The 72,089-nt window shown below is 32.4% G+C and overlaps 1 protein-coding gene across 1 annotated transcript; it reads right to left on the bottom strand.

Moving 5' to 3' along the window:
* Window positions 1-44,310: 44,310 nt before the first annotated feature.
* On the bottom strand, window positions 44,311-71,719 carry LOC132748817 (U3 small nucleolar RNA-associated protein 25 homolog). Its single transcript, XM_060738456.1, has 22 exons — window positions 71,575-71,719; window positions 67,185-67,230; window positions 64,920-65,010; window positions 64,190-64,281; window positions 63,265-63,481; window positions 62,325-62,416; window positions 59,470-59,565; window positions 58,467-58,530; window positions 57,920-57,972; window positions 56,548-56,633; window positions 55,303-55,371; window positions 54,484-54,598; window positions 51,927-52,008; window positions 51,499-51,655; window positions 50,945-51,041; window positions 50,396-50,481; window positions 48,631-48,713; window positions 47,538-47,614; window positions 45,878-45,949; window positions 45,486-45,610; window positions 45,121-45,219; window positions 44,311-44,578 (listed from the first exon to the last, which is right to left on the bottom strand). Exons 1-22 carry the CDS (start codon window positions 71,682-71,684, stop codon window positions 44,329-44,331), a joined length of 2,259 nt encoding a protein of 752 aa, XP_060594439.1. The 5' UTR covers window positions 71,685-71,719; the 3' UTR covers window positions 44,311-44,328.
* Window positions 71,720-72,089: the final 370 nt, after the last annotated feature.

Below are 72,089 nucleotides of genomic sequence, written 5' to 3'. Positions count from 1 at the left end.
ACTGTGTTTAGGTCGGAACTGACAAACATTCAAACTCATTTAAAATCAATATTCAACACATTTTAATTTTATGTTTCTGTCTATATAAATAATATCAAAACCGTTGAAAAAATCTAAAACAAGTCATTTATTCCTTGGATATTTAATCAGAAGAATAAATAAAGCATTGTGAGCTAAGCTATAATTAATGTCTAAGGTATAATACAAACTATAATATCAGGAAGACATTACAAAAATGGAAAAGAATGGGGAATATAATCGGTCAACAATAAAAAGAAAATTGAATTAGAAATATTGCCATGAAAAATGAGTTAGAAATATTGTCATGAAAATAAATTACAACTATTGTCAGAAAGAAGGAAATATTATAGTCTATATTTACAAAATATTGTGTATAGCGATTTTTGTATTTATTGTTTACAAAACATACTAAAATAATAGTTTTTATTATAAATAAATATGTAAGATTACTATAATTATGATTGTTTTCTTATATACTTTACATTTAATGTTGCATGCCCCCAGATGAGTCAAAATATTTCAAGAAAATCAAGCTTAAGAATTAGATACTAAGATTTTTTTGAAAAGCAAATATATTAAAGATTTGTAATAATTTACATTCCGTGTCGAATGCAGTAAGGACTATTATTACATATTTTGGTAATTAACCTGGATTGTTAGTGCCGTTTGCAATGTGTTCACTTCATAATATTTTACTTTTTTAATACATTCGCAAAATTTCCATGACAATTAGCATGTGTCAGTTGAATTTTGAAAATATTTTATCACATATCCAAAATAAAAAATGTTTACAGTAAAAATATTTTTCATTGACGCGCATATAATGTTACGCCCACATTTAGTACGTCTTTACGCTTTTTGTATAACGCGAATTACGTCACGTCAAAATGTATGCACTGACGTGCAATGCCGTTTTTACGGAGACGCACAAGCGGCACGGTTCTGTAATAAAATAATACATGTAACAACGAGAGTAAAAAGTGATATTATGATCCTATAAACTGAAATGATAAAAAGCTGGATCTCAGAAAAGTTTATAAAGTAATAAAATGAATTTATTGTATTGAGGGAAAACTGAACTAAATATATTTACATGTATATCCTTAAATTGTTATGATTTAATTAACGTGGATGCTTGAAAGGGAAAAAAAAAAAAATCTTTGCTTGGTTATGAAATTTGTTTTTTTATGTATTTTTCGATTTTTATTTTTTTTTTTTAATTAACTTAAAAATTAAAATTTGTGAAAAACAATGGTGTTTGGTTTTTCCCTTTAGTATTTATTAACCTTTGAAACCCTTTTCCCGCAAAAACTTTTTAAATATAGAAATGATGATTTTATACAAGACATATATACTATAGAAATTAAAATAAGGGTGCTAAATCAATTTTATCAAATTTTCCGAATAAAAAGGCATGATTAATAACTAACATTTGCCTGTACCGAAGTCCACATATAATTTTCTGATTGCAGACATGGCGTGGGTGAAAAATCGTCGTGAATGAATTATACCATTATACTAAATGCTCAACTTTTCTCCCAATTATGCCTCTGTTATTTCGACATGACACTCCTACATTGTAAATACGTCCTTACAATCAACATAATTATTCTAGTTGTTCGGAGTCTTCTATGATATTTAGTAAAACATGTAATAATCTTTATGAATGTTGTAATAATACTTACCTTAAATTCTTCTTATAGTATTTATTTGTAACAGTCTTTTGCTCATAGCATAGCATCAACTTGAAATGTTCAGTTATCTTATAAATTAGCAAGTCATTTTTAAGTACATATATATAAATGCTTAAAAAAGTGGTAAAATTATTTTTTGTATGTTGAATTGATACCAATCCAATCGGCACAATTATTTAAAGATTTTCTTTTTTTCTTTCATGTCCATGTCATAACTTCATTCTTAATATTTCACAGTTTCACTCAAGCAAAATACTGTAATTTTCACGAAACAATTATCTTTTTTATGTTTTTACTATTTGCATACCTTCGCTAACAATCAGTACTCTATTAACACAATACTCATAATTACCGTAAAATGAAGCAAGCCATATCTATTATACACGCTCATGTTATTTTTTTATAGTAAAACTCTATCAAAAATGTACATACATAACGTACGTGTAAATTAAAAATTGTTAGAATGAAATCATGGTATTAAAAAGGTTCAAAAATAAATAGTCTGAAAAGCAATAAAAGATATTTTATAATCACTTTTGAAAATGAAAGATGTTTTTCCCTGTTGATATTATACTGTCTATCGAATTTAAACATCGATTTCAACCAGTTATTGAAAATTAGAAATTCAGCATAAGAACTTTAAACGCGATTTTCACTGTTAAGTTTTTGAAACGAGACATCCTTTCTTTGATGCACTTTTATGCAAGAGTGAAAGAACAGAAGTTAATGACTTTCTTAGAACAGGGATTGATTACTTCTGTCTTATAAAAAAAAGTTGAAATTTTGCTATTATTTTTCATTTCTATTCGCATGTATATATCGTTATATAATGTAAATAATATGACATCACAAGAGACTTTCTTTCTTAATGGACTTGATTAAAATAGAGGAATTTTTTAAAAGTAACTTTCATATTTTCATTCGCAGATTAAATATATTCTAAGTATAATTTATCATGACTCCTACGTTGTTGTTGTTTTTATTAAATGTGAAACATTTAACTACTATCATATCAAATGGTTATTAATCGTATTTGTTGTTGATAATGTTGTTGAAGAAGATGAAGATCTAAAAGTATTTTTTCAAACACCGTCTACTCGGGGAGAACATAAATAGATATAAATGATTACTTTTAAACAACGCAACCTACTGTCAAATCATTATCTACACATATTATCGCAAATATATTGAGACTTTTAGCTAAAGAACATTTGAGATTTAACAAATGTTTTTACCAACTTAAATGAAAACATTGAACCAAATTGCGTCATGAGAAGGGATAATTGTCACCGAATTATCTAAATGTGGCGGATGTACGAACGTTTTTGAACGCTTAATATGAAAAAATCTTAATTCTGAAAAAAATAAAATCTAATTCACAGAATAGAATTTATGTCCTTCCGTCTTTTCATTAAATTGTCTTATCGAATATGCAACGTTGGAATTTGTGTCATATTGTGCGCCTTTTAAATTCCAAAGCCCATTGTTCCTTTGCCCATTGCTCTAACCTGTCTGGCTTTACTCATAATTTATCGCATGGTTTGAAACTTTTCCTTTGTTCTTACTAACCCTTTATACTCAGTGCACTTCAATGAGCATTTGAAAACTGTATTGATATATAGCAGTACAGTTTTTTTCATTGATTCTTATAGGAAAATGACTGCTATATAGCGGGGTTTTTTTCGCACATTGTATAATCAATGTAGTTTTTTTCACAGAGGCTCCAATGGGGCAGTAGTAACGAACATTCCCAGTAGCAAAAAAAAAATGGAATCAATAAAATAAAATAAATAAATAAATACAATGAAAAATATAAACAAAGATAATTAATGAAATGAAATTTACTCTCATTTAATCAAAAGGCACATCCGATGAATGAATTATTTCCACTGGAAAAAAAACCTTTTATCTTGAATCAAAATTGGTAACATTTTACAATAACATTGGATGTCTTTTGTATATCGTTTTTTGCTGCAGCGAACAACTTGAAAAAAAACTGCCTTATCATAAATAACTGTAATGTTGCTAACGATTTATTTATTTATGTCTATTACAAAAAAGAAAACATTATGACATGACGATTAAACAGTTATAGTAATCTCGGGATGTTTCTGCAAAAAAGTGTCTGGGCCTAACGGCCTCGCCTTTTTTGTAGCAGAAACATCCCTTGATGTCGCCCCAGCCAGTATTATAACCTCGTAACTAACTCGTTTCATGTACCATAACTATTACATATGCTTTAAGAATATTGTTCTTTTGCCCCTTGACAATTAATCTCGGACAATAATTCAGAAATCATTTGGAACACTTGCGGGGATTGTGGAAGTTATCGATCAGTTATCCAGCAAAGCCAGTGAGGTGGGTCAATCGCCAATTATGTATTGAAATCGGCGTTAAAATGAAATCAAACAAACAATCAGAAATATGCGACATAATCGCTGAAATAAACCAATGCATAAAAAATCAACTTTGACCGCCATACAAAAAGACTAACATTCTCATAATTCGATGTTTAATATTCTTTCTTACAAAATCAGATATAAGTGAATAAAAGTTTCCTTCAAATACAAAACTCAATTAAGCCATGATATTTTGTGGTTCATCCTCACAAATGATTGCTCAATTATATATAGAGAGAGACAATATATTTCATTTAGATGAAAACAATTCTCTACCCACGCCAGCGATATACAATATATTTATTCGTAATCGGGCACTAAGACAAGAAAAATGTTACAGAAAGATCCACAATGAAACATAATAAGCATCGTCATGTGATTTTCTCAACAATTTGTTCCTTTTCTGACATGATATAATCATATTTGTCCCATTACAATAGATCTTTTATTTTCTGGTTGTCTTTATTTAGAATAGAGTCGCGTGTTATGACGGAGATATGTATTTTATCAATGAAATGGACCACATAAAAGTATGTGATTTTGGAAGATATATCCGCAACAGTCAATCATCTTCTTTAATTGAGTTTGTTTTACTGTAAAATTGTCCTTGCGTCCAACAAAATAAAAAACGTAGTTTGTGTCGTCCTAACTTAATGAAATAATTATGGTTATGGTTATTAAAACAATTAATGATAATGTAAACATAAATCAGTTCATTTAAACAAGCACTTTTTAAATATGTAGTTTTATTTTTGGTAATTTGTCTTGCATATAATAAGTAGATGTGATGTATATTTGTAGACTGATTCAGTTTTCGAATGTTTGAAAGTATATTATTACAAACACATCTGATTTTATCCGTTCATGTGTGTGTTTAAAGAATCGCCATTACAATCAACTGATTCTGTTTATGTTATCAACATGTGTATAAGCAACGAGTGATATATTCTCCTAAATTTGCATCTGAGAATGCACAGTAGATAACCAATTATATGGACACTTTTTTATTTTATAAAATACATGTACATGTAAATAGTTGCCTGTATATGGCGGTGCCATTTCTGAAGGGTATATTAGTATGACTTGTACTATTAACTGAATGTTAAAAGTATATTATTTGAAGCTTGTACAAAACAATTGTGTATTAGGATATTTTTAGACCAACTGATTACGGAATGAAACGGTATTGTTTTTTAAAAATTGTTTTCCTTGTGAAAATATAAAAACAATTCCCTGATATGCAACTTTTATAAACCTTTCACCATTAAAACTGGAATTATCATGATGTCAGAAACCTGTTTGCAAAAGAAGGAAATCAACATGTTTGACCAATCCTATTTCAGGCATTTCCATGTAAAGATGTTTCGCAATTATAATCATACGCAATAGCTGTCAATTACATTTCATTCATGGTTTTAAAACAACATTTTGTATATTTCGATATCAGTGAGATCATTACTAGAAGAAATTTGACATTGCTAAGCAATCGCTACTGATTCAAATAGATTACAGGATTGAAAAAGAAACATTTAATTTTGCTTATATCATATCCAAGATATTCCTGTATGATAATTGCCTGAAATATGTGCAATAAAATGTTAATATTCCTGTTCATATATAATCTTAATCTGACAAACATCCATATAGACATCTGTTACATTTATATACACGTATAAAATGTTTATTGCAATCATTCAAATCAATGTACCCATTAGAAAACATAACGAATTGTTATCTTCTTTGTTTGTAGCACAACTTCGATTCTAACCGTTTTAAGAAATACTTCATTTAATTTACCTAGACAATTATCATCTTATCTTTGTTAGGTATTTCGCCAATTATAATGAATAAAAAAACTTAGCAAAACTGTCCTAATGTTATTTATTTAGAAGAATCACAATGAAATATTGATACGGAGGAGCACGACGATCACCAAAACGGTCTAACAATTTTTTTTTAAATCTTAAATGCCAATAGAATGTACACAAATCATATAAATTAACTTGAATTTTATTATCGGATGTAGAATATAAATTATATTTTGCAATAAAATCTCATTTTTTAATGAGTAAATGAAATAGTTAACTGAAAGACAGAGATCTTACAATTCCTGATCTCCATTTATTTTTATTCGTTTTTTTATTTGATGCAATGTAAAGCACAGCGATGAGCTTGTCATAGTAGCAACTTGCACAGTTCAGTTTGCATTAATAGGCAATAATTAAGATTCAAAGTATTATTAATTGATTAGAAATATATATTTCATTTAAATTGCAATCCCGTAAATTATATTGCAAAAAAATAAAATTATACCATTCAGAAAAATTGTGGCATTATATAGAAAAAGAGAACAGTTAAACGATTATATATATCTGACCTTTAGAAAACTACGTGATGTTAATATTAATGATGTTAAACTATCGAGAGAGACAGAGAACTTAGCTATAGAACGTTTGACATTTAACTACTGCATAATCAACTAAAATCGAGAATTAGAATAATTACATTACAGAAAGAAATAATTGACACTCGAATGATCAAAACGTTATAGATGTTGTATTAATTTAATTGCATAGTTTCTAGATATGATAATAACGTACTTGTAATGTAAAAGAAAATCTTGAAAAATCAGTTTTATGTAAAAAAGGCGAGTTTAGAATGTTCTTTGACATACCATTATAATCTGACCAATCAAATCGAATTAGAAACATTCCTGTTTTACTGTGCTGGCCGGCTTTTAGTGTTCTTTAGGTCATGATTTACTTTTTTCCTCAAAAAGTTCTTAATGCCAAGTATTTCATTTACTTATTTTTGTTATTGATGGTTTGGTTTTACGGCGCACCAGCACAGTATATGTCATATGGCATGGCGCCGAAACAGGAAATATAATGTTGGCTAACTTCGGACTTAACAAACTTTAAAGCAACACCAGGGCTAAAAACCACCTAATATGCTGGAGCTTGGAGAGACTCAAGTAATTCGAACCAATTTAGTCGTCATGCGATCACGCAGGGATGAACACTGGCTGAAATTCTTATGCCTCAACCATTTAACTACTCAGCCCATTTTGCGTGTCCACTTATTTCGAGACGATAATTTTATGTGTATATGTGAGAACCTACTTATTTTGATATAAAGATAGATAAAAAATACTTTGGAATTTTTACCCTCAAAATTTTAAGAGAAGTCGTTTTACTTGTAAGTTACCGTCCACCTCACTTACTTAACGTTTATATGTATGAGACGATAAATGTATATTATGAGATTTCTATATGTACATTTAACAATCCCCATGTCCTCCTAGCAATCTAAATCAACACTATAACATGAAATAATGTATATTCTCCTCCATGACTTTAGAACAAAAAGTTTCAAGTAAAGTCTGAGAAAAATACCATTTTCATTATTTGGTAACTTTTGTGTTACACATGCATTGCATTAATTGTTTTAGTAATCCGTTTCTTTAAATGCATCAAGAGTTTAATTATCAAGGAAATGCAACAATTCCTTGAGTAAAAAATAAGATAACTGATCAATGTTCTTGTGAGAAATAGAGAAAATTAGAATCTCTAAAGAAAGCCCAACACGGCAAAATTGTAAAATGTTGCAGGCTCGGTTTGATTGAGCATGTTCATGGACGGTAACAATTTTAAAAAAAGAAGAGAAAAACAGAATCCTTAAAAACCGCACAAAAATGAAAATGTTACAGGTTTGGTTTCATTAAGCCTTTTTGTGCACGGTATTGGAAAATGCAAGCTACCGGCCACGCCCATGGCAAAATCTTAAGCATAATTTAATATTTACACATAGAAATTGTGTAGATACGGCGGTTATCATGAAACCTTTAGTGTGACACATTCGTTCCTTCAAGTAGCGTATGGTCCCTAAGTAAAAGAATCGTGTGCTCTACGCCAGAAAATAATAGGCGGAACTAAAATAATGAATATGTGAGGATCGAGATTTATGAAGCCTGCATATCACAGGTCAAAGACAAATTTAAAACGCAGGTAACATATCCTAATGGCGATTCAACAGTATTTAAAAACCACACAATTCTGTTATGTAATTAGATGATCCAAAGGTCGGGGCCAATTTTGACTAAGGGGTATAATTTATGTAAAGATTCGCTAGACAATTCTACTTGTCAAAAATCTAAGCTCTAGGCATTTCAAAAAAGAAGACTTAAATGTATTTCCCTATACAAGTCCAAACAAATAAGTGACCCCGGTGAATTTTGACTCCAGGTGTATGATTTATAATTCATTATAACTTCGCCATTCCTTGTTTATCTTTGTTTCAATATTCTATGTAAATGAAGTTGCCCCTGGGGCGGGACGAACTGGCCATTATTGTAGAGGTCCCTCGGCAATGCTACACGCCAAATATCTAATCTCTGGGCTTGCAGTTTCTTAAAAGAAGATTTAAATATATTCTCTCATATAAGACTATCTAAACTATGTGACTTCGAAGGCAGGGACCTTTTTTAGCCCAAGGGGCATGATTAGTATATCAGTGTAGAGGACCACAAGGTGATGCAAAATATCTAGGCTCTGAGCTTTGAAATGTGTAGTAGAGGACATAAGAACTATTTTTGTAAAGTTTCATTAAAATCCATTAAGAGGTTAAGGAGATGTTGTTTAAAGAAATTGTGGATAACAACGGACGACCGAGGCACTATCAACACAGTGTTTCACCTCAGGTAAGCTAAAATAAGGTACGGAACACCTGTCAAGCAATGTTTTACAATAAGATATTTACAAAAAACTTTCTACCCTACGGCATATAAGACCATCTAAGGCATGTATCGAATTAAGAATATGTGTATTTTCAGACAATGAAAATAATACCTATTTTGATAGATAAGCTATAAAATGAAATATCGGTGGTAAAATGTCTTGGTATAAGGTCATTCATATTCTTAAATTTTGTTTATATCAAATGTCATTTCTACTCTGATTGAACTAGAGTTGAACTGAACATATATTTAAAATGAGAATGCAATATTTCTCTCCTTTAGCGTCAGGACAAAAACGGCATAGCCTGAGCACATTTCCAAGCATTTTAGTTACTGGAAAAATGAAAATCAAAAGAGTCTGCATTTTCATTATCTTAAGAGAAAAAAAGTACATTATTTAAACATACATTTGAAAACCCTACAGCTGTACTTAGAATGAATAAACCTGGTCATGTAATATTTATTATAAGAAGTAGATTTTTTAAAATTCATATATTAGATTATAACAAACTCCATAAAAATCTTGACAGGGCTCCATTGAGTCTGTAATCCTTAAAGTGAAGGAGGGGTGCAATCAATTAGTTATTACAATCGAACGATCTTTAAGTGTTTTCAAAGTAATGAAAGTTATTCGAGAAGGAACATTACAGAAGAGTAGGAGTGGATTTACAGGAGGAGGAGGGAAACATACGGAAATGGCGATACACATGGCAATAAGTACATCTTTGCAAAGGTTAAATATGGTGCTCACACATGACAAGAACAAATATTGACAAAATTAGGCCTATACAGTTTGAAATAATTCCGTTTGTGGTAATTGATTATAGAATAATTAAGTTTATGTTACATAAGTTGTTTCATAGATATTAAAGTGTTTGGAGTAAGCACTCATAAAGAGTCGTAATGAAATAAATCTCATTACTTCTTAAACATCCTTTTGGAATTCAGTAAGATAAATATTTAGCTAACGGCTAATTTACGCCAACTATCCCGATTAGGCCTGTCTTAAATGAAACTCTAATTTCTTCTCAAAATGCAGTTTTTTTTGTGTTTACGTTTAGAAAACAGTAATAAACTCCCCAAGAACAGTTTAATTGTTCAATTTAACGCCAACATCACCATTGAATTTGTTATAAACTTCTAACTTCACACATCAGTATCTTGAAAACATTGCCATGTATGCAATGCAAACCGAGCCTGCAACATTTTCAATTATGTCGTTTTGGGGGTTCTTTAGGGATTCAGTTTTTCTCTAATGGTTCCACCAAACTAATCCTGCAGCATTTTCAATTATGCAGTTTCTGGCGTTCTTTACGCAGTACATCTTTTCTATTTTGTCACTTACACTCCATCTACCAATGTGTAACATTGAATTACGTTTCTATCGGCTATCCAATGCTGATGGATAAGGAAAGATTTAAAAGTCATATACTTCAAAATGAAAGTATAATAGTGTACGGAATACTCTTGTTTATAATAAATAATCGCTGTATACAAACATATCCTTAGTTTTCTTTACTCGTTGAAAAGAAGGTAACAAAGGTCTAAAATATGTTAGGTTTTCATCATAATAATTTTCGATTCAGTTAATCAATTAAAGTTAAAGTAATGTACTTGAAGGAGAGTTCTTTAATGTAACACTATAAATGACTATTGGATTGCTAATTGCTGCCTCGTATGATACAGTTTTTATGTAATTTTGTTGTGATTAAATTTTAGAAGGGGCACCCCTTTTTCAGATTTGTTTTATTTATAGTTTTACAAATTGTTTTACTTCAGCCTAACATTATAACTCAAAGGGAAAAATAAGACAAAATGGCTATAATTAGTGAAATGTAAAATGAAGTAAAATAAAATGTTAAATCATTCATTCTTTGCAGCTATTTGTGAGGTTGTATGATCCAAATTCCACTTAATATGTTTACTTAAAAGTTCAAAACAAACATGTTTAATAAGATATTCAGTAACTGACCCTGCAAGCCGATGGAGAAAACTTTGATACATTTGATTAAGATCCGGATGTTTTTATATTTGTTAACTTATGACTTATATGACATCAAATAAATTGCAAAGTAAAACAGTCATAGATTTCTAAAAACAATAGATATTATTATACAATTATTGACTAGTGAGCCATTGAATATGATGTGATATTCACCGGCAGATGATATTTTGACCGAGGCGGTAGCCGATTAATATCACATCATATCCAATGGCTCACTAGTCAATAATTGTTCAAAAAGTACAACCTAATATACGTGTATAAATTTTGCCTCGTTGAAGCGCGGGAAAAAAGACGCACGTGTTAGGCGTACAACAACTATGCGAATGCTGCGCATACAAATGTAATTCAAGTTTATACTGCGATTTAGCTTTTATGTATTATAGTACAGTAATGATATTTCAATCGAGAAATAGGCCATAAAGAACAAAACGCAACAATTATTTCTTTAATTTACACGCGTAGTTAACAGTCTACGGTGTATAGTCATTGAATATGAGTCTCAATCTATTTTTAGACTTGGAAAATCCAATTCAGCCAGTGAATATTTTATAAAACGTTCTGTTGACTACAGTTTTGACCAATGAGATTGCAGCTATATTTAGATCATTTAATAAATCAAGATATCCCTAAAATGGACTATGATGAACAACTATACAAGTACATGTTTCTTTTCACTGCAGCTCTGCATGTTGTCTTACTTAAGGTCACGTCCATTTAACAACGTAGCGTTTTAGTTTTTAATACCAACCGAAAATGTAACTGTAAGGTTAAATTTTATAAAACAATTTACTAAAGGTTTTAGATATAGAAAACAACTAATTATTTACATTGCAAAAACGAATTAACAAATTATACTATTTTCTTAATCAAGTGAAATTCTGGTCAAAGATTGTGAAATACTGAACTTTATAAACTGCTATATATGTCAGATTAATAAGTTAACGTGCTTTCGGTCATTAAATTTATGATGTCAGATGAACTATAAGCAGAGCTGCATCAGTACTAAGGGTGTAGTACTTAAGTACCAGTACCAGTACTTGGCAAATTATGCAGTACCATTACCAGTACCAGTACTAGATTTTAGCTCGGTACTGCAGTACCAGTACTTTTTTTGGTGAAGTAATTAAGTACCAATACCATTACTTTTATATATTCATCAAAGTTTGAATAAACACAGTGTCAAACAAATAATTGCAAATATTATTCAGCAAAGAAATAAAATCATAATTTACTTTAAAGTTAACATAACATTTTTACAACTTTAAAGTTTTAACATACCTTTTACAAACAATATTTACAACATATATTCATGTCATATCTTATTGTTTAGTAACCTGTCAACTGTAATACAATGCCATCATCTTTCATTTAAAACATAACAGTCTTTTGTTGCCTTTCACACCTTCACACCTCTGTTCAATTTATACCAAAGTAAATAACTTTTTATGGTGCTAACAATATCACTTGAAATAGGATTATTTAGAATAGAAGCAATTCATTAGTGATTATTTTGCTCTTTTACTAGTAAATACAAAGTAATAAATGATTTTAATAAGGATATTTTAGGGTAAAGAGTTATTGAGTCTGTTTATCTCAATTTAATTTTTACTTAAAATCTTTGGTGCTTTTTTATGATGAATACTGTTAACATTTGAAGGAATATTGCAGCAAATTATCTATAGATTTGATAACTTACTTTTTCCCAAAAATAAAATAATGTAATTTACAGCTTTATTTTATGAGAAAAATTGATGCTATTCTTATCAAAACCAAAAGTACTGCATAGTAATGCAGTAGCAGTACCACTTTTTAAGACAGTAATGCAGTACCAGTAGTAACAAAGTTTTGTAATAGTAATTCAGTATCAGTACCAGTACTTGCAAAATCGATACAGTACGTACTGCAGTACCAGTACAAGTACAAGTAATGCAGCTCTGACTATAAGGCAAGCTTAAAAACACTTTAGAATGAATGGGATTGTTTTGAAAGTAAAGAAAATGAAACTTTAACTTAAATTGTAATACGTTTGTAATTATCGAACTTATTTCCAGTAAGAACAGACATGACATTAGCTGTGGTATGTCACTTGTGCACACAGAAGAAAACAACTGCGTTCAATGAATATAATTACATTTGGTTCACGGACTTGATCGATGTTGATTATTGCCCAAAACATAATCAAAAGTATGGTGCTTATCCCGTTTTTATGGTTTATGACCTTTTATAATGACATTTTGGGACGGACTAGAATTTAACTGCATTTCAAAACAATTGACTTTAACTCAAAAACACATTCCATGTTTTCAATGCGTTATTTCTGTGATATCTTTCTTATTGTTGACATTTAGTTTTTTCCTCTTAACTTAAAAGTATTACTCCAAATGACTTGTTACCACTGGATTTGTTTTCTTTCATTAGAAGATTGACATTTACTACACCATATGATCATTAGCAAGTAATGGTGAATTTTATTGCGCGTTGTCTCCATCAATGCACTCATTGAATGTGTCTTGTTTTCCAGACAGATCAACAGCTTGATGCCTACATTTTAAGGACAGTGATATACTATTATATTGAAAAACAACATATCTTGATCTCATTAACAGATTTTCGCTGATGTGACATAATAAGAAAACTGTATTCTGTAATTAATGTTCATATTTTATTCACTTTAACATTCATTAAGGAGATTAAAGGCGAGTTGTCATGGATTTTGTTGTTTTAAAGTTCGTTCATGATAATTAGTGTTAGATTTGCATGATCCAGATGAAAATGATGTATATATGTAAAGAATTTTAGAAAAAAGAAAAACACTTAGTTTTTTCAGCTATTAATGAGGATATGTGCAAATATATTGGAAAAAGAATAAAATGTCTTGGATATTCATACACCTGTCCTTTCTTTTACTTATACAAACATACCTGTTTGATAAATTTCTAAACTTAAACTTTTATACTACTCTTATCATCTGTTTCAATATGCATTATTGGATTCAACACGTCTATAGACTGAATGTGAAAGTGGCTATTTAATCGTCAAATGTTATGAACAAGCTACTAAAGAGAAATCACAGACACTGTAAATACAGTTGTAATAATACTAGTAAATGCCTACAAGAGATTAAAAATCCAATCCAATACTATTTTCAATGCATACAACAAAGGTAGTAATTAAGCAATGCTGATACATTGGCCAGAATGCAGAATATTGAAAAACAAACAGCATATTTGAGACCCTGAGAACAAACACAGCACAACCAAACAAACAAAATAAATAAAACTTCAGATCATCCATAGAACAAATCAGAACTCGACTAAAGCAGTCCTAATATAAAAATATAAGTTCGCTTACATTTTAACAACTAGTTTAGGCCCATCCATCTCCATTTGATACTAAAAAGGTTCAACTCATGTCTCAAGTGATTAACTATTACTCGTGTCTCAAATGCTTAAGCAAAACAGACATACATTGTTCCAGTCCAATAAGTCTTTATGTTACCAATACAAAATACACCAAGAAACGTACACAAGGTATAAATTATGTGAAAAAGCTACCCAACATAAACTGAACACAGAAGATACAGAAACATGGCATGTAGAAAAAAAATCTGGACACAGAGTGATCCCTCCAACAAAATTACATGAAATTGCAGACTCGATTTGATTGAGTCTTTACATAAGGGATAATGAAATAGTGCTATAATACTATTTTAAAACTCATATAAACATGATGACCAGTTTTCATTATGTAAATGATACGATACAGAAACAAATAAAACAATGAAATAGTCTATTAAATCTAAACAAACTATCATGAAAGAGAACCAACATCACATCCCATAGTTCTTTTTCGATAGAAAATACACAATACAGAGCTGAGAAAAAAAAACATATAACAGAAATGACAGAGAAGCAGCCATTGTGATTCATTGAAGAACTGATAACCAGCAAAATGGAGAATAACATTGCGTCAAAATGTGTGTATCTGGCTACATTGAAAGGTTTTAAGAATTAATTACACATTCACTAGAGTCAACTTTAAGCGCCAACGGAAATAGACGGCTGGCCAAGTCTTTGTACTGTAAGCAAGCGTAGGCCGCGAATGGCCACCGACATCAAACTGTAGATGAGTGAGATAGTTCTGATGTTACTGTGAAACGCCAAATAGATTGCTGACTTGTTGGTAAAATACGCAAGCTTGAATCAGTTATTCGCTCTTTGTAGCACCATAATCTTTGAGTGACGGCATGGTGTAGTTAACGCGTCGAACTAGAAAACTTATGGTCGCTAGTTCTGAGGGTTGAAACACTGTCAGAGGCCTTGAGGAGGAAACTTTACATTCATTGCTTAATACAGGCTAGTTCCAAGAACTGATTGGAGAGTGTCTATAAGCTTTCATTTTATTAAGGATTTGCGTGAATTTTCTGTGGATTTTTGGACGGATTAGATTGACCAACATACATTTGTATAACAAACATTCCATTTTATATAAGTTTTATATAAGACGATAATTTTCGAAAGATGTGGAATTCAAATGAAATACAATAACCGATAAGAAAACAATGTGGCGATTCAGAAAAATATGATTTATATTTCAATTTCCCACGGCTGGTCAAATATTTAAATTTGGAAACAAAATGTAATTAAATTTTATGAGCTCTGTCTTTAACATGCAATATTTCCGTAATTACCAATTCAAAAAAATGTATAACCGCACCAACAAAGTAATTTTCAATATATCTTAAAGAAATATAAATATATTCTTAAGACGTTTGTTCAAAACGAAAATGTTGACGCAAAACGTGACGAAGCTTTTATTTTACCCTCTTATGAAAGACATATGGATTCTGCTAAATTATAACTTTGCTAAAACTGGAACTTCAAATATTTTCTTTAAAAATAATACCTAATATATATCTTGAAAATAAATGGGATGGATGAGCGGATGTATTACAAAATGTCATGATAAATATTTTGTTAAATATGATTGAAAGGCAGTCAAACTTATCTTTAAATTTAAAATATTTGAGCTATTTTTGTCATAGAAATGCACGCCTACTGTCAGACATCATTTTAAAAGTATTAAAGAAAGTGATTAACCGGTTAGTTTAAACAATATTTTATTTCAATAATTGATAATACACACAAAGGAAATAAATTTAAATACATAAAAGGATTGAGTAAAAGGCTTGGTTTGATACTATCTCCATGAGATAACATCATTGAAAACGTTCAAATAAAATAAAAATATTATGTGATTGCAATTCACTTGAAGTCAATTTCAAGCAATGAATTTTAGTAAACCGACAGCTGGAGCGATGAAAAATCAACATTAGAACATTCGGTATAAAAAATATTGGCCATTAAGGAGGAGAACAGATATGATAATTAAGGCAAAATCATTTGGTGTTGATATAGATCATGTAGTAAATCACACATTTTTAAGATGTATTGGTTTGTTTGGACCTGGATGACCAATAATGTTATATCATTAGTGTTGATATATTCGCAAACGAATTGATTGATATGTAGATCACAGTATATAAAGATGGGACATTGTTATTTGAACAAATTTGTTAGAAAAATAAGACAGAGGATAAGCTCACGGATTCTATTATAATCATGCTAGAATATGTTGCCTTTCCTACCATTAATACTTTTAATGTATCTGATATTTCTTCTGTGTGATAACTTTATATTGTAACTGTGACTGATTTGTATGAATGATAAAAGTTAATGTTGCTGTATTAATTTTTCCGCTAATCAGAAGGTTTAAAGTGTTTGAGTTTGCTGCTGCTCTGTTTGTCTGAGTATAAGAGTTGGTTAGTTTCTCATATGCCTGAATAGTTGCAAGTTTTTTTTTCTGTACTTTGTCATATGCGCGCTTGCATTTTCTGATTTGTGTTCGGTATTGGTTATGCATCCACGAAGGTAATGATGTGTATTGTTTGTTATATATATCGTATGTAACTACAATGAGATTGATAATGTCGGTATGTTTATGTCTGTGTTATTTTTTGTATCTAATACCATGGGAAAAAAAGAAAGACTTCTCTCCTCAGACCTATGTAATCGGATTATTAAATATCAATGATATATACCTAATACATGTACTTATATTTAAAATGAATGCAATGAGCCTGTTATTTCTGTCTATAGAAGTACACACTTACATCCATACTTTTTTTTAAAAAGTATGAAAGGAAAGAGACTGACCGTTTGGAGGTAGTCATGAAATCATTACCTTAAGCTCTTTTATAATCATCGCAAACTATCATACTAATAATTTACTGTTGAATACTGAGTGATCCGTGTCAATAATACAAGCGTTGAAGACGAAAAATGCAAAGGATATTTTAGAATATTTTTTTAAATGTATGGTAATTATTACATTAAAATGAGAGTAATTCTTTTCCATTCAAGAACAAAATTGTATTAAATGAATATAATTATGAAGTATTTTTAAATGTGGGTTTTTGGGCGCCATTGATGATAGTTTAAAAACAAATATCTTTACATTTAGTGTGGCAAATAAGAGACGTTTTAAGGGAGAGTTACACGGAAATGAATTGAAACCTGTTTAATTCTAGTCTAGAACTTAGAACTCAAAATAGCTAATATAATAATAATAATCTGCAAGTATAGTAATTTCAAATTATCTTGAAAAGGAGGGTACTTTTATGCATAATTTAAAATAAGCTATACGATCATATTTACAGACTTTCATGACCGAGTCTGCAACATTTTTAATTTTGTTGTTTTGAGCGTTCTTTAGGCAACCACAATTAAAAGCCAATTGGCAAGGAACAGGACAGGGCATCGAACAAAAACAAAACTTATTAAATCTTTATGGATTGAATTAGAAAGTATAAATATGAAACATGTAATAGAAAGAGCACCGAAACACGAGGCTATCTGATTTGTACGAGGGGGCGTAGCCCCCGAGTATAAATCAGATTGCCGAGTGTTTTGGTGTTCTTTCTCTTTTGTATCATAGTCAAACATGACAGCACGTTCCCTGTTGTCATAATATGAAACCCCAGAAAAAATTAACCAATGAACAAGCATTTGAATATGATATTTCTGCCCCTTTCCCTTTCTCTGCCGTCACAATATGTAAACCCCAGCAAAAATGAACCAATCAACGGGCATTATCTAGAGTGCGGGTAACTGATACCCGCACTCCAGTTACCGCACTGTGCATGTATATGTATATGATTTAACTCTGACACTTTTTCAACAGAAAGGTCCCCAAACTATGATACAAGACCATGTTTGTGGAAATGTTTATATTTTTATCACTAAACTTAACTGTTTGTTCGAATCAGTGATGCTTTGCGTAAAATGGTGATTTTACTTTAAAAGGAAATGCAAAATTTCTGCAATAGATTAATAAATAATGAGGCAACCCCTTTATAGGATTGTTAAAAATTTAAAATAATTAAAACAAATAAGTAAGTAATTTTCCTGACACATTCAAATGACACTTGATTTTGTTAAAGGAACGTTACTGTAAAGAATTTTGAAACTAATTTAATGTCTTTTAAGATAGCTCTAAAACCTTAAATCAGCTTACAATGACAGCAATTTAGTTTTAAATAGAGATTTTGTCGTGAAAAGTATGTGAGTACGATGATTGAATTCCATGCAAGAAATATTTTCTACTATTAGTATTCTAAAAGGCATTGTTTTGCTTAAATGTGACGTGTGCTAGCGAGCTGGGTTTTTAATCATAGAGAATTCAGATTTTTCTGCTTTCTTTGTTTTGTTTAAGTAGGAATGAAATACTGCAATTTGAGTTCTTATATTATCTTCATACTTTTGCTTACTAGTTGCTAACCTTCTACTTTCATAAAGCATTGTATGTTTATATATACTTTTGTTACAACATTTTCTCTTTTGATGCCCTGTCAGCTTTTCAGCCTTGTGATGACTGACGCACAATTTTACACCCAGGCAGGAGGCGGTTTTAATTTAGACAATGTTAAATGTTATGTCTACCATGTAAAACAATAAAGTTGCATTACTATCAAGGGTGTTAGCTTCCGTAGTCCTGAAATAAAATATAGGACCTATCAATTTCAAACAAAACGTTTACGAACAAAATATAATGCAAGTGATAAGATAAAGTCTGATGTAGTGACGTATTTTTTTAGTATTTTGTACCTTAAATTGGACACATAAATTTTGCTTAAAAATTACGTTATTGCACTTTGTTTCTGGGGAATTCAAAATAAGAAACAATCTTGTTGAAATTCTAAAAAGAACCATTAGTTTGAAAGACACCATAATTAACTCTCTTTTTTAATCTTAAGGAGAAAGGTGGCGTCTAATACTTTAGATTTAAAATATATAAAAATAAACGTAGATCATTTCATGCAAATGGAGCAAAGTTGACAATCCTTCGGATCTCAATGACTTAAATCAGGCATTTTTAGTTCTTAAGGCGCAATGAATAGAATGATTAGCTTTATAAAGTATCTAGGACATATCTATTCCGAATATACGTGACAAATACTGAATAATGAAAAAGTGAGTTTATATATGTGATTATGTATATTTCATGTGACGTTTATACGTGATGCTTTAAGAAGTTGTGATTCTTAAAGTTATAGTTACATCAACAGATTTCAATGGTGACAATAGCTATATCGTAATATTATATTTCTTTTAAGACTAATCTGTCAAACAAGATGAGTACCTTAAATTTATCATAATTGAAGATTTTTAGAAATGTTACTTAATTTTCTATGCGGTTTTAGTTTACTTTAAAAGGGAATACATATGTTTCAGGAACGGAACAATAAGGGTATGATATGCAATACACGACTGAAAAGAATAAAAAGTAATTTATAACATTGTAGGTTATGACAGTTACACATTTATGATATATCAGAAGTTCTTGTCACACGATAAAAGTTTCTTGAAGCTGATAACGATAAGTTTAAGAAAATATGCAAAATCTGAAAATCAAATATTCTAACTGTTAAATGAAAATGACGCAATACGACCATGTGTTAATTTGAGTTGAAAAGTCAGTCATCAGGTTTACGAAAGTTTCAATCAAAAGTCCTTGAGCAAAGCCGCAATAACTTTTATTATCATTAATGTACATTGTATATCGTCAAGCAAATGTGATTAGATAAGGTGATAATTTAACCTGGACTGTATCTACGACGATAAGGTTAAAGCACGTCATATGTAACCTTGAAGTAATTTCACATATTGTTTCGCTTTTCTATTTTAGTTCTCTGCAAATGACAACTGATCATGTTTAACCAGATCTTCATATAAAGGTATGTCATTAGCATTTAATTTGTGACGTTGTCTTACACCGAAATATTTTAAACATATTTAAAACATATTTCTGCACACAGGTTTTAAACACTATTAATCTAATTGGAACAAACATAGGTCAATATTTTACTTCTGTCAGATTGTACGTGGTATCGGTTAATATTTTCATTTTTTACTTATTATTCAAAAAGTCCTGACCTGACATTTCATCTGGTAGTACAGTGCCATAATGTTAACATGGCGACCAGAATAGGTTCGTGTCTGTTTTATCTGTTTTCGGTTTGATTTCTTTCCTTTTTCCAATCTTATTATCATACCTGCTGTTGTGTCTATATTCTATAACTCAACTAATGAAAAATCTGAAATCTTGTTATTTATGCTTCTTATTAAAGGTCAGTGTCAAGTAAGCGACGGCAATACATTATTCAATTATAAGTCAACCAAGTAAAATGAATAGAAGTAGACGTTTAAACGCTTTATGATTTTATTCTACTTCATTTGCGCTGTGGATTAATTGCTTTGATGCAATTTTTATGTATTAGTTGATTTTACACAAATATGTTTAAAATGCAGAACTGGAAATGTTGGATAAATTATTTTATAAGTGTATATCTTATGATTTTGATAAACTTGTGTGCACTTTATAATGAGAAAACTTTCAATAAATAATATAATAACAGAATTCAAACTAATTTGTAAATAAGATATATTTCTAACAACTTCAAAATTCAAAAGTTCGACTGCCTTTCCTTTTAAATAGTGCAATTTACCAAGACATGCCATGTCTTCGAGACATTCTATATCCTGAGAAAATGGTATTTCTGTATAAAGTACAAAGATATTAAAGTTGTTAGAAATGTAAATTAGAGTAGTGTATTTAATTGTACAGTACGTTGTGAGTTTAGAACATTTGGCCACTTCCATAGTGATACTTAACCTTTTCCCTCATATAGACATGTTTTGACGGCTTTTTGTCTCCCCCCCTTTTTTTTGTTTGACTTTGATGATCTATATTTCCTTATAGGAGCTCATCTTAATGTTTTTTATTACAGATATAAAATAATCGTGAATGATAAAATCATGTCAGGTCATATATAAATGCAATATTTTCAAAGTCATTGAAATGACACTCTCAAAGTTTTTCATTATAATAACAGATCACTTGTAATATAGTTCGTCATTGTTATAAAATATCTCGTGTAATTTATTTTGTCATTGTAATAATAAAATATATATTGTCATTATTTTGAGGGGAGTAGTAAATAGCCTTTCATCATATAAAATGACTGGATCATAGATACTCCATACCCCAAGCCCCTTCATTATTGTTTTCGGCGTGATGGTGGTAGGAAGTGGACCCCGACACAGCGGGAGCATCCGTTGTTGCCGGGGAGGTGCTCTGACTGATTTCAGGATTCTTTGAGTGGGGACTATGAAGCTTTCTGAGATATTATTTGTGTCTTGTTTTTCTCTCTTTGTATGTGTGTGGGGGGACGCTGCTGATCACCTTTTTATGATTTTTACTCATAATTTTACCTCACATCGTCTTATTGCAGTTTTTAGGTCAGGTCAAGTTCAGCACTCAAGTTCAGTAAAATGCATTCTAGTTTATTGTTTTATTTGTGATAATTGCTTGAAGTCAATGATTTTATACGTATGTGCTTATTTATCTTAATTTATTTTACAGCTTTTACCATAATCTAGTTATTTATACAGGTTATTTGTTTGCATGTTAAAGGATAGTTTGTTATGTCAGAAAATAGATTTTATAACTAGTGTTTTTTATGTTTATTGTAACCGACAATAAACATAATTAACTATTAATAAAGATTATCTTATCTCTGATCTTAACGTATCACTTGTGATATATTTCATTATTGTAATAATATATATTACTTGTGATATTTTTCTCATGCTAATAATGTATCAACTGTGATCTTTTTCGTTATATTGTAATAATAGATCATTTGATACAATAGTTTTAAATCAAGTACAATTAAAATAGTCTTTTTTATCACTAATGATACAACGGAATTAATTCTGATTCTTCTTTATCATTGAAATATCGACATAGTGATGATGATTATTATTATTTAGGATGAATTTTTCAGATTCGTATTCTGAATTTGATCCCCGTGTAACGGTAAAGGGATTATAGGAATGACCTCTGTCTGTCCGTCTGTTAGGCCGTCTGTTCATCTGTTTTTGCGGTACAAATGATCGGCATTATAAGGCAATGTGAAGAGCGCAACAATTAGGCAGCTACATCCAAACTGCTAAAACTTCAATTTTCCCATCATATGCCATTACCATAACTAAAGGACTTATAAGTACAAATGCATAAAATCAGGGCATAGATTCGTAAATAAATCAGATATATAATATAATGAGCCAGAAGTTGCCAATCCTTGTTTCTGGGGAAAGTATGGCACTGTCCTTAAAATAACAGCGTTTGAATGAAACTCGATTTCTCTAGTAAATAAGACACAACACATTGGTCGACTTTATATGGCGTTTGACAAATGACTACCAAATTTGTAGACAATAGCTTTTTCTAGTTTCTGAGAAAATGGACCTTAAAGAAAATGTTACTAGTAACCAACGCCGGCTAGAGTGTCAGGACAAAAGCTTCACCTTTTTCTTCGAAAAGTCAAGCTGAAATATAGATGAAAGACGGGGGGGGGGGTAGAATCACATTTCGATTTTCTTCAAAAAAACTTTGAATTTTATAAAATTGTTGACAAACTTACCCTTGTGATGCATTCATGGCCTATCTAATTGAATTCAATTCAATAAAGTTGCATGTTTTAATATTTTGATGTTATAAATTCATAGAATCTCAATATACTTTACACTTGAAGAAGAACTGCTTTGCTCGATGCTTTTTAATAAAATAAGTTTTGTATCATCCTAGGTGGAGGGTATCCAAATTAATTTTCACTCCTTTTAAGTACCTCAGATTACTAAAAGGCTTCAGTCAAGTGATTAAGGTGGGAGATATCAATTCAACGACTTTGCTAACATAATTCATTTTCTGTATATATTTCTCTTAAAGTTGTAGTTATATAACATCTCTGACAACCAAGAAATAGGTTAACCATGAACTTAATCAAATATCATGTTGTATGTTATAAATAGGAAATATGATAAACAAGATCAACAAGGAAAGGCGGCGTTCAATGAACGCAACCCCCATATGACCCAGCAACAAGAACCAATGGCAAGGAGCCCAGGCGGACCCCAAACAAAAACAGGACAGGACAAAGACAGAGCACGGACAGGTTAATCATTAAATGATAAATAATTTGCAGCTGATTAGGAATTCAAAGAAAATAATAATAGGCCCGGGAAGGGGACAGGAGACCGGGGTAAGGGGGCCGGGAAGGGGACAGGAGACCGGGGTAAGGGGGGGGGGGGGTTAATCAAAGAAATATAAACTAGAGGCAATGGGGAAGATACTTACCGTAGACGAGAAAACAACAAGGGACACAAGCAAAAGTGTCACCAAAACAGTATGAAACAACATAGACATACATCTGAGGAACACAGTGGGGCACCGCCTTGTTAAAGTACTTGTTATATCAAATCAATGAAAAACATCATTTAATTATAAATAAATCAGTTACCATCTACTTGTTGATGCTTATGTTAATAGATATTTGCAAGATTCAATTATTTAATTATGGAAACAAAGTGATCCCTCGGAAGCATTAATCACAACAAAATAACATAAGAATTGCAGACTCGGTTTGATTGAGTCTGTACATGAAGGATAATGAAAATAAGTGCAACATCCCTCACGCCCCTAGCACCGGCTTGAGCGGTACTCAATTCTCAACACTTTATAGTTTTAGCATCAATGATCCCGAAGGACCAGAAAATATAACAACACTGAAGTGAAGTACGGGGCAACTTTTTACGGCTGCCACACGGCACTTGACACCTGCTGTTGTGAAGTACAAAATTCTGGAAACAAAGTGATCCCCCGGAAGCATTAATCACAACAAAATAACATAATAATTGCATACTCGGTTTGATTGAGTCTGTACATGAAGGATAATGAATAAGTGCAACATCCCTCACGCCCCCTAGCACCGGCTTGAGCGGTACTCAATTCTCAACACTTTATAGTGTCTTATTAATATTTCCGTGATACTTTACCACAATGTGGCCGTTTGCTGTTCCTGATAAAAAGCTACATTTATGAAAACGAGCTGCTATTAAAAGAGACAGAGATTAAGCCAAGTACTTTAATAGTGTAAGGATTTCAAATATTCATGACTACAATTTCTCCTATAATATATTATTATCTAACATCCGAGTAATGATATTTTAATACATGTAATAGATGTTTTTCCTTGACATTAGAAAAATAAACATCTGACTTTCATTTAATCTTTTATACAATAACTTTTCGACGTGGGAATATAGAATGTACTTTAGCAATTATTTAGAAAACTGCGTCAGTGACAGATTGATCATATTTATCGACACAACCCAATTACCTTAATGAGGTCCTTTAGTGTAACTATATACAACAAAATAAATACGATAATTAGTAGCAAGTAAAAAAAGAATATATATCTGTAAAAAGACCTTTGTTAAAATATTTAGGCTTTCCGCATCATTTTAGTTTGCTTGTACAATGTAAGACACTCGACGTTTTGAAACACAATATTAGTGATCCTTGACACATAAATCATCGAGCTAGTAAATAACCAAACCATCCTTTAGTAAATGTTAATTTAATTTAATTGGCGAAACTAACGAACGGAAAAATGATTTGTTTTTGATAAAGTATTTGACGTCATTTGATCACGTTATGCCATTGCCAGCGTTATCATTTCAATTTTTAATTGATGCATTTTCTTGAAATAGCTGGTCCTTTTAGATGATTCGTGATGAATTAAAACTTGATAGGGTGAAATAATGAGAGCTACCAAGAGTAATGTCACTGAATATAAGAGAAAATGTAACTTTCTAAAGATGTCATGGTCATATTAAAGTCATTAATACTATGATAATGTGGATGATTCTCTTTGATGTTATTATAGTTTAATGTCATTTATACAGTTTAATGAATTTAAGGAAGGAGAATGCAACCTTTCAATTTGAAGAGTCAAACAATACAATTGTGTTCAAATTAATTATGAACAGAATAATATATAACTAAGTAAGATATAATTACGGAGCATCACTATTAATTTACACAATATGTTTTCTTAAGTTTTCAATGTATTTTTTTCTGTACGTTATAATACTTACGATAAATCCATTTTAATGAGCAGTTGGTTACATATCTTAGAATCCTAAGAAAATAATGTGAAGTTTTTATTAAACTGTTCTTAAAATGTTCGCTGTTTCTATAAACTACGACACATTCATTAACTTATTCTATTTTAGGATTTGCAAGTTTTTCACATTTTTAGGTTTTTTTATACTTGACAAACTTTCCAAAAGATACAGTTGTGTACACATTTAACAGCGTGAAAAAAAAATCAAAAATATATTTTGAATACATTTCTGTATTTTAAAGAATTTCAAGATAAATATAATTTATATGCTGTTGTATTTGGAACAAACCGACTTTTATTTAAAAACTTAATAGCACCAGTTGGGAAAGTGGAGAAATTGACCCGAAGCATCATTCTTAACAGCAATTTTGAAATTTGAAATGACACAAATAAAATAAAAAATAAGACAATGTAAGATCAGCAAGTTCGGTTTGTTTGGTTTGGTTGGTTTGGTTTTACGGCACATGAACATAACTAAGGTCATATGACGCCGATGCAGGAACGATAATTTTGGCTTACCTCGGGCGTTGCAAACCTAAAACAACACCAGGGGTCAATACCACCTCACCTGCTGGAGCTAAGAGATGCATAGACTCAAGTAAGTCGAACACATTTAGTCGCCTCTAACGATCAAGCAGGGATAAACGATGACTGCAATTCTGATGCCTCAACCCTTAAAGGCAACCCCTAAGCCACAAGGGTAAATATCAGAGAATATGATTATCAACAAGTGAGAGTTACGGTAAAAAAAAACTCAACTGCCACAGATATTAGACCAACGAGGAATTGGGGTGACAGTAACTAAAACGACGTATAGGAAACAAAACATATAACAATGCTCTGACAAGTTTTTTTATTTAATACCTTTATAAAAAAAAGTACTTTAGTTGGCAATTAATGACAACAGAAGTGGTAATGGTACTTGGTATATAATTTTGTTTCATTAAAAGGCGCATACACGAACGATATAGCTTTATAGCTTTTAAAATAGAGAAAAAACGGAATCTCTAAAGAACAGTCAAAACAAAACTTAAACTTTGCAGACTCGATTTGACTGCGCCTGTTCATGGACGGAAGTGGTAATTACATGCTACATGCCCTTAGCACCTGCTTCACTTAAATTGGCTTTATTTATTTGCCAAATATTACAATAAAGGCAACCATGCATTTAAGGTCGCCAAAAGCGGCATATATAAAGCAAATTACAAGTTGCATATTTGAATTATCATCTTCATGACGGTAGTAGTATATGCAATTGCAAGCATCAGCGAGTTTATACGAGGCCGTATTAAGGATCTTTATGAATTATTCGAACTTTCAGCGTTGCTTTCATGCTTGCCAATCTACTTAGAAAGTAATACTTTAAAACATAATTGCGGTAGATTTTTGTAATAATTTCGTTAAGATAGGATCAGAAATGGATACAAGTAGGAACAACGATAAATGTCAAACACTAATCTAATATAATGACTTCCATGAAAGCAACGAGGAGCCCATGTAGCTCTAGCTATACACATTCTGCTTTTTCAAAGGAAAAGTAAAGACAATATTGAATTCACATGCTTTCATTAATTTAATATGGATTGTTGTCGGGGGCGTTCAGTTGAACAGTTAATTGATTCTACTGGTATATAAATCTATCCATGGATAAAGCTCGCAACTTAAAGGGAAGTTAGAATAGCCTTTATTTCAATTTGCGCAACTCAATTTGTTAAGTGGTGTAAAACAATGAAGTTTTCTCTCTCTCTCTCAAATAGTATATTAAAACGATATTTACACATGTAAAAAAGAAAACTAAGGGCAATTCACCCGATTGACGTTGCAATAACTGAGTAAGCAATAACTCAAGAGTATGGTCAGGATGAATTGGCGTGTAGATAGGCCTGGTTCTAAGAATAGTGACAGAAGCCTGCCCCATGGCGGCAAGTACTTGTTAGATAGGGCAACCCTTTTGATAGAGAGACAGTTTCATCATTTATTTGATAATCTAAAGAAATATCTTACTGTACAGGGAAATGATTCAAAGACATGACAAGTCAGCAATAAGAAAAATATAACAAGAAATTTTCAGAATGTGGGAGTATAATACACTTCTAAAAATAAACTGCTATTGTCTCTGAAAGCTTCCTGATGGAAATTGTAAAATAGTTGAATTATTTTGTCATTTTCTTTCAATAATTACTAGAATCAGACAAAGTACTTTCATTTTTATAATTGTCTAAATGAAATGAAATAAATGTGAAGATATAACGTAACAACTGAGATAGACTTAGATATTTCATTGACATTGCAAAGGTTGCCAGTAACTTGTGGATAAAATTGTTAATGCACTATATCTACAAATCAACAAAAAACGTTACATTTCTTCGATAAATAAAACTGACGAGCACATTTAGATACCAAAGGCCGTTAAAAGTAGAATGGTTTTATTTATGATATATCAGAAGTTCTTGTCACATGATAATTTTACATCTAGTATGAGGTTACCAGATAATGCATCAATTTTTACTGCTGAAGCAAAAGCTATCGATTTAGCATTGTACATAGCACAGCATACCCACGATAAATTTGTGATATTTTCTGACTCGCTTTCTGTTTTAATATCCATTAAAAATAAAAAATCTGACAATATCATGATAAAGAAACTTCTTTTACGATTTCATGATATACTAAAAACAAAATCTGTTAAATTATATTGGATTCCAAGTCATGTAGGTATACGAGGAAATGAAAAAGTAGATGCTTTAGCTAAACAATCATTAAATTTTCAAAAAACTGACTTATTGTTACCTGCTTGTGATTTTAGACCGGCTATAAATAAACTCGTATCATCTGAATGGAAAGCAAATTGGGACAATGCCGTTTTTAATAAACTTCACGATATAAACCCATCTCTTGATGTGTCACCATCTCTATCTCTGTCAAACCGCCGTGATCAAACAGTTCTTCTTCGATGCCGAATTGGACACACTAAAATTACCCACTCTTATCTCCTCACAAATGACAATGCCCCTTTCTGTGTAGGTTGTAATGAAAATTTTACTGTCAAGCATTTTCTTCTTGAATGTCATGATTTTTCACAGGCCCGTAATAGATTTTATTCTGTAAATTCACTCAAAGAACTCTTTAATACAATTCCATCAAAAAACATAATTGATTATTTAAAAGAGATAAGTTTGTATTCTAGGATCTAATTGGCTCATTTCTATTGTCATTTACAATGTTTTACATAATATTTTAAGCCTATTATAGCATTCGGCACGATATGGCCAGTTCTGTGTTGACGTGCCGTTAAAATCCAAACAAACAAACAAAAATAATAAGAGTTTTTTGTAAGTGTTAAGTGTAAGAAAATATGCAAAATGTGAAAATCAAATGTTTTAACTGTTATTTGAAAACGACGGAATACGACCATGTGTTAATTTGTGTTGAAAAGTCAGTCATCAGGTTTACAAACGTTTCAATCAAAAGTACTTGAGCAAAGCCACAATAGTATTAGCATTAAAGTACATTGTCTATTCGTCAAGAAAATCTGATTATATAAGGTATAATTTGCCGTGTCGAACAACTTTATTACTTATAGCATAATATGCAAATCATTTATTTATACATCATAGATATGTGTGTAGCTACTTAGGTATTCCTGAGAAAAAAAATGATATGACAATAGCACTTGATATAATTATACGCCATCCATGATAATAATTTTGACGAATTTCATTGCATATTTCAATTTGAGGCCACACGCTGCTTTAAATGTAACGACACTAACGAGTCTCATGAAGGTTCCGCACAAAACATATGAGAATTTTTCAAATGTCAAAATGTGATAATTCAATATTAAATGTTGAATTTGCTTAAGCGGTGATAGAAGGGCGTAGCTTGCACTTTCCAGTAATGTCCATTCAGAGACTCAATCAAATCCTTTTTCTTCTGAATTTTACAATAGCTAATGATAGAAAGGAAATTAGTGCGATCGCAATCTACGACGATAACGTTTAAGCACTAATATGTAACCTTGAAGTAATTTCACATATTGTTTCGCGCGCTTTTCTATTTTAGTTCTATCTAAATGACAACTGAACATGTTTAACAAGATCGTCATACAGAGGTATGTCATTAGCATTTAATTCGTGACGTTGTGTAACACCTCAATATTTCAAACATATTTTAAACATATTTCTGCACATAGATTTTAAGCACTATTAATCTAATTAAAACCAACATAGGTCAATATTTTACTTCTGTCAGATTGTGTGTGGTATCGGTTTATTATTTTTTCATTTTTTACTTATCATTCAAAATATTCTGACCTGACATTTTATCTCGTAGTACAGTGCCATAAAGTAACATGGCGACCAGAATAGGTTCGTGTCTGTTTAATCTATTTTCGGTTTGATTACATCTTTTGTGTAATCTTATTATCATATCTGCTGCTGTGTCTATATTCTATAACTCAATTAATGAATAATCTGAAATGCTTCTTATTAAAGGTCAGTGTCAAGTAAGCCGCGGCAATACATTATTCAATTATAAGTCAACCAAGTAAAATGAATGGGAGCTTATGTAAATAGACGTTAAAACGTTTCGGGAAACGATTTTTATGATTTTATTCTACTTCATTTGCGCTGTGGATTAGTTGATTTCATGCTTTGATGCCATTTTTATGTATTAGGTGATTTTACACAGATATGCTTAAAATGCAGAACTGGGATTAGTGTAGAAATAACAACATATCATCCAATAATGATATCATTTTTCATTGACATCGTGTATAAAACTTATATAGTCAGAAGTATTACGATGTAAATGATGAAAGAATATTGTGGAAAATAAAGATTCACCAGATAAAATCAATTCCCATCGAATTTTAGGCTATTTATTAACGACACATGCGACTGTCATAATTTTATAGCATAATAAAGGACATAATAAGTTGGCCATTAAGGAAGGTGTACTCCATCAAATATTTTGTTTCTCTCTTTTTCATGTAAGAGGAAATATTAACATGATCGTTCATCATTGTTCCACAGCATTAATGACAAGTGGCAATCGAAGTGATATTTTTAAATAAGCTACATTAATGACATTTTATCGCAGTTGGCAATCGAAGTGATTTTTTAAATAAACTACATTAATGACTCAGTAAAAAGTGTTTCTTAGATGATACTTTTTGGTTTTTATCTGCTTGGCAAAAAGGTGGATATTTAAATCGTCATAATTGGTGGGGGAGGAGGATGGGTTAAAGTATTATTAACAGATTGTATAAAACATACATTTATTAATGTATATCTTATGATTTTGGTGAACTTGGGTGCATTTAATAACGAGAGAACATTCAATACAATACAATACAATACTCTTTATTGGTAAATCAGGTTACAAACATGGTAACAACATGACGATTTATCTAAAATATTAACAATATGTGGGTTAGATCATATATTAGTTAGCTAGTTATCAATTTAAGGTAAATGAGCATAGTGTTGCGAGGACAGAATAATAAATACATTTAACAACAATGTTCATGTTCTTTCTCAAATGTGAAAAAAATAACAACAAAACAAATAAACAACAAAAAACAAACAATAGTGACAAATAAAAATACAACAAATACAGCAAATGATGGTCATCAAAAATGCAGTCAATGTATAGTAAATGTAAACAGATACCGTGGGAATTTTTATTTACTATAGTTAGCCACGGTTTCCATGAATTTTCGTGGCATTTCATTGTTATTGACAGATTTTTTTTTAACAAGGTTAAGTGCATCGGGAAGAAAATAAAACAAAAAAGGATATTGCAAAAAAGGATTATTAAACAAACTGGTATGTTACATATAATAACAGAATTCAAAATTATTTGTTCATAAGATAAATTTCTAACAACTTCAAATTTCTTCTTAAGTTCAACTTCCTTTCCTTTTAAATAGTGCAACTTACGGAGACAAGCCATGTCTCCGAGACATTCTATATTTTAAGAAAATGATATTTCTACATAAAGAACAGAGATATAAAAGTTGTTAGAAATGGAAATAACAAAACATAAATTAGAGTAGTGTTTTAAATTGTCCGGTACGGTGTGAAATTAGAAAATATTTCTAATATAGCTTGCCTTTATATCTACATTGATATGCTATCCTTTGTACTCGCAAATATATGTTTACACATAGTTTGTTATGCCAAAAAAATAGATTTTAAAACTAATGTTTTAATGTTTATTGTAACCGACTATAAACATAATAAACTATTAATAAAGATTATCTTATCTCTTTTCTTAACGTATCACTTGTGATATGTATAGGATATCGACCGAGTACGAGGTCTTTCCCTGGTCACGAATTTCATGTGACACCGAGAGCGCGTAGCGCTCGAGGTGTTTCATGAAATTCGTGACCAGGTCTTTCCTAATCAGAAAGATCGATGTACGAGGCCGATATCCAACTTACACACCGTTAAAACTGGCTTGAAATTTGATGAAATGCACAAATATTATTTGTAATACAACGCAAAAACAGGTAAGCTTTTATTAACGTTCTGCTTAAATACAATATATACTTTGCTTTCCCCTTTAAAATCAAAAAAAAAAAAGCTAAATGTGCAATTTGTCAATAATAAAGTGAATAGATCTGTTATAAAAAGTATTGAATAATTATGTTGATAGTATTTCGTATCCGACAATTCAGATTCTAGGACATTTGCCCCGCGGACGTATGCCCCCTTGTTGCCGTTGGGACTTGTGACTTGTCATCTCGTGTATAGATTTTATGTTTGCCAATGGAAACATTTAGTTTTATTCATTTATGGATGCTATTTTGACTTTCACAAATTTGCGCGAGAATGTTTGTGTATTTAAGCACAATAGGCGATGAATTATGGTAGCAAATATTCAACAATAAAATGTTTTTCAAAACAGGGAGGGGGGACAAATGTCCGCCCCTTCCAAAGATATGAGGGGGGGGGGCAGTTGACCGCCATTGCAAAAAGGGGGCAAACTAGCGAGGGGGGCAACTGTCCGATGGGCAATGTGTGGATACCCAGCAGACCACGAAATACTTACATATCTATATTACTTACATATGTATATTGCTGGCAAGTGTGATATACATAAACCGAAACTATATTTTATAGATTATAAAGTGTTCTAGAATAAAACATGATCGTTCATCATAAAATGTTTTAAGTTAAATCACCTATAACTTTATTAACATTTTAAAATGGTCATGAGTATGATGTGATTTATGCTATATAGTTTCATACATATGAACTTGAAGCGCGTTCATTTTGTTATATCATGAAATTAATGACAGAATTACAATTACTTAAAAAATTACGCGATTAAATAAATGTTAAATGTGTCCTAACTCTGATATGCTATCCATTATTTTTATTGAAAAGATTTAATATAGGGATGCTGGAATATTTGCTTAGTTAAAATGGTTTTAATTTTTGATTGCATTTCATTTTTTCTTTGTCTGCGCACAGGCAGGTCTATTTTTTCACGTGTATTTCATGACCGGGTCTGTCTGTCTAGAACAGACCTGTGCACGTGCAAAAGATAGACCTCATAACGGACTTTCTTTTGTTTAAACAGGTCTATCCGAAATATATAGACCTGTCACAAACAATAGAGGAGGTGTGTAAATTTCATTATTGTAATAATATATATTACTTGATTACTCATGCTAATAATATACCAACTGTGACCTATTTATAGATCACTTGATATCAATTACAATTCAAAAAAAAAATTCTTATCACCAATGATACAAGGGATCATTGAAATATTGACATATTGATGATCATGATTTTTATTTATGGTGATTTTTTCGGATTTGTATTCTGAATTTGATCCCCGCATTACAGAATTGACGTCTGTCCGTCTGTCTGTCTGTCTGTTAGACAGTCTGTCTAAAAAGTTGAAACTTACCCTTGTGATTCATTCATGGCGCATCTGATTTGATTCATAAATTTGCATGTTTTAATACACTAGAATCATCTAATAGTTACTCTTAGTTACATTCTTTAACTAAATGACCCAATTACATTAAGCAATTTCATATTAACATTTTGATTTTTTTATTCATAATATCTCAAAAGAATATATTTTACTTGAATGAAAACTGTTTTGCTCGATACTTTTAAATATTATAAATTTTGTATTATCATAGAAGGAGGGTATCCAAATTCGTTTTCATTCCTTTTAAGTACTTTGGAAAACTAAAAGGCTTCTGTCAACTGATTTGTATCTTAATGTGGGAGATATCAATTCAACGAATTTGCTAATATAATTCATTTTCTGTATATATTTCTCTTAAAGAGTTATATAACAACTCTGAAAACCAAGAAATAGGTTAACCATAAACTAAATCAAATCTCAAGTTGTGTGTTATAAATGGAAAGGTTATAGTACTATTATCTCAAATCAATGAAACACATCATTTAATTCTAAATAAATCAGTTACCATCTACTTGTTGATGCTAATGTTAATAGATATTGGCAAGATTCAATTAATATGTTCGTTGTCAAGTCTTATAAATATTTCCGTGATACTTGAACTCAATGTGGCCGTTTGCTTTTCCTTATAAAAGCATAATTTATTAAAACGAGCTGCTATTAAATGATACAAAGATTAAGCCAAGTACTTTAATAGTGTAAGGATTTAAAATATTCATGACTACAAATCCCCGTATAATATATTATTATCTAACAACTCGAGTAATGATATTTTTAATACATGTAATAGATGTTTTTCCTTGACATTAGAAAAAAATACACATCTGACTTTCATTTGATCTTTTATACAATAAGTTTTCGACGTGGGAATATGGAATGTACTTTAGCAATTATTTAGAAAACTGCGCCAGTGACAGATTGATCATATTTATCGACACAACCCAATTACCTAAATGAGGTCTTTTACTGTCCTAGGATGATAACTTGAGCCTTTGTTTACATAACAAAGACCAATAACAATGCGAAAAATAGGTTAGGCAGATCAATGCCACAATCTATAAAAATGAAAATAAAACTACATGTTATCATATGTCTTGTTAGCGCAGTAGGTAGAGCAACCGTGTCAGTAATGAGTTTATCCGTACAGACAGAAGTTCGACTACTGGTACATTTTTTTTTACCTCAGAACAGTCAATTGTTTGACCGGTTTTATGCATACATGAATATGAGATCGAATATTTTATTTCACTGTGATCAAAAAATACAAAAAGAAAAAAGAATAGAAATAAAAAATAAATATATACTATAAAATATATATCATAAGAAGAAAACAAAAAGGAAAACGAAAATAAATGAATAATTATAATTATAAAAAAACAGAGCAAGAAGAAAAACCTGTGGTAATAAAATGGCACTACTTGGGGTTCGAACCTATGAGAACAAAACTCTAAAAGTTACAAATAATTTCGATCTACCGACAGAGCCATAACGGTAATACGCAAACGATACTGTAAGAATAATGCTATATAGTATTTGTAAGTGTTTACTTTTACGATATCGGATAATAATCCAGATAACCCCGTTTTTTGGACTTTCCCATGTACCGTTAAGACCAAATTATCATCCTAGGACAGTAGTGTAACTATATGCAACAAAATAAATACGATAATAAGTAGCAAGTAAAAAAAGAATATATATCTGTAAAAAGATCTTTGTTGAAATATTAAGGCTTTCCGCATCATTTTAGTTTGCTTGTACAATGTAAGACACTCGATGCTTTGAAACACAATATTAGTTACCATCGACAAACATTAATCTGTGAGCTAGTAAATAACCAAACCATCCTTAGTAAATGTTAATTTAATTTAATTGGCGAAACTAACGAACGGAAAAATGATTTGTTTTTGATAAAGTATTTGACGTCATTTAATCACGTTATGCCATTGCCAGCGTAATCATTTCTACCTTTAATTGATGCATTTTCTTGAAATAGATCGTCCTTTTAAGATAATTCGTGATGAATTAAAACTTGATAGGGTGAAATAATGAGAGCTACCAAGAGTAAGGTCACTGAATATAAAATAAAATGTTACTTTCTAAAGATGTCATGGTCATATTAAAGTCATTAATACTATGATATTGTGGATGATTCTCTTTGATGTTATTATAGTTTATGTCATTTATACAGTTTAATGAATTTAATGAAGGAGACTATAACGTCAAACCATACAATTTTGTTCAAATTAATCATAAACAGAATAAAATTTAACTAAGTAAGATATAATAACCGAGCATCACTATTAATTTACACAATATGTTTTCTTAAGTTTTCAGTGTATTTTGTTTTTTCTGTACGTTATAATAGTTACAATAAATCCATTTTAATGAGCAGTTGGTTACCAATCCCAGAATCCTTAGAAAATAATGTGAAGTTTTTATTACACTGTCCTTAAGATGTTCGCTGTTTCTATAAACTACGACACATTCATTGAACTTAATCTATTTTAGGATCTGCAAGTATTTCACATTTTTTAGGATTGTTTTCATACTTGGCAAACTTTCCAAAAGATACAGTTATATAAACGTATAATTGCGTGAAAAATCAAAATTATATTTTAAATAAATTTCTGTATTTTAAAGAATTCCAAGATAAAATGGTTAAATGGTGAGGTAAAAACCGACATTTATTTAAAATTTAATTTCACCATTTGGGAAAGTGGAAAAATTGACCCGAATCATCATCCTTTACAGCAATTTCGCAATTAAAATAAAAAATAATGCAATGCAAGATCATGATGTTCGGTTTGTTTGGTTTGGTTTTACGGCACATGAACACAACTAAGGTCATATGACGCCGATGCAGGAATGATAATTTTGGCTTACCTCGGGCGTTACAAACATAAAACAACACCAAAGGTCAAACCCACCTCACCTGCTGGAGCTAAGCGATGCATAGAGTTCAATAATTCGAACATATTTAGTCGCCTCTACCAATCACACAGGGATAAACGCTGGCTGCAATTCTGCTGCTTCAACGCTTAAATGCAACCTCTCAGTCACAAGAGAAAAGATCGGAGAGTATGGTCGTAATGCAGGCGTCACACTGTCCGGAATTTGCCATCAGATGGACACACGAATAAGGAAATGTTCAAATTCGGATCTGATAGTAATAACATCTTGCCATTCGTGAGGGCATCTTTTGCCATCGTAGGATCCCCGGCTGAATATTACAAGTTCCGGCAGCAACTTCGTGAGCGGTCCAAAATCTTTGGCATGCCAAAACATTGCCCGAAGACATTGCGAAGGTTCATTTTCGTGTTGAATTCGTATGTCAATTTTGCCCTTCGTAAGGCCGTCGTGAAGCCATCTTGTCAAATTGTGTAGTCTTCGTCTTTTCTTCATGTGATCATCGGTGCAATCTGGCATTTTTAGCCTCAAGAAGACAATACGAAGTAAACACGAAGATTTCCGATTGTCTTAAGAAGGGAACACGACTACGTTACTGTCGTGTCACCATCGTATTTTAGTACGATGTCATCGAGATGGGACCACGATGAGAACGAAGAAAGCAATTTTTAGTGGCTCAAGCGTTGCATGTTTATCATGGTGGACATATAAACAGCTAGACCATCTTCCTCATCTGTCACTCTTGCACATCTCTTCAGAGACATCAAAAGCTTCTATTATTTGCAATTAATTTACAATTATTTTCAGTTTTTTTCCTGCAGAATTACATGCTTTGATGATGAGTCAACCAAGAAAAAGAAGGCAGCAGCATTGCTACTTTTAAGACACCTTAGAAAACATAATGAGGCCCACAGGCCATCTTTGGGTGGTATGAAAAAGTTTTATCAAATATGATAAACAAGATCAACAAGGAAAGGCAACGTTCAATGAACGCAACTCCTACACAACCAAGCAACAAGAACCAAATAAAACAAAAGTACCCCCAGAAAAACGGACAGGGCGCAAGGTAGAGCACGAATAGGCTTGCGTTCATTGAACGCCGCCTTTCCTTGTTGATCTTGTTATCATATTTTATCACTTAAATGATACATAAGACGAAATAATGGAAAACGACAAGGAAACCAACGAAAACAAATCAATGATTGATATATAAAATAAATAAAAACTAGGGGCAAAAGGGAAAATACTTACCGTAGACGAGAAAACAGCAAGGGATGCCGACAAAAGTGTCACCAAACAGTATGAAATAACCATGACATGCATCTAAGGAACAAAGAGGGGCGCCGCCTTGGACCGATCAGCAGCATAAGCACTGCTGGGGAGATACATATAAAGGAATACCCATATGACCATAACAAAAGTATTCAATAATTTAAAGGAAGACAGAGTAACAAAAAATCACCTACAAGGGCCCAACGAAACAAGGCAGAAGACGAACATTAAGGCAATTCAGTCCCAAAGGGTATAAGAACTGTCCATCATAGAGTATCCCACTTGGTCCGTCAGATGTAATCAAAAGAGGAAAGGACCAATTGTTAAAGTGTTAAACACTAAGCATGCGGTATATCTAAAAAGGTATAGTCAAAACCTCTTTTGGTTAAACGTTTAATAATTTGAGTAAAGCCAACAATGACCAAAGATCTTGCGAAGTTTGTAAATAACATCTTCATTAAAATCATTTTTGAATCACTACTGAATTTTGAGATTAAATCAAAGTTACGATTGTTAAATTTTGTAAAATATCTACGTAATTTATAAAAGCGGTAATCCTGTTTGAGTAGCTTGCTAGTAATGAAAATATTTAGCTTGTTAAAATCCTTCACGTTGCTAAAAGCTCTAGCGAATCTAATTTACTGAGATACATATACCCCGTCAGATGTTGCATGCGGTACGTCTTCATTTAAATGTGGATAGTTTACTATACCATAATCAAAGTCATCACTTTAATCATAGATTTTTGTGTGAATAGAATTGTTTTTGATAGTAATATGAAAAGCCAAAATAAAGTTTAAACGTAGGTTAATTAGCCCCCAATACTACAATATTTGCCGCAGTTGGCCGTGGATTGTATACCATCCGGAGGTGAAGGTCTCTTGACGCCTTCTTAACCACGTACGAAGGCATCGTACTCAAAATACGACGTCGGGTACCTATCCTGTGACCTTCGCGTGTCCTGCTGGTAAACTACTTTGTACAAATTTGCATCTTTGAGGTGACTTCGTGTGTGTATCGGATGCGATCGCGTGACCTTCGGTTGGAATCGTGTGTGGCTCGGATGCGATCGCGTGACCTTCTGTAGAAATCGTACTTGTTTCGGCTGTAGAGAGACTGTCAACCAATTTCGGGGCTATCTTCGCACGAAATTAAAATTTTCATATTCGTATGCCCATCTGGTGTCAATTTCGGGACAGTGTGACGCCTGCATAAACAAGTGAGAGTAACGGTAAATAAACTCAACTGCCATAGACACAAGACCAACGAGATGGGCGCAGGGCGGGGGTGTATATGAAACGACGTATAAGAAACAAAACATGTACTAGTACGGACATGATTATATTTAATACCTTTATAAAAAAAGGTACTTTCGCAACTATTGACAACAGAAGTGGTAATAGTACTTGGTGTTTAGTTTTGTTTCATTATTTGTCTTTTACTTTATGATATGCAATAATTAACAAAAAAAGTTTTGTTTCACATAAATATTTATTTGCAATAATACCAATAGCTTTGTGTGAATGAAGTAGCTCCCATTTCAGAAATTAAATTTTACCAGCGGTGTTGACACCGCGTTCCTTTTATGTCGCTTTACAATATTTTCAAATATGTATTAGTACATCAAAATGAAGTGAATTTTGTAACATATCAGTAGTGTCAATGAATTTATGTAATAATTTTCAAACATTCTTAAAATGTAAAAAGCTATATACGAGAAAGGAGTAGAGTCCTTTGAGGGACTGTGAAAAGATAATAAAAATCGCTTAATAAACACCAGAGATAATGAGGTATTTTCATTATTAAATAAACATCCCTCGTATCTGCTTTAAAACTAAATACTTGAATTTTTTAAAAAGTGATACTTCAAAAATGCTTGTATAAAATAGATATTGTAGGAAAATGTCTTAAAAGCGAAAGGCGCATACACGAAAGTTATAGCTTTATAGCTTTTATATTAGAGAAATACGGAATCCCTAAAGAACACCCAAAACAAAATTTAAACTTTGCAGACTCGATTTGATTGCGCCTGTTCATGGGCGGTAGTGGTAATTGCATGATACCGCCCCATAGCACCGGCTTTGACTTAATTGGTTTTAATCATTTGCCAAATATCAAAGTAAAGGCCACCATTGAAGGTCGCCAAACATGGCATAAACAAAACAAGTCACAAGCTAAGTTTGAATTATCATCTTCATGACGGTAGTATAGTATATGTAGGCTTCTGCGAGTTTACGTGAGGACGGGCTTTATTATGTTTAAATATGTTTAGTTCGTGCTTAGAAATTTTCAGGAAATATTATAATTATAACCAATTTATTTTGTTTAGTAGTGAATGTACATATTACAGGGATTCAACAAAAAATTTCCAAAACCTAGTATGCCGTGTTAAGGATCTTTATGATTTATACAAACTTTCAGCGTTGCTTTCATGCTTGCCAATCTACTTAGAAAGAAATACTTGAAACCTTTTTGCGGTAGATTTTTGTAATAATTTCGTTAAAACAGCTTCAGAAATAGATACAAGTAGGAACAACGATAAATGTCAAACACTAATCTAATATAATTACTTCCATGAAAGCAACGAGGAGCCCATGTAGCTCTAGCTATACACATTCAGCTTTTTTCAAAGGAAAAGTAAAGACAATATTGAATTCACATGCTTTCATTAATTTAATGTGGATTGTTGTCGGGGGCGTTCAGTTGAACAGTTAATTGATTCCCGTAGAGTTCATTACTGGTATATAAATCTAATCATGGATAAAGCTCGCAACTTAAAGGGAAGTTAGAATAGCCTCCATTTTAATTTGCGCAAGTCAATTTGATAAGTGGTGTAAAACAATGATTTTTTTTCTCTGTTAAAACGACCTACACGCCAATTCAATCTGACTATACTCTTAATCTTTAAAAAAAAATCAAAGGGGTGAATTGCTCTAAGTGTCCAACTTTATTTGTCATCCAATGGAAACGCTGTATTTCTTCGAAATTAATTGTGTTAATTGTCATAGGAGAACCAAAGTTGATACTATATAACAAAGTCCAACTTTATTTGTCATCCAATGGAAACAGTGTATTAAAATCATGTGCTTTAATTTTCATGGAGGAACAAAAGTCGATACTATAACAAATTTCGTTCTTAGTCGACTTCTGTTATAGAACCATTTGCAAAAATTTGCACATACGCTTTCGTGGGTCGCTTTTGAATATTAATTAGGTAAAAAGGACGTCAAAAGGTCAACTTACATAAATTTGGCATTAATTGATACAGGATATACAAGCAGTTCAGATTTAAGTTCACGTCTTGGCAAAAGGATACTGCACGTATAGGTAGAAACCTATACAAAATGTCAATTAATTTTATTTTTATTACGAATGTAGGAAAATATCTTAATTAATTTGTAACTAAGAGGAAAGTCATAAATTATGTGTCGCTTGACAGAAAGTGAAAGTAGACATTATGTTTTTTGGAAAATACATTACGTGACCTTCTGTTAACACGTGACATTAAGAGTATACATGTATAAATCATATAAGATATTAGCTAATGAGTATCAATTGTCCAAGTTGAAAATAAATGTTTCAATATCGAGCAACTGAAAACTCGCATCAGCCATATACATGTACTGTTCTCCATATTTCCCAACTGAAACACAAGGTAATACGCGTTTTCGCGCGGCAAGTGATGTAAATCATGCATTTTTATATGGTCATATTTAAACCCACCATACAGGTAATTTTTTAATAAAGCGGACTGGTAGAGACGTAATAAAGTGAATATTAATGAGACCAAAGAAAGTTTGACACTAAATATGTTAGTATTCATCCGTAGCTGTTCTACAAAAATAAGAAATATTCTCCGGCCGCCAAAGTTTCTAATATCTGTAGAACAGCACGGATGAACACTAACATATACTTAGTGTTCTTTTATTAGAATTGGCGTGCAGGCAGGCCTGGTTCTAAGAATATTGGCAGAAAGCCTGCCCCATTGCTGCAAGTAATCGTTAGATAAAGTAACACTTTTGATAGAAAGACAGTTTCATCATTTATTTGATAATCTAACGAAATATCTTACTATAACACAGGGAAATGATTCAAAGACGTGACAAGTCAGCAGCAAGAAAAATATAACAAGACATTTTCAGAACGTGGGAGTATATAATTCACTTCTAAAAATGAACTGTTATTGTCTCTGAAAGCTTCCTTTTGTATGACGTTGGTGAAAATTGTAAAATAGTTGAATTATTTTGTCATTTTCTTTCAATAATTACTGGAATCAGACAAATTATTTTCATTTTTATAATTATCTAAATCAAAATGAAATAAATGTGTCTCGGCTTAAATGCTTAAGGTCGTTGACTTCAAACCACCTGCCCCTAATCACTGTGGGATCGAATCTCGACAGGGACTTTGGATTCTTTCATCTGAGGAAGCTTACGGAACGTTGGTTGTCCTACTCTGGTGCCCGTTCGTGCCTGAATTAATGCACGGAATGGCACATGAGGTCTTTCTCCACCAGTAAAGCTGGAACGTCGCCAAATGACCTATACTGTGTCGGTGTGAAGTAAAATCCAATCAAACAAACAAACAAATTCTTTGATAAAATAAACTGACGCGCACATTTAAATTCCATAGACCGTTAAAATTAGAATGGCTTTCTATTTCAAAAGTAGGATTTCAAACACTCTCCTTAAAAGATATTACTGCAAATATACATGTACAACATTGTTCCGCTCATAAATTCTACAGGTAAAATTAAAATATTGTCCGCTTCAATATATTGTCTTGCTTTTTTGAAATAGAATAGCAGAGAAAGTGAAGGCTTAAAATTATACACCATAGTTACAGGGGTTTATCAGTGTTTAAATCCCTTAACGCAAGGGACAATGGCTGGTCTCTGCCACTAACGGTCTCTACTAAAAGGCCCATTTCTACTCTTTGGCCAGTTTTGTTTCTTTTAGCAATTAGAACAGTTATAGTGATTTAGTATCTTGTATAGCAGTCAAAATACTACTACTTTTTTACATTTTGCTACTTTTATGACTACACATTGATCGCTGCATAATTCTGATACTGTGCATCCACACTAACCGGACGGCAAAATTAGTGCATTTAAATGTGAAATCCAAAAATAATTTTCATAGATATTTCTCTTGTAAAGAGAACTTCACTGTCGTTTTTAAACATGACGTGAAGGTTTGTATACGTCTGGACCAGTAGCTTGCGTTTACTTGACTAGTGAAAAATGACAAAAAAAGCGTTTCAATACTTTTAACTCACATTAGGCTGGGAATCATATAAAATCTTTTCAATCTAATTCTAAATATTTTTTAATGATATTTCCATAGTTTTCCGCTTAAGGTGTCCTAGTTTATCTATATAACAAATTAAAATTGTATGTTTTATGCCCTTGTACCATGGTGAATTATTTTAGAACCAAGATAATTTTCAAGCAAACATCATCATGATTAAGGTCAAGTTAGTAGCACATGACGTTGGTTTTTCATTTAATAAAATAGTGTTTTACTTTGAGATACGAGAAACTACTGAACCACTTAATTTTGTGAATTTCTGAGTTTTGGTGGAGCTACAGTAATACAGACATAACTTTTAAGATATGTTCAATTATCTGACAATTGCATTGTTAACAAGTTAATATTTCAAACGAAAGTAGGCCATGATACACCCAAGATGCATTTCTGGAAAGTCACAATTTCAAATGCATAAATAGGTCTTACTGTCGATTTAATCAGGGCCATTTTTGCCTTGGCTTATTATCCAAATGACAGAAGTATTAGCACACTCGGTAATCCTACTTGCCAAATATATAGCATCTCAACTCTAGGCAATGCGAGGATTAAATGTACTTTTCGTTGGTACTTGCGGGTATGATTTAGAAGGAAAAATGGTGAAGCTATTATTTTTTTAAGTTTTAAAGTAAGATTTCTGGCATATTATTAAGTGAAACAAGTGTGACTAAATGGTAGTCGACAATTTCTTAGCCAAAATTAATGGTAGAATTAGACATTTATACTAAAGTTCTGGGTCATGTAGTAACACACTCAAGATTTGAATGGCTTACCTAATACAAGTCGATCTAAAACGACAGCAGGACAGTACACGTCGATAGTGCATGGACAATTTGACGGGGGGGGAATAAAAATAACTTTCCTACGGATCAACTATTTACAAAAAACCGTTTCTTAGATACAATTATTGTATTTTCCCCAGACTTTCAATTAAAGTAAATATATCTAAGCTGTAAACCATATATTCACACACAAGACACTTTTCATATACAAGAATATGTAAATTAATTGACCTCTAAGTCTGGACCGATTTTAAAGGGCATGATTTCTATAATTTAACTATAACGCAATACTGCAAGCTAATTGAACATTGTTGTTTCTGAGAAGAAATTCTTTATTTCCAATTAGTCAATGTAATAAGAGTGTTTTTTATCCCTTTGCCATTATTTATATTAATTTTGTAGAGAAACACAACGTAATGCTTTATATTCTAAATGCATGTAACTTGTAGTTTCTGTGGACGTTTGGTTAAAATCTATCAGATGGTCATGGTAAATAAACTGTGGACAACAATGTACTAATGACCACAGACATCCAGACATCTATCTAGTTCAAGACCCAGGGCCTTTTATATTGAAAGAAATACTCTGCATAAACTCAGATTGAAGCACTGTGCTCAGGCGAGCAAATAAAAAATGTAAGCACTATATCTTTAAAATTTATTTAGCCATTTTCTCCGGTAACAAACATATGCACAGATTTCTGTGAATGAACCATCTGTCCTGCACGTTCTGTACCAACAATTTCTGCTAACTTCTGAGCGTCATATTTTGAATATATCACAGTGCATGTTTGGTTATCTACACGGTGTTTGCTCTTAGCGTCGTGTAGCATATTGCACATTTCACTGTACAGGATTGGGTACTGTGGTAAGCCATAAAACACAATGTGACGAATACCGCGCAATTTAACCCTGTAAAACAATGTAATAAAGTGAATGAAAATAACAGTATAATATGGAATCACACTAATCAAATAAATAAGTATGTTTTTTAAATAAATAAATTACAAATAAAAATAAATGAATATAGTATATTTAACAAAGTTAAAGTTTGTAATAAGTACTTTGCATGTAAATAAAAATCCATATTTTTCTTAGAAAAGTGACACAAGTTATAAGAAATATACATTAGGAATGTACAAGTTATTTAACATTTACTTGCTTATCTTGAGCACTGGGCTATTTTTGTTTCTTTGTAAATGGAAAAATCTATATCAAATTTCACCAGGGATATAAATAAGACAATCTTTCTTATTCCTGACAAATCTCCAATACTACAACTTAGCACAAGTTTGGCCAGATAACTAGTGCATGTTTATGTAGACTGACCTGGCTTTATACTGGAGGAAAATCCTGCAATTAATCCTGCAATTATCATCTCAAATTGCTGGAGAGTGAATGTGGGATTTTATAACACATATCAAATACTACTTTTTATCCAAGTATAATTTTACCTTTTATAGAAATGAAACCTTTCTGTGTACAAAAGATAAGGAACTTTCTTATGATAAAACAAATTCCTGGCAGTGTTCACTGTTTTATCCTTCGTGTACCTGCAAGATAATTAAAGTTTGAACATCACAAATAATAGAACTCATCCTGAAATGTTAATATAAGGGAGAGAAGCCTGTATTCAATATTTCTAACAACAAAACAGAAATTACTTTTCCATGATGAATCAAGATTAAAACAACTTTAATTTAATTAAAATAAAACCTTTCTGTATTTCTTCTATACAGAGACACAATGTATAGTAATATAAAGCATGTAATATGTTTTTCATTATAATGTTTGATATATTCAGTTTTCAAAAACATACTCGCAAATCTGTACAAAGTTGATTTCTTCTCTCTTGAAATAGTTCCTCAGTCTAACAAAGTCAAAATACGATGGTATAAATATAAGTGTCTGTGACATTCCAGCTACTGAATGGTGAGGAAAAACCTGAAAATATACAAATTATCATGGTACCCAGTGCCTCGAGATTCCAGATCTAGTTATACAGTCGAAAATAAATCCATGCATACACAAAAGTAAATCTTAATTCAGCCATTCTTAAGAGTCTAAAAACTTCTTTATCATCATCTCTATCTCTTCAAATTATGCAAATGTACCCATTACTGTATCATACATCAAGGCATGTCACTTATATCTATTTAAATATTACAGCTTTATTATAAAGTAAGGTCAAAATGTGAAAATCCTATTTACCTTTTTAATGAAGAAATCAAATCTGTCATCTGGAACCTTGCTATATGCTGTACTATCAATACGGTGAAATACCTGTAATCAGAAACATTATGTTTACATCTTAATAAACCATTTCATTCATCAAAAGATACCAAAAATTTTATGGCATTTATTATAAACATCATTTAAGTTAGAAGAACAATAATAAAATCATCCATTACGGAAGCTATGTAACATTTAAGATTGGTCTAATAGCATAAAAGTCATTACAACTAGAATGAACTAGAACTGCCACTATCATGGCGTGAATACCCCCGCATACCACTGTCAGAATCAACAGTGGCCATTTAGAGCTCAAGGACAACCTCCCTGCCAAATCTGAGGTTACTAAGCCAGTGCATTGCTAAGTTATGTATTCTACATGCTTCAAATGTGAAAATGTCAAAATCAATACACTGCGGACAGGCATTCTTTAGCAATTGAGAAGAAAAGCTTTTTCTGTCAAGGTCCCTGTGACCTTGACCTTTGACCCAGTGACCTCAAAATCAATAGGGGTCATCTACTTATCATGACTAACCTCCATTCCAAATATGAAGACTGTGGGTCAAAGGAATCTAAAGTTATTGGGCAGACAAGCTTTTTATGGTCAAGGCCCCTGTGACCTTGACCTTTGACCTGGTGACCTCAAAGTCAATAGGGGTCATCTATGAATCAAGACTAACCTCCATGCCAAATATGAAGACTGTGGGTCAAAGCAATCTTAAGTTATTGGGCGGATAAGCTTTTTTAAGTCAAAGCCCCTGTGACCTTGACCTTTGACCTGGTGACCTCAAAATCAATAGGGGTAATCTACTAATCATGACTAACCTCCATGCCAAATATGAAGACTGTGGGTCAAAGGAATCTTAAGTTATTGAGCGGACAAGCTTTTTGAAGTCACGGCCCCTGTGAGCTTGACCTTTGACCTGGTGACCTCAAAGTCAATAGGGGTCATCATCTAATCATGACTAACCTCAATGCCAAATATGAAGACCATGGGTCAAAGCAATCTTAAGTTATTGGGCGGACAAGCCTTTTTGAAGTCAAGGCCCCTGTGACCTTGACCTTTGACCTGGTGACCTCAAAATCAATAGGGGTCATCTACTAATCATGACTAACCTCCATGCCAAATATGAAGACTAAGGGTCAAAGGAATCTTAAGTTATTGGGCGGACAAGAAAAAACCGACGGCCGGACGGACAACCTGATTCCAGTATACCCCCCTTACAACTTTGTTGTGCGGGGGTATAATTATTGTTGTGTTACTCGGACACATTACTCATTAACCTACATTAACTGAACTGTACTGTACACTCATCATGTAAATGATTTCCATGGTAACATATTATTTTTTTTTTTTGTTGGGTTTTATGCCCCACCAACACAGTATAGGTCATGTGGAGACTTTCCAGTTTTACTGGTGGAGGTAGACCTCAGGTCCCCTTCTGTATATTATTTCAGGCACAAATGGGCCTCTGAGTAGAACCACCGGTGTTCCTTAACCTAGCTGAATAGCTTCCTCAGGTGAAAGAATCCAGTCCCGGTCAGGATTCAGACCCATAGTGGTGAGGTGCAAGTGGTTTGAGGTCAACAATCTTCAACTCAACCATGGATGCCCCAAAAATATAATGATAAACATTACCTGAGGAAGCTGAGCAGTAATCTGACATATAGTGCCGGTACTTGGTGGACGTATAAACTCCACCTTTCCTGCATAATCTGTAGTCTTAGTTAAGGACAATGTAATATATCCAGACTGATTGAAAATGTCTGATCATATAATAAGTATATTTTTATTTAAATATAAAAAGATCTACAGTAGAACTTCTGTGAGCTACGAACTACGCTTAGTCGATTTTCTCCATGTGTCAAAGTAAAATGAAAGTCCCGATTTTTTCCCCCTATATATTCTTTATAAAAACCTATACACGAGTTGACATTTTGTGTTGAAGTTTTCGATGTGTCGAAGTTTTTTTCGTGGTCTGTATAGAATTAATCTACATTTTACCATAAAAAAGATGAAGTCCTTTGATTATTTTGGCACCTTCGATCTCGAGACATTTTTCACACCTTTTCTGGCCATTAAGAGGATTTCCAATTACATTGTGTGACAGGTGTTAATTACATTGCTGTGTGTTCTAACAGCCTTTGTATGCATTTAAATGTGTCATAAAATGCTCCAATTGTAATCATTCAAATTGCCAAAGTTGTATTTGGAAAATCAGTACAAATTATTTTCGTTTGAGAATGTCCGTGACCTCGTGTCGTGTGATAATCACACAGGATATATTTACTATAAACTAGTTTAGTTACTGCCCTCTCCTTTCGTTACGCCTTTTGTGATTAGTTTCTAAACTTGGAGGACTCAATATTTGTTCATTAAATTGCAACTAATTCATGAGTCAAAGTCCTCGAAGTTTTTAAGAAAGTCCCTTCATCTTTGACTTACCGAAGTTCTACTGTATTTTATAATACACAAATACATAAGGCTAAAAAGTAGCTGCCCTAACTTACACTATTAAATAATGTTTTGAATATGTAAGACATAGTAATGTTATTAAAAACATTCAAAGCTCCAGATAAGCTTTTTATATGGGTTGGCCTTTACCTCTAAAAGCTTATCTGGAGCTCTAAATGATTTGAAAATATTCATTAAAATGATAAAACTTTATATAAGAAATAAAAACTTAAAAACTCATCTCATGTGTGAAGAAGCATGTACAAGTTAAGGATACTGTGACAATGTTTATTAAACAATGCTGATATTTCTGGGACTGGAACAGAACGGAACACCATACTCTGTCTGTAATACTTCCCCCTATAATAATCAATTTACAACAACATTTCAGGGTAATAATAAAACTTAATGAAGGTGATAAAGATCATATATAATTGCAACCACCACAATGATTTATAATAAAATGTTAATCGAGTAATAATTCACAAGTTAACAATGATCAGTGAGTAATGTAGAAAGTAAATACTAATCAGTCAAAAGTGTAAAAGGTAAACAATAATGAATAATACTGAGAAGTAATGTTCAGTGAGAAATTGAACACAAGTCCTGTCATGTCCAACAATATATCAAAAACGAACAAGCAATTATCATAGTATTGCAAGCAATCCATAAGTCCCCTACCGGTTAGAACCCCATCAACATTCTGAAGGGCCATTGGCCATTCACTAATGTTTCAATTTTTCTCTATTTTAAGTAAATTTGTTGGAAAAGTTCTTTAAAAGTGATCACAGGAAACAGTTTTTATGAACAGACAGACGGACTGAAGGACACTCTAAAGTTAATATTTGAAACATCCCTGTTACCAAAATATAACATTTTAAAAGCAAAATTCTTAAAGAGGAGATAACTCTTGAATTAAAGATGCAATTTCATAAAAAATTTTAGCTCTTTTTGACTAATCACAAATATTGTTTTATTTGCCATGTTTTAAGCCTATTTGTTGCCAAGGCAACTGATATTTTATCAAAATAGGAAGAACGGATAAGACATGCATAATCTCAAGACTGCTATCTACCCATATGTCAAGTTTCATAAAAATATTTCCAGTACTTTTTGAGTTATAACTCTAATCACAAATATTGTTTTATTTGCCATGTTTTAAGCCTATTTGTTGCCAAGGCAACTGATATTTTATCAAAATAGGAAGAACGGATAAGACATGCATAATCTCAAGACTGCTATCTACCCATATGTCAAGTTTCATAAAAATATTTCCAGTACTTTTTGAGTTATAACTGGATTCAGTTTATGTGTAAAATTTGCCATATTTTCAGTCTATGTGTTGCCATAGCAACCAGAATTTTCAACATAGGAAGAAAAAAAAAGACATGCATAATCTCAAGACTGCCATCTACCAATATGTCAAGTTTCATAAAAATATTTCCAGTACTTTTTGCGTTATCACTGGATCCAGTTTATGTGTAAAATTTGCCATATTTTCAGCCTATTTGTTGTCATAGCAACCAGAATTTTCAACATAGGAAGAAAAGAAAAACATGTGCATAATCTCCATACTGCCATTTATTCATATACCAAGTTTCATAAAAATATTTTCAGTACTTTTCAAGTTATCGCGGGATCCAGTTTATGTGTAAAATTTGCCATATTTTCAGCCTATTTGTTGCCATAGCAACCAGAATTTTCAACATAGGAAGAAAAAGAAAAAGACGTGCATAATCTCCATACTGCCATGTATCCATATACCAAGTTTCATTAAAATATTTTCAGTACTTTTCAAGTTATCGCGGGATCCAGTTTTGTGGACGGACGGACTGACGGACTGACAGACGGACAGACGGACGGACAGACGGACAGACGGACGGAGGGTAAACCTAAAGTCCCCTCCGGTAAACCGGTAGGGGACTAATAAGCATAAAGCTGCCTGCAAATTAATAATATAAACCAGTAGCCTCTGTACTAATGGCCAAACAATAAAGCCTCACAATCCTCTGTTGGTTAAATGATTAACTGAAGCTACATACCAGCCATTAAGTGTCCACATTCTCACCCTAGAGAAGTCTACACCATGTGACTCTTGAGGTTGTAAATGAAGATGCTGCATAATATGCTGTAAAATATAACATGAATATTGTTTTATTTTTTCTGCCCTGTCACATCAACACTGTTTGACTGATAAAGTACTTTTCAATCTTTTACCCTTGGTGTAACTCTTAAAATAATTTAAGGCATGCAACAAAAACCCAGATAGAAACTATGCTTTCTGAAGAAAACTGATGTTTATAATTATGTAGACAATTAACTATTCTATCCAAACTGGGCCACTTTTATATCTTTTATAATGTTTGGATAAATACATGAGTACACATACTTTCACCATCAGGTGATATTTACACCTTTACTGTGACCCAAATAACATGTGGATCTTACACATTACAATATATAACATTCTTTATAGGAGTTTAAAATATATACCTACAGCAAAATCAAAGTACATGTTTTGAAAATCTTATACTTCCAAGTCTTTTAATAAAGCACATAATAATCTATTTTTCAACTCGTAAGCATCATACCAGTATATGATCCCAGTTTTGCATCATGAGGACATCAGCTTGGTCAATGATCAACATTTCTATAGAGTTGAGGAAGTCATAATCTCTCTCTTTGTCTCTAGAAACAAAACAGATTATCATTATTGATAACTCTTTCAGCCATAGATTGTTTGTTTCACATTGACTTCCAGGCCATTTTTTCTGCATTAGTAGAACACTCAGAAAAACTTTTGCTAAAAGTAGTTTAGGCTATCTTAAATGACATGATTTTCCTACTATTACTAAAAGCTGTATAACTTAGCTGAAATTCTGCTTATTATTCAATCAATATAAAATGCTGATCATTGGTTAAAAATTATAAAAACATTATTATACTTATGGATGTAATAAAGTGCCAATGACAAAGCAGAACAATATTTTTACCAATTTGCCAATTTACTACTGAAGGCAATTGCGTGTCTATCTATGAAATACATCTACATGTATAACTATCAAATCACCAGTACTGTTGACAGCAAGACTGGCATATCTATAGATCAAGATATCGATTTACAAGACAAGAATTAAACTTTTACCCTTCTGATCCAATGAGAGTTCTAAGACCTAGAGGTGAGGCCAGAATTATATCTGCAGCATAGAACTTGGTGTATAACTTGAGTGTTTTCTTTGCTACACTAATACCAATACGAAAATAATCGTCAATACTGCCCTCAAATGTTGCTTCAAAATCCTCTATAAATAAGTAATACATGTATCAAACCATAGAAGGTAATTATAAATTTCAGTTGAGTACCAATGGTTTGTTTAATCAGTTTTAATCACAAAAGCAAAGAATTTTATTCAAGCAAAGTTCTTACATGTAAATTAATCCAGAGCTTATATTTGACCAAAAGTTTTTTAAATCACACTTCCTATTTCATTATCACCAAATCACCTCTTGAGATACAACAATCATTTCTGACTTTCTTCTAAAGGTTTATAAGTCTAAAAGTTTCTACTATACCTGGTTTAAAGCCTTTCTTTGGTTCCTCTTCCTCTGTCAGACTATACTCTTTGTAAAACCTTTTCTTGTTGGCCACAAAACCCTGAAATTATTTTATATATTTTATTTAAGTACTTATTCCACATTCTAAATACTCTAGCACAAAATTGGTGTTATAATTCCTGGGAAAACACAATTGTGTCAGTTAGACATTTACATTTACTGCAACATTGTCCTTTTATTAAACAAGAGGGCCATGATGGCCCTAGATCGCTCACCTGACCCATCAAACTCATCCAAACAATTACCTAGACAAGCATTCTGACCAAGTCTCATGACAGGTGAGTCAAAAATGTGACCACTACAGTGTTAACAAGGATTATCCATATTTGAGCAGTGTGACCCATATTCAAACTTGACCTAGAAATCATCAAAACAAACTTTCAGACCAATTTCCAGGATACTTGGATCAAAACAGTAGCAACTAGAGTGTTAACAAGATTTTTCCATTTTTAGCTCCGGTGACCTAGTTTCACATGCGATTTCGAACTCATCCGAGCAATTACCTAGACAAGCACCCTTACCAAGTTTGATGATAATTGAGTCGAAAATGTGACCACTAGAATGTTAACAAGGTTTTTCCATATTTGGGCGGTGTGACCTAGTTTTTCATCCAAGATGACCCATGTTCGAACTTGACTTAGAAATCATCAAAACAAACTTTCAGACCAATTTACAGGATATTTGGATCAAAACAGTAGCCACTAGAGTGTTAACAAGATTTTTCTATTTTTAGCTCCTGTGACCTAGTTTTTCATCCGAGATGACCAATGTTCGAACTCATCCAAGCTATCACCTAGACAAACATCCTGACCAAGTTTGATGATGATTGAGGCAAAATTGTGACCGCTAGAGTGTTAACAAGGTTTTTCTATTTTTAGCTCTTGTGACCTAGTTTTTCATCCGAGATGACCCATGTTCGAACTCATCCGAGCTATCAACTAGATAAGCATCCTGACCAAGTTTGATGATGATTGAGGCAAAAATGTGACCGCTGGAGTGTTAACAAGGTTTTTCTATTTTTAGCTCCGGTGACCTAGTTTTTCATCTGAGATGACCCATGTTCGAACTCATGCAAGCTATCACCTAGACAAGCTTTCTGACCAAGTTTGATGATGATTGAGACAAAAATGTGACCGCTAGTGTGTTAACAAAGTTTTTCTATTTTTAGCTCCGGTGACCTACTTTTTCATCCGAGATGACCCATGTTCGAACTCATCCGAGCTATCACCTAGATAAGCATCTTGACCAAGTTTGATGATGATTGATGCAAAAATGTGATCGCTAGAGTGTTCACAAGGTTTTTCTTTTTTTAGCTCCAGTGACCTACTTTTTCATCCGAGATGACCCATGTTCGAACTCATCCGAGCTATCACCTAAACAAGCTTCCTGACAAAGTTTGATGATGATTGATGCCAAAATGTGACCGCTAGAGTGTTAACAAGGTTTTTCTATTTTTAGCTCCTGTGACCTACTTTTTCATCTGAGATGACCAATGTTCGAACTCATCCAAGCTATCACCTAGACAAACATCCTGACCAAGTTTGATGATGATTGAGGCAAAATTGTGACCTCTAGAGTGTTAACAAGGTTTTTCTATTTTTAGCTCTTGTGACCTAGTTTTTCATCCGAGATGACCAATGTTCGAACTCATCCTAGCTATCAACTAGATAAGCATCCTGACCAAGTTTGATGATGATTGAGGCAAAAATGTGACCGCTGGAGTGTTAACAAGGTTTTCTATTTTTAGCTCCAGTGACCTAGTTTTTCATCCGAGATGACCCATGTTCGAACTCCTCCGAGCTATCACCTATGTTCGAACTCATCCGAGCTATCACCTAGACAAGCATCCTGACCAAGTTTGATGATGATTGATGCAAAAATGTGACCGCTAGAGTGTTAACAAGGTTTTTCTATTTTTAGCTCCGGTGACCTACTTTTTCATCCGAGATGACCCATGTTCGAACTCATCCGAGCTATCACCTAGACAAACATCCTGACCAAGTTTGATGATGATTGAGGCAAAAATGTGACCTCTAGAGTGTTAACAAGGTTTTTCTATTTTTAGCTCTTGTGACCTAGTTTTTCATCCGAGATGACCCATGTTCGAACTCATCCGAGCTATCAACTAGATAAGCATCCTGACCAAGTTTGATGATGATTGAGGCAAAAATGCGACCGCTAGAGTGTTAACAACAAAATGTGAACGGATGACGGACAATCATCGATCCTAAAAGCTCACCCTGAGCATGCTCAGGTGAGCTAACAACATCATGTCAAAAATGCTGGCACATTCCACTGTTTTGTCAGCATGACAAAATCTATCAAATCTGTATGCCCCCACCCATTTATTAAAAACATTTGTAATTTGATATGAAGAAAAATTCATGGAATAACAGATCTTAAAGCCACATTTTTTAAACATTAAAATGAATGTTTAGCCAATTTAAGCAAGGTCTGCAAATACTAAACTGATCACAATATAAACACTATAATGTATAAATAATTCAGTTCCTACCTGATCTGTTGGATTAAGAAGTTGAATAAACATGTCCACAACCCTTTTAGCAGACTCTCTGAATGGTAATATCATCAACACCTTTGGTCTCGTTAATCCTTGATCCCTAAACTCCCTAAAACATACAGTATCATTAATACTTATACTGCTATATCTTTGCCTGCTTTGACTTTAAATTTGTTATATTTTAATAGAAAAGGTTTTAAAATGAAAAGTCTAAAATTGCAATGCCAACAGTATAAAGTCTGGACTGATTGCAAGGATTTATCAGCCAGTCTGACAATACTGGTGGCAAAGGCTAGTCAGTATCAATGGAGATATGAAATAATCCAAAACTCTTTTCTGTACTCTTTCAACTATGGGCAGGTCTATACTATCAAAGTAGTGCAAGAGAAAACACACAATCATCAACACACTGTTCTGATGTACGGATAAATTTTAATATTGATTTTAACATGAAAAGGGCATGGTCCATTTGAGCTTCTGGGATTTTAGTATTACAAAAATTACATCATACATACATACAGAGCTTACAGAAGTCAAATATACTAAATGGACTTGTTCGAACATCTTTTAAAACTTGACAAAACCATTCATCATTTTTTAGGGTAAATTTTCAAAATATGTACTCATTGAAGAGTTGGCAAAGCAAACCATGATCAGACAGCACTGGTTACATGGGCGTAGAATTTGTTGCTGTCAGCAGACTAAGGTTTAAATAAACTTCAAGGATGTGCATACATACATACATGGATCTATGATGTCATTAGCACTAAATAAACAAGAATAAAGACAGACACTAATATAACAGCTACTTACTCATCAACATCCAAGTTACCAGCCTTCTGTTTTATCTTTGTGTTGTGTGATATAACACGTTTTCTTGTTCTGAAACCATTACAATATACTTATTACACAGATATGTCAAATATGCTTTTATCAAATATGAAAGTCAATGATCAATGAATAAAGGCTATAAATTATAACCAAAATGTACCAGCATTATTAAGTATCATAAAGAGAGATTTTTAAACAATTAAGGACAGTAGGATTATAGCTCTTGAACAACACACTTCCTCTCTCTAGTCTCTATCACTGTGTAATGCATAGATAAAATTCATTCAATACTTATCAAGTTATTCCTTAGACAAGCATTATTATGTATAATAAAGGGCAATAATTAACAAGAGGGCCATGATGACCCTGAGGTCACTCACCTGTATAAAGGCACCTGGAGCAGGGCCAGTTTAAACCCCAGGGCTTTTATTTGAACAAACTTGGAAGACACCCATTAGAAGATGTTTCACAATGTAAAGTTTTTGCTACACACATAATGAAAAACAACGATATACCCCCCTCATTGCTTGCCAATAAAAAAAGTTTTTGCAGTAAAAGGCAATACAAGAATCTCTGTTAATATCTCAAACAGTTCAGTCAAAAAGTGGACTGGTACTAAAAACTTAACCAAGATTCTAAGTCGATAAAAGGCCTTAATTTTTAAAACAAATCCTTGACAGAGTTACCTTCTCTTGCGTACAGATGGGGGTAATGATGTGAAATAGCATTAAAAGTTTCAAAGCAATATCTCAAAGGGTTAAGGCAATAAGTGGATTTTACCCATATTCAATGTATTTTCTAAGTCAAAAAGGGGCATAATTCTGTCAAAAACCTTGACAGAGTTATGTCCTCTTGTCTGTTGATGAAGGTCGTGATGGTAAACAAGTATGGTCAGTTTCAAAGCAATACCTCCAATGGTTTTGAAATAAAGTGAGGTGGTACAAAAAACTTAACCAAGCTCAATACACTTTCTAAGTCAAAAAAGGGCCATAATTCTGTCAAAAAACCTTGACAGAGTTATGTACTCTTGTCTGTAGATGGAGGTTATGATGGTGAACAAGTATGGTAAGTTTCAAAGCCATACTTGTAATACTTCTGAAATAAAGTGGGGTGGTACGAAAAACTTAACCAAGGTGTGACGCCAACGCCGACGCCGACGCCGGGGCGAGTAGGATAGCTCCCCTTTTCATAGAAAAGTCGAGCTAAAAATTCATGTTTCTAGCTTACTTTAAGACATGATTCAGAGCATGTAGACAGTACACAAGTCGTATCTCTTCCCCATTAGAATGACTCCTCTCTGAATAAAATATATCCTGAAAATATAAAGAGTTAGTCTCAAAATAAAAGTCACAGAATCCTTGGAATATAACAAACAATATCCTATTGCTATTCAATGTAAACTAACAATAATTTCCCAAAACTTATTACACTAATGGCAAAAAATAACATCAAAATACTGTTACTTTCTGGCAAATTATTTCTGTAGCACATAAATATGTGATAAAAAGTTGAATTGAATTGACAAGTGATGGGAATCAATCTGTTGTAGACAAATAAATGAATTTGTTCCACAGAAAATATTTTAATCACCATGTGTATAATCTCTTCTCAGCTCTTCTTGTTAAATATAAGCCACATATGATCCCCTCAACCTGTATTAACAATTTACACACTAGAAATGTGTCCATAGGACACTGATGCCCCCACATGCCACTGTTCTGTCAATCTTATGACTCTAGGTCAAATATTTTTTGGACTACATGTGCCACAAGTTGAAAACTAAAAATCAACAAAGGGCCATAATTCTGTTAAATTTGGTCGCAGCAAAAAATCCTTCCTTTACTACCATCTACACATTAAGGTTGTTAATCCCTGGAAGTTAAAGCAAAATCTGCCATCCGGTTTAAGAGGAGTTGTGTTCACAATATTTCTACATAGTATATAGTGAAAAAATCAACAAAGGGCCATAATTCTGTAAAATTTGGTCGCAGCGAAAATTCCTTCCTTTACTACCATCTACACCTTAAGGTTGTTAATCCCTGTAAGTTTAAGCAAAATCTGCCATCCGGTTTAAGAGGAGTTGCGTTCACAAAATTTCTACATAGTATAGAGTGAAAAAATCAACAAAGGGCCATAATTCTGTAAAATTTGGTCGCAGCAAAAATTCCTTTCTTTACTTCCATCGACACATTACGGTTGTTCATCCCTGGAAGTTTAAGCAAAATCTGCCATCCTGTTTAAGAGGAGTTGCATTCACAAAATTTCTACATAGTATATAGTGAAAAAATCAACAAAGGGCCATAAGTCTGTTAAATTTGGTCGCAGCGAAAATTCCTTCCTTTACTACCATCAACACATTAAGGTTGTTCATCCCTGTAAGTTTAAGCAAAATCTGCCATCCAGTTTAAGAAAAGTTGCGTTCACAAGATTTCGGGACGGACTGACGGACGGACGGACAAGTGCAACGCTATATGCTCCCACATTGTGGGGGCATAATAAGTGTCAATGAAGGTCAATGTCATGATATGGAGGCTGATCTGAAATTTGCCATGTCATAGTCATTCATTATCAACACTGTATATACATAATCATTAATTACCTGATAATTGTTCATAATTGAAAATAGCCCATCTTGTAAACCTGTAAGTTCATCTGAAAATATAAAATTCAACTATTTTAAGTCATTTCTAAATAGTACTGTAACTCAAATTCTATAAAATGTGCAGGAAACACATTTAATGTAAAATTAATTTTAATTATAGCAAGCCAGCAATTAGGTCACTTGGTCAAGACCCATCTGTCAAGTGTTAGCTAGCTAGATGGGTTCCTTACAGAACAGGATTTGCTACACTTGAAAATAACAACAAGAAGTTCTAAATCAGCTGCCTGAACTATTCAGCCAAATACGAAAAAGTTAATCATATCTGCTTTAACAATTAGATGGTGCTATGTCACACTATAATATCATACAATAACAAGCCAAATCAATTATCATTAGGGGCCAAGTGGTTAATCAGTATCATGGTGCAATGATATAAGTAAATAAACTGGTCAATATCATAGACACATTCAGAGACTGGTTATATCACCATTTATTATATCAACCAAAAAATTTATGTAGTTTTAGAGAATATTTTCAATCTTACCTGATTTTACCTTACACATTTTTCTGTTAGCTGTTGCTACATTATCTGCCAATGACTGTTTTACCTGGAAGTTCAAAATCATAATGCATCTATATATATTCCTGACTAAAGATACTCCTTTTTCATACAATAAAATTCTAGCAATCAAGTATAAATATGAAAGCGTTTTCTGGACCATCAGTCATAAAGTATCTTGGGAAAGTCACAAATTGGTTAAACATAATTATATCTTTTTTTTCACAATTTTTAAATGATAATTCACAACTTTCAAATTATAGTCATTGATAAATTGTCATTTTCTAAATACACGAAAAACAGAGGCATTAAACAACAAGACTTTATTTCAAAAGATGTTTATCATAAATTAGTGCATTTTCCAACACATGATGTCTTTTTCTAATTTGATAGCTTAATTTTACAAGTTGAAATAGTATTACTTTTTTTTAATAATGACAAAACAGTGCTAAATTTCACAATTCAAAAGGCGCTGAACCTATTCACACGAAAAAAAACTGGGGAAAAAACACTGAAACTCCACTATTGTACCAGTGTATCTTCATTATTTTGTATGTTTGGCCATTTAAATTATTACATGTATTTGTTAGTTTTATTTTATTGGGTTTTACGTCACACCAACACAGTATAGGTCACATGTCGACGTTCCAGCTTTACTGGTGGAGGAAGACCTCAGGTGCCCTTCCGTGCATTATTTCAGGCACGAACGAGTACCTGAGTAGAACCACCAACGTTCTGTAAGCTAGCTGGATAGCTTCCTCACATGAAAGAATTAAAAGTCCCTATTGGGATTCCAACCCACAGTGGTTAGGGGAAGTGGTTTGAAGTCAACGACCTGAACCACTCGGCCACGGACGCCCCTAAATTATTATATAGGATCACAAGATATCAAGGCTTGTACAAAATGGTTATTACAAATAGGGATTAAAAGCTTCCACTTTGCAACAAATTATGGAATAAACGTTTTGTATATTTCAAGAGTACTTACATGTAGGGAGGCTAAGTCTTTTTCTTTCCTGTGTGAAATATTCTGTTTTAGCTGACTGACAGACCACTTATGACAGGCTTGTCCAACACCTACAACCTAAAATACAATGTCACCATGGCAACTAGGGCTGTATATCAGTCAGAACTAGCAATACAATATTAATGAGCCGTGCCATGAAAAAACCAACACTAGAATTATCACTAAATGTGATTAATACCCCCGCAAGACTGCTTCGGAAATGAGGATGTTACTAGTAACAGAATACCTTGTAAAGAATTGAAACAGAGTTATGGTTGTGGGCAATTAAAGATAGTTGTGGTTCTTGTATGTTGCATTTCCTTTCAATGTGGTTGGCCATTGATGAAGTTTTATTGGATTACTCTGTAAGAAGTCCAGAAAGACAAGGAAAAGGAACAAAGGGCAATAACTCTATAAATACTGAAGATTGAGTTATGGCTATTGTACACTGCACTTCCTCTCATTTCGCTTGACCATTGTATGAAGTTGTATTGAATTCCAACTACTAGTTTTCAAGTTATGCACTGGACAAAAAAGTAACAAAAGCAGTAACTGTAATTAGTCCAAATAGAGTTATTGTTCTTGTGCACTGCACTTCATCTCACTGCCCTTGACCATTGTATAAAGTTTCATTGAATTCCAACCATTAATTTTCAAGTTATGCACTGGACAATAAAAAATAACAAAGGGCAAAAACTTTTAAATTAGTCAAAAAAGAGTTATGGTTTCTGTACACTGCACTTCCTCTCAACATACTTGACCATAGTATGAAATAGTTTTGAATTCCAACCCGTAGTTTTCAAGTTATGCTCCGGACAAGGAAAAGTAACAAAGGGCAGTAACTCTGTAATTAGTCAAAATGGAGTTATGGTTCTTGTGCACTGCACTTTCTCTTATTGTGCTTGACCATTGTATGAAGTTGTTTTAAATTCCAACCAGTATGTTTTAAGTTATGCTCCAGACAAGGAAAAGTATCAAAGGGCAATAACTCATTACAATTCTTGTGCACTGCATTTCCTCTTAATGTGCTTGACAACTGCATGAAGTTGTATTGAATTCCAACCAGTAGTTTTCAAGTTATGCTCGAGACAAGGAAAAGTAACAAAGGGCAATAACTCTGTCATTAGTCAAGATGGAGTTATGGTTCTCATGCACTGCACTTCCTCTCAATGAGCTTGACCATTGTATGAAGTTATATTGAATTCCAACAATTAGTCTTCAAGTTATAGTCCGGACAAAAGAAAGCAATGGAAAAATAACTAAGGGCAATAACTCTGTTATTACTTTAGATAGAGTTATGGTTCTTGTGCACTGCACTTCCCCTTATTGTGCTTGACAATTGTATGAAGTTGTTTTGAGTTTCAACCAGTAGTTTTCAAGTTATGCTCCGGACAAGGAAAAGTAACAAAGGGCAGTAACTCTGTTATTAGTCAAAATGGAGTTATGGTTCTTGTACACTGCACTTCCTCTCAATGTGCTTAACCATTGTATGAAGTTATATTGAATTCCAACTATTAGTCTTCAAGTTATGATCCGGACAAAAGAAAGCAATGGAAAAGTAACAAAGGGCAATAACTCTGTTATTACTTTAGATAGAGTTATGGTTCTTGTGCACTGCACTTCCCCTTATTGTGTTTGACAATTGTATGAAGTTGTTTTGAATTTCAACCAGTAGTTTTCAAGTTATGCTCCGGACAAGGAAAAGTAACAAAGGGCAATAACTCTGTAATTAGTCAAGATGGAGTTATGGTTCTTGTGCACTGCACTTCCTCTCAATGTGCTTGACCATTGTATGAAGTTATATTGAATTCCAACCATTAGTTTTCAAGTTATGCTCCGGACAAGGAAAATGCAACGGACCGCTGGACCGACCGACCGACCAACCGACGGACCACCGGGCGACTCCTATATACCCCCCCAAACTTCGTTTTTGGGGGTATAATAATGGGTTTGCGACCAGCATGAACCCAGACCAGCCTGCGCATCCATGCAGTCTGATCAGGATCCATGCTGTCGGCTTACAAACCCTATAACAAGTAGAGAAACTGATAGCGAACAGTATGGATCCTGATCAGACTGCGCGGATGCCCAGGCTGGTCTAGATCCATGCTGATTGCAAACCCATTATGTTGGTTTTGTCATGGCGTGGCTCATTTTTATCAATACAAAATGATCAATATTCAATAGATCATTTGATATTTTGTTATATTACAAACAAGTAAGTTTAAAATTAAATTAAAAATACACATGTACAAAAGTTGTTTTCTCTTGTTTTATTCCTGCATATTAGTACTCCGGATATGAGATTTAGTAATACCTAGTAAATGTCACACCACAACTAAGGACTTTGACAAATTTGTGTTTGATATGGGAAAATATCTATATGCAAAAACTAAGCAGTTTTCCCTAAATAATATCCATTTAATCAATAATTGTAAGGGTTATTTTCTGAAAATTTTAATTAAACACAGAAAAATAGGTTTTGTTACCACAGAAAAAAAACAATGTCAAATAGTCGAGCTAAAAACTATCAAACTAAAAACTATTTGAAGTGGCTTCATGGCCAGAGTGGTTAACAATCTAATGATCGCTAGCCACATGGGTTCAAACCCTGTCAGGGGCAAGTCGTTGTTTCCTTGGGCAAGAAACTTTACACTCATTGCTTAGTACTGGTTGGTTCCAGGAACAGATTCGAAAGTATGTCTATAAGCTTATAACTTCCTTCACAATCCAACTAAAATAAATTATGTATTAACCAAAAACTATCAAAGTCCAAAACATTAACAACTGTGTACATATATTACAGCAATGCATTACTGTACATTCCAGGTATATACCTTTATTTCTTCCTTGTTACAAGATTTACAACCAGATAATTCTTCTATAATCTTTTCTTCAAGATCTGTCTCAAAGTGTACAATAAATGGATCTGAAACAAAAGCCATTAATAAGGTTAACAAATGAAAATTCCCTTATTTTTTGTTACTTTTATTGAGTATTAAGTCACACAAAGTAAAAGGTTATTGGGTAATAAATAACATCAGGAATGTAAAAAGAAACAAAACAAACCAATCAAAAGCTAGCTAAACACCTTCCAAAGAATTCCAAATTTCCTGCAGGGATTTGAACTTACATAGAATCATGGGCATGTGCTACAATCTAAACAACCATAATATTTAAGGCATGCTGGCCACTCCCATGATTTACTTCAATTTGGTTTTAATGCCATTTTTCACAAATATTGCGTATAGAGACAATTTTAAATTTTGTTTGTTCATTTTATTTGTGTTATCTTTAATCTTAGATGCATTATCCAATCATTTTCATCCATATTCTAGAATCTAGGAATTTAAATTATATTCTGGTTTTCTGTAATAAAGTACAGTATTTGCAATAACTATCAGCTATATTGAACAGACAACTCAATATGGAAGATAATAGATGAAAGACAAATGTTATAGTTCTTTGTCAGTATTGAAACTAATAAGAGAGTGGCACAAGTTGTCACTTAAAAAGCCTTTAAAGATCAAATCTCTATTTTTTTGTCTTCAAAACCTAGTGGTAGCATGGTTGAATGGGGTTAACATGTGTGACTAGTAATTAAGGATAGCTAGCTGTATGGGTTCAACCCCCATCAGGGGCAAGCCATGTTTTCGTTCATTTGTTCAGTACTGGTTGTTTGCAGAAATGGATTAAAAGCTTTATTGGCTTATACCTTCCTACACACACTAAAATATACTATGCATAACCTAAAACTTGTCATGAAAAAAAACTCACCAGTTTCTTGTAAAGTATTGTCAATATCATCATCATCATCAAAATCTGCTACTACTTCTGTTAAATCATCACTTTCATCACTGTCTGATTCTTCATCATCATTGTTGTCTTCTTCACCATCATCACTATCATCATCACCATCATCACTATCATCACCATCATCAGTTTTGTGTTTACTTTTGTCAGTACCATCTTCTTCATCAAGAAGAGTATTTAACTAAAGTCAAATATATCAAAGAATATTTTCAAGAATAACCATCCAAAACACCTCACACTCATACCCTACCATATCTGGTTTCAAAACTGCGTCTTCCATTACATAACGTGAGGTATTATTAATGTTATACTACATTAAAATTCTATTCACATCAAAGGCATTATACAAAATAAAAACATGCTATTATAATTAACCTCAAATCTAAACATGTAATTTCTTTCGATAATAACTTGTTCTCTAAAACTTCAAATAGTGTTTAAGTACAATATTTTACTGCAGAAACCCAAGGTGTTATTACCATTAACTTATTGGATTTCTTCAAAGTAATACTATTTTATGAATTTCATGAATAAATTTACCTTTTAAATTCAATGAACAAAGCAATTATGACTTATGACAATAAAAGTGTTGGTAAGCAATACTAGGAACAGACAAATATCTTAATAAATTGTATCTGACCAAGTAAAATGTAACATGTGTCAAGCTTAATACTGTGTTTGAAGATGGATTTTCAAAACCAGAGAAAAACTGAATCCCTAAAAAAAATCTGAAAACAGCAATACTGAAAATGTAGCAGGCTCGGTTTGATTTAACATGTTCATAGACAGTAGTGATAATTGCATATACACTTAAAAATGTTCCGTTTCCTGTCCAGCGTTTACAATACCCTATGTCTGTTCCAAATATCTACAAATAACATTAACTTACCTTTTCCTCTTCATTTACTGCACTATTATCTTCCTCTAAATCATCATCATCACCACCTTCATCATCATCACTTTCAATATTCTCATCTGAATCTGATACAAGAAAAAAAAATAATTATTAAAAAAGAAATAAAATCTCGAAATATAATATGATAATTAATTATTAGCATAAATTAGCTAAAAAAAATTTACAATTTCACAGCGAGCTTATATATTTTTAATTATCATGTATATCAGACTAATCTATTAATGTATAGTTAGGTTTGCATACAAAGACTAGCAAGAAATGTTTAGTAAAGTTAACTTATGTATCTGTAGACATTTCTTGTAGAATTTTCTAAGTATTTTTTTTAAAAACAAGAGTTTCCATGAGACATTCAACTATTCTCAGTGCTACAACAATAGTATAAATAGGGGCATAACTCTGTTAAAATGTAACTCAAGAGTTATTGAATCTGTATCCATCATGTTAGATGTTCACTGACAACAAACATGTAACATTTCAACCCATTCCCTTTTGTAGTTTTGAAGATACTAGCACACAAATACGTAACCAAAGTGTGACAGCAACGCTGACACTGGGGTGAGTATGATAGCTCTACCTACTCTTCCAAAAGTCAAGCTAACAAAGGTACTTCTAAAATTGTGCAGAAAGTACCAATTAATTTATTTCAATTCATTTGATGTGGAAATGTTAATTTATCTCTGAACAAAGCAAGCATTTATATCACCTTGATCAGACTGAACTTTGTCATCAAGTGTTGCAAGCAGCTGCTGATATGGATTGGCTTCATCTTCTGAAGATGTTGACTCAGCAATTTCCTGAAATGTATTACCCAGTTTAATTTTTTTCATAAGAAAGGAGAGAGCATAATTCATATAAATTCCTCTAAAAACTCATGACCAACATTTTCCTCAGCTTGGTGTTGTTTTTTTGCTTTTATAGTATCATATACATGTATGAACTTGTGGTATAATTTTATCTTTTGATGACACTTTAATTAGGAAATGTTCAAACCACAGTGTGTTTGAGAGAAGTTTAAATGTAATTCAACAAAGTTTAAAACACAATTGTTTGATTAAAAAGAAGTTTGATGATAAAAGTTTGGTAATAAAAAAAATCTAAACAGACATTGTTAAAATATAATGTATCATAATTATATGTAAATTGGTTTCATATTTCAAGCTTCATATTTATTCCTTACAATACTGGTTGGCATCTTAGTAGTGAGACAAGTTAAATCATCACATTTACAAAAAGACATTTATTTTTTTGCTTTTACAATATAAGTTTGTCTATTCCTCTTATGTAAATAAGAAAGGCAACTAGGATAGGAGCATCATGTGTTTTTTTTAAAGGCAAAACCAAAGGAAGAAGCTGTTGTGAGACTGGACAGATGCTGGTGACAGTTTAAAGCATGATGTTAATTGATGACTTGTCAAAGACATTTGCTTGTCCTGTAGTTACATTTAGTAGCTTTGTTCCAACAGTCTGCCAATGTTGTATTCTATAAATAATCTCATTAATAATTCACAACATGCAGTCATCTGATACCGAGCTTGTTTTCTCAACAGCAAAGAGAATGTGTCTTTATAAATGACTTTTAACATTTAAGGCCATGTGGTATTTGAAATGATCTGTTCCATTGCTAAATAAAGATGACTGCACAACTGAACCTTTAATTGCTTAAGTATTTAGTTATTCAGGTCAGAGATATGCAAACTGTGATCTTCAATTATGATCCAAAAGATATGTCTCCAGTTTCCAGTGAACATCTTCGGTAGTTTTGAAGACTGATGACACACACAAAAAACTTTCACAAAGATTTTTATTTAAGTTACTGAACAGCCATAATTAGAGTTGTCATGTAAAGAAACAATAATATTGGTGTATCATCAATATTTTTCTGTTGATCGATTATCGATACACATTTGAAAAAATGATTATTTTCACTAAATAATTAAATTTTTAGAAATTATGAAAATTAACCCAAAACATATACAAATTTTTAACGTAGATGTCCATTTAAAAACTACGCATTACATATTGGACATATTTCATAGAAGTGATGACAAAAATGATCAGAAAAAAATAGCATAAATATAATTATAACCATTTATAAGCAACACAAATCATAATGAATGAAAATGTTTTTTACTGAAATCATTTTAACAGATTTGAAAGTGAATTATAGAAAAGTAAGTAAGTAATTATCAATATATTGATGTCAATTATCAATATATCGTCAATATGGTTTGCAGTGAATCAATGACAGCTCTAACCATAATTACATCAAAATCCATGCAAGAATTATGTGCCTAGGACAGTGACTATATATCATGATATAAAACACATGTGTGAAGTTGTAATCAAATATCTTTAGCTAATGACGAGATATAAAGTTGAACATAAAGTTATATACAGAACTTTGACCAAAGTGTTATAAGTAGGATAATCCCACTGTTCTTTGAATAGTTGATCTAAAAACAAAACAGTAGGAATAAGATGTCTATGCTGGAATCAATAAATGCCATTCTCACCCTAAATAAAATTTCTGAAACAAGTGGTAAAACGGAGCTGTCTTTGGTAGAAACAATATTGATGTATCGTAAATATTATTCTGTTAATCAATAATCAATACACTTATAAAAAAATCGATAATTTTGACTAATCAATAAAATGTCTAGTAATTTTGAACATTCACCCAAAAGATATACAGAAGGTGTCCATGTATAAAACTATGCTGTCATGAAGTAATGGGAATATTTCATGGCAGTGATGACAAAAAAAATTGTGTAATGGTTACATACATGTATGAAGAAGACATCATGTATGTACAGAACATGCATTTCACCAAAATGGTGTGAAAGTCATTATTGATGTATCTGTGTATCATCAATATTTGTCAGGTTATATTGATATATAGTCAATATATATGCTTTTCACTGTATCACTGAAAACTCTATTCTTAAATAATGGTAACATTTCTTTTTACCTTTTCCTCAATTTTATTTGCAGCTTTTATTTCTTCTTGGTTGTCACTGGAATGAGAAAATTAAAATGAAATAGATCTAGATGTAATCATGTATATTGCTGCATAAGCACAAGATTTACTGGTTTCTAGTATATATATATAATTTATACTTATATAAAAATAATTTATGCATAATCTGTTGTAAAAGATATGGCACTCACTGGTTCTTAAGTATTTTTGTCATTTCTTAGCAAGATAAGTCAATATAAATATTTAGGTACTCAGAATACTATTTTCAGGAAAATCTTTACTTTAAAGGCCATTTTTTTTTTGTTATTTGATTTACTGACTTTTTCCAAAAAGGTTGAGTCAGAGGAATACAACAAGACTTGCCTAATGACAATAAGCTCGTCTTTTCTTAATCAGTGTCTTTTCAAGGCGTTTGTGAGAGTCACACTTTCTTTTTCAACGACTGCGCACATTTTAGAAGTGTGCATGAAAATTCCGCATCTGAATTGATAAATTTCTCAAAAAGCGTAAAAATGTCTAGTTTGCCTATTTGTTTTACATGAACACAATTGACCAGACACCAAAGGGAGGTAAATAAAGCCAATATTTTCATTGAAAAAGTTGAGGGGGACAACTCTTGTTGAATATCATCTGATGAAAGTTGATAACAGAGTGCAGACAAATCATTTCATAAAATAATAATATATTTCTTTCGTAAACTTGGCATTCATCAAGCATCATTCTTGCAGTGTGGATGAGCACTGTTTGATAGCACTTTTATATATTCAACCCAAAAATAAACCTGAAAATGAGGTTTCATGATCTGGTTCTTCAGAAAAGAAAACAATCTAGCTACCTTTTAGAAGGCAAGAGCTGTCAAGCAAAAGTGATGCTCCCCTGAAAAGTTTCTCAAGCATTGCAGAAAGGTATTATGAAAAGAAAAAAGAATGAAAGTAACTAATACTGTAGCTACTAAATATTGTTCTTGTGACAAGATTAACCCTTTACCTTATATAGACATGTTTTGACGGCTTTTTGCCCCCCCCCCCCCCCCACTCTTTTTTGAGGCCTCAAACAGTGAAAAAAATGCCCTATTTAGGCCCCAAAGACTGTTTTTCGTTTGAGAAATATTGATTAAAAAAGAGATTTTTTTTTGGCACCACCCTCTATCAAAAAGGTACATTAAGGGGTTGCCAGAAAGAGAAAGTGCCCCCTTCTGTTTCGAGGGTTTGAAGGGGGCAGCAGTCCCCCTCATCACCAAGAAAATTTTGGACATGTAACAGGCTAAAATGGCCCAGGGTTGATCGTAAGGTAACATATAATCAACGCTGAAAAGCCTTTTACTCTGTCTCAATCTATTGATAAGTTGCAGCACTTTGAAATCAGTTTTGATGGAAAAAACAAAGCAAAATAGTGATTTTTGGCAATTTTGAGATGTGCCCGGGTTGCCATGGTAACAGAAAATTTAAGATTGAGCATGCTGTTACAGATGTTATGGTCCAGTCAACATTTGTGCCAAGTTTCATCAGTAATGAAGCAATTTTTATAGTTTCATAGCAATTTGAACTTGTAACAAGAGGCTTTTCAATAAAAACGGCCATTTTTCACAATATGCTCATGAAGTAAAGGGTTTAACATATTTTAGGTCAAACCAATGCGACTAGCACCTTTGTCATAAACAGGTCTAGGATTTCATGATATTTACGGACAGTCTGTAAATTTTTGGACGATCAATAATTTCACAGATTTTTTATCTATAAATTTACAGACATTAAGTAAGAAAATAGTTAAAGTTGCATTGAAATTCAAAACCGCATGTTAGAATAAATAAGGTTACGTATTATATGATTAAATGTAACAGTATGGTAAGATTCAGACCAATTTAATGACTTTCAATTTTCACTTTTAACAAAAATTTCAAAATCATCATACAAAGATGAAACACACCCCATTGGCTGTGTTAATATAAACAATCAATAAAACAACTTGTCCGAAGCTGCAGATTTAAGTGTAAAACTAAAAACAGCAAATTTCAAATTGAATATCTGTAAATTTATGGATTGAAAAATCTTCAAATTTCTATACTATCTATAAATTTATGGACAGTCCATAAATACATGGAGATAAATATAAGATGGAGAAGAGACTGTGACGTCACACAGTTAAAATCAGTATCGGCGGAATTGTGTTCCAGCAAGTTATCATATGGCGCGAGATTTTGCGAAGTTTGATGCATCCTGGGTAAAAGTAGCCAAAATACCGCCTGATTGAATTCCCAGAGGTACATCAACAAACAAGAGCTGTCCGTAAGACAGCGCGCTCGACTTTTTTAGTGCTTGCCTATAATACAAAACATTGACAGTTAAGGGCCATAATTCAAATAAAATCTTTGACAGAATTACCTTCTCCTGGACATGTTTGGGAATCATGATTGTAAACAAGTATTCCAACTTTCAAATTAATATCTCAAACAGTTCAGTCAAAAAGTGGACTGGTACTAAAAACTTAACCAAGATTCTAAGTCGATAAAAGGCCTTAATTTTTAAAACAAATCCTTGACAGAGTTACCTTCTCTTGCGTACAGATGGGGGTAATGATGTGAAATAGCATTAAAAGTTTCAAAGCAATATCTCAAAGGGTTAAGGCAATAAGTGGATTTTACCCATATTCAATGTATTTTCTAAGTCAAAAAGGGGCATAATTCTGTCAAAAACCTTGACAGAGTTATGTCCTCTTGTCTGTTGATGAAGGTCGTGATGGTAAACAAGTATGGTCAGTTTCAAAGCAATACCTCCAATGGTTTTGAAATAAAGTGAGGTGGTACAAAAAACTTTACCAAGCTCAATACACTTTCTAAGTCAAAAAAGGGCCATAATTCTGTCAAAAACCTTGACAGAGTTATGTACTCTTGTCTGTAGATGGAGGTTATGATGGTGAACAAGTATGGTAAGTTTCAAAGCCATACTTGTAATACTTCTGAAATAAAGTGGGGTGGTACGAAAAACTTAACCAAGTTGTGACGCCAAAGCCGACGCCGACGCCGACGCCGGGGCGAGTAGGATAGCTCCCCTTTTCATAGAAAAGTCGAGCTAAAAAGTGGACTGGTACTAAAAACTTAACCAAGATTCTAAGTCGATAAAAGGCCTTAATTTTTAAAACAAATCCTTGACAGAGTTACCTTCTCTTGCGTACAGATGGGGGTAATGATGTGAAATAGCATTAAAAGTTTCAAAGCAATATCTCAAAGGGTTAAGGCAATAAGTGGATTTTACCCATATTCAATGTATTTTCTAAGTCAAAAAGGGGCATAATTTCTGTCAAAAAAACCTTGACAGAGTTATGTCCTCTTGTCTGTTGATGAAGGTCGTGATGGTAAACAAGTATGGTCAGTTTCAAAGCAATACCTCCAATGGTTTTGAAATAAAGTGAGGTGGTACAAAAAAACTTAACCAAGCTCAATACACTTTCTAAGTCAAAAAAGGGCCATAATTCTGTCAAAAACCTTGACAGAGTTATGTACTCTTGTCTGTAGATGGAGGTTATGATGGTGAACAAGTATGGTAAGTTTCAAAGCCATACTTGTAATACTTCTGAAATAAAGTGGGGTGGTACGAAAAACTTAACCAAGGTGTGACGCCAACGCCGACGCTAACGCCGACGCCGATGCCGGGGCGAGTAGGATAGCTCCCCTTTTCATAGAAAAGTCGAGCTAAAAAGACTAAACATTATTTACTTATATAAGAAGCAATAGTTATTTATTCTAAAACGTACAAAACACACTTTTCCACACAAATATTTCTCCGATGAAAATCCATGTCAGCAATGTAAGCAATAATTCATAGATATCGCAAAGTTTAACGATAGCATGAAAATCGGAGACTAGCGGAAAAGCCTGACAATCACCGAAGCGGCAAAGGATTGTGGGTCTGAATCAGACTCTCGTCTATTTTTCGGAGTTTCCTATCCGTTGTTTATATACCTGTGATAAATGTTGTGAAATCCTAGACCTGATTAACTATTACAAGCCTGTAACGACTTATATACTGGAATAGCATTGTACCAGACAATACATTCAAATTATCAGTTTAATTGTTTCTAAAAATAATATTCCAGTTTGTTTCCCCGATTTCTTTTTTCAGTAGGATTTGTCTCCATCCCCAGGAGTGGATTGTTTCTAGCTATGTGACTGAAGCTAGAATAGATTACCCATGTTCTGCCAGCATAAAGATTTTTCACATAAAGGCACTTCAAATAATTGTTTACAATAAGTCCCTACGCAAAACCTAGTAAAACCAGTAGCCGGTATACAGTTGTTTGTCCGAATTTTGGTTCTATCCGAATTTATATAAATGTTCATAGACACTAATTATCAATAATTAACCATCGCATTATTGATACAAACCTATGATCATTTGTTTTATTTTTGCCCTCATCTCTGTAGATTTTTCTGTGCTTTTTAGATAAGAAATTCAAGTCAATAGTCCTTCGTTTCCTTTTCTCATGCCTACCCATGGTGAATGAACTCGATTTACCGCCTAGAAAACTCAGTTGTATTCTTATCAAAATCGAAGTGTCTGACGTAGTACAATACCATCACGCGATATTCTACTTGGGTGATGTCACAATGTCCTATTTTTTGTCGACTTGGCCTGTCTTTCAACGTCGCTTTAATTCAATTTTGTTATTTGCCTTTTATCTTGATTAAGGAGCGGTATGTGTTTTATGCAATTTTACAGAATTCGTTCTAGAAATGTGGTTGCACGTGCAGGATAAGATATATTTTACTTGTAAGTAGATTTTAATTCTTCCTTTTTGTTCTTTTTCAAAAAAAAAAAAAGTATACATACTGTATAATTATGTAGGAATTTTAATGCCGAATTTTTAATGCCATGTGTAAAATAAAGTTGTTTTTTTAAA

Source organism: Ruditapes philippinarum, unplaced genomic scaffold, assembly GCF_026571515.1.
Source record: "Ruditapes philippinarum isolate M1 unplaced genomic scaffold, ASM2657151v2 ctg2312_1_1_1_1, whole genome shotgun sequence".
NCBI classification, from domain to species: Eukaryota; Metazoa; Mollusca; class Bivalvia; order Venerida; family Veneridae; genus Ruditapes; species Ruditapes philippinarum.
This window is presented reverse-complemented; position numbering and strand designations above follow the sequence as displayed.

Coding starts and splice junctions, on each gene's coding strand:
- LOC132748817 (XM_060738456.1), bottom strand. CDS start 71,684: ATGGGTAGGCATGAGAAAAGGAAACGAAGGACTATTGACTTGAATTTC. Junction 57,973..58,466: donor AATGTGTAAGGTAAAATCAG/GTAAGATTGAAA, acceptor TTATATTTTCAG/ATGAACTTACAGGTTTACAA. Junction 45,220..45,485: donor AACTTTGTACAGATTTGCGA/GTATGTTTTTGA, acceptor ATTATCTTGCAG/GTACACGAAGGATAAAACAG.